The following is a 72,089-nucleotide window of genomic DNA, read 5'->3' on the forward strand; positions in this document are numbered from 1 at the left end:
AAAGAGGAGGAAGCAAAGTTTTGGATGAGTTTATGACATCTGCAGATTCCACATAAATGCCAACTTTTTTTTATGGAAAGTGGCTCATGATATAGTTCCTGTGAATGAAAGACTTGGCAGATACAATCAAAATCATCAAATCAACTGCCAAAGATGTAATGAGGAAGAAGAAAATATCACCCACATGCTGCTCAAATGCAATTATGCCAGAGATGTTTGGAATGTTGTTGATCCTCAGATTGGCCAACAAGTTGATAGCATCAATGATATACAACAATGGCTAAGAAGCTGGAGCAACTCGAACAATAATATTTGTTTCAAAAAGGAAAACAACAGTTAATCTAATTACTGTTACTATGTGGTTCATCTGGAAATCTAGATGTGAGATCATTTTTAATAACAATAGATGTCCCAGCTCAAGCCTAAAACACAGGATTTTAACTTACTGTACTGAGAATAAAATCCACATAAATCAGTCAGAAAGTATAATCCAAGTTGACAGAAGCATGATAGGCAGAAATGAAGCTAGTAGATACAATAATAGATGGTGTCCCCCTCCTAGAGGAAAATTAAAAATCAACATTGATGCTTCTATTTTACCTAATCATAATATTGCTGGTATTGCTCTAATCATAAGAGATTTTACAGGGAGGATAGTGGAACCAAGCTGAAGCAGTGGCAGTGCTTAAAGCTCTTCAGTGGATTGTTCAGTTGCAGATTCAGCAGGTCATAGTGGAAGGAGACAACAGAGAAGTCATGGAAAGTGTCAAGGGGCCTCAAATTACTACAAGATGGGAGGATGCCAATATTATCAGAGATTGTCAACATCTAGTTAAGTGTCTAGGGAATGTCCAAGTTTGTTTTAGAAATAGGAAGTGTAACCAAGTAGCTGATCTGCTTGCTAAGTTTGCCAGAAACAATAATTATACTAGGAAATGGAGTTCTGAGCTCCCTCAGTGTGTCGAGTCTAGATTAGAAAGTGAAAGAATAGTGATGTAATGCCTTTGGTCGGCTTTTGAGCTTAATGAAATTCTTTCCTGTTTTTCTTTCAAAAAAAAAAAAAAGTTTCAATGATCAAGCCCATCCAAAACATGGGCTTAGCTAAATGAAGTAAGATTTTTTGTGCAATGACAGATACTACTAATATCCATCGATTTTTTAAACCATGCACCGTCATCCCTTCTGAACACTCCACAAATTTGCTGTTTTTTTTTTGATCGGAAAAGAGGTATTTATTAAGGAGAAAAAGAATGTACAAGGAGTCTATAGAGAATAGACTAAAAGAAAATAAAACACAAAAGCTAAATTAGTAAAATACAGTTTCCCAATTGTGAACTGGGTACTCAAAATTGATGTGAAGTTTCTCCCCAAAAGCAGCTGCCCAAGTAATAACCAAAGTCTTTGTATCGTTAATCAATTCCAAGTCCGTCTTATCCTCAAAAGTGCGATTATTACGTTCTCTCCAAATCACCCAAAAAACAGCCGCAGGGATGAGTCTCCAAGCAACTTGGCCAAAAACAGAAAGTTGATGATGTTGTCATGAACGTGCAAGAGCTTGTATAGATTCAAGAAACACCCAAGCCCATTTTTTTGGCATGATACTGCACCAGATTTTATAGGCTACCTTGCAGTGAATGAATAAGTGATTTTGAGATTCTGGGAGGTTACCGCAAAGGATGCAAGAGCTGTAGATGTCCATACCCTTATTTTGAAGCATATCCAGAGTATTTAGACGGTCATGAACTGCACACCAAACTAAAAAATTGATTTTAGGTGGAACTTCCTTTTGCCATACGAAATTGTGTGGAAAATCCTTAATACCAACATCTGCAGTCATAGAGGCGTAAAGTGACTTCACCGTGAAAGAACCAGAAGAATGAATAGCCCACCTTCGAGTATCAGGTAAGTTATCTCTGATAGGGGAAGAAGAACCAATAATGGAGAAAAGTGATGCCAAGCTGTTAACCTCAGAATTAGATAAAATTCTTTTGAACTCAAACTTCCAAGAGCCATCAGGTGAGGTGTGTTCAGCTAAGGTTGTCAGCTTAAGTTTATCAAGTTTATACAAATCATGAAACAAGTCAGCTAAACACTTTCTACATATCAAAATATCATGCCAGAAGGAGACTACAGTACCAGAGTGTATACAAATTGTTGAGTTTGAAGCTACAAGAGTACCAGTTTCTGTGATAGTTCTCCAGCAAGAAATTCCATGAGGAGAAGTAACCGTACCAGGGATCCAATAAGAGAAGCTACTTCCATATTTTTCCACAATAAGCTTGTACCACATGAGAGATTTTTCTACTCCAAACCTCCAACACCATTTTGCAAGTAATGCTTGATTCATAACTCGAAGATTCAAGATGCCTAAACCTCTCATCTTTTTATCAGCACACGCAAGAGACCAATTAATCAAATGAGAGGTATTACTGCCTTTTTCATTATGATCCCATAAGAAATTTCTCATCTTTCTCTCTAAGATATTAATAACGAAAATATGAGCTTTGAAAAGTGAGAAATAGTACATCGGCAGTGAAGTAAGGATGCACTTGAGAAGAATCACTTTACCTCCCTTTGTGAGAGAGATTTTGTTCCAAAAAGAAAGTCTTGCATCAAATCTTTCAATGACAGGATCCCATATAACTTTAGATGTATTTTTTGCACCAAGAGGCAAACCCAAATATATGAAAGGAAGAGTGTCTGTTCTACAACCAAGCTCTGTTGCCCATGCATCAACTTCTGGAACTTCACCAATAGCAATGAGTCTTGTTTTAGTAGTGTTTACTTTGAGCCCTGCAATGTATTCAAAACACTTTAGGATTGAAAACAAGTTAATCAGATCTTCTTTGTTATTGTCTAGAAAGAAGATTGTATCATCAGCATAATGGAGATGATTTACAATCTGACCTCCCTCTACCATAGAGAATCCATTAATCAGATCTTCACAAATTTTCTGTTACCAACGTTCTGCGAAAATAAAAGACGTAACAAATCCCATAAACTTCCTTCAAGAGGTTTCAAAACCAGATATTCCTCCGCGAATTCCATGTCACCACCACCACCTCCACGGCTACTTTCCTCCTTGTAAGACATGGCCAGAGAGAGAAGTATAAAATGTGTGGTCCGGAATATTAATGGTTTCGATGCTGTTTATATAGAGGGAAAGAACCCTGAACCTATAATCGTCTGTTTAAAAGGTAAAAGAAGAATACATAGCAACTCTGCTTGTGTCATGTTTTACACATGTATACACTGACATCCACGACCCAGAGCGGAAACCACACCCTTATCTAATTGAAAAAAACTTACAAATTTACGATATTATTCACTAGTTGATTAGAGTTTGATCATGATGTTCATGATATAAGTCAAATCATAGAATTATACACTATTTAGTGATCAAGGTCAGGGACCTTCATTTTTCTTTCTTCCTTTAATTTGTTTGTGTGAAAAGGATGCTGGAAATGGTAACATGCATGTCCCATAGAGGCGCAAAGAAACAAACGGTTGCGAAGAGAAGGAGAAAGGTAACAGAATATGGTTGCAGGACTCGGGACAGAGAAAGACAGGTCTGAAAATGACATTTTCAAACCCAAAGCAATTGGTTACTGATGCATCCGTTCTCTTTATACCAGGCTGCATGGGAGCCAGTTTTAGACCATATAGTGATGTATGCAGTCTGAACACATGATTAGGAAATGCATGTTACCATTTCCAACTGAATAAAATATATTTATTAAACAAATTTACTTTCATACCCTTCAATTTATTAATACTTATATAATTATTCATTAACCCTAATTCTATCCAAAGAGTAACTCAAATCAAATCCTTCTTCTCCAAACCCTTGACGACACCACCATCACTTTCTCCGTCCTCACCATCACTTTCTCTGTCCCTCTATTACTACAACTCCAATACCATCACAACCACTTTCTCACATTCTCCATCTCATTTCTATTGCCAACCGATCTTCTATTGCTTCTCCAAAGCTTGAAAAATCCTAAAATGAAGTTTCTGCTACTAGATTCTTAATATCAGAAATCAAATCGGTGGTCAATCAGGGTTAGGTTTTGGATTAGCTTCTGAGTCATTGATTTTAAAACAATATCATGACGATACTGATTCGCTTCCGTTTGGATTGAGTTCTTAGATTCGTGAAGTTGATCTGAAATTGCATAATGGTAAATAATATGAATCAAAGCTTACAGTGAAGAACAGATTGATAATGAAGGGTTTTCTTAAATTGGTTAATGGGTTTTGATCGAACCATAGTGTGTTATAACCAAAACCTAATTTTATACAAAAATTGGAGAAATCATCGTCCAATTTACGGTTTTGGGTAGATTGAAATAAAATAAGCAACGGCAGTAGGATTCAATGTTGGGATATCTGTTTTTAAAAACATTAATTAATTTCCAAATTTTTATTCTCTCAATTAAATGACTTTAAATGTGACCATTATTCTTTTTCTTAAAGAGTGAATTTATTTTGTTTTAATACCAAAAACAGTTTTTTATTGAGTGAGTTAATTAAGCTAATTAACATTCTAATAATGTCTTTCATTTACTCACATTTATCTCCTTGACTTTTAAGCAAAAATCAGAATTTTTTTATGAAAATGATTAGGAGAATTTTAGAAGACTTTTCTAATGAGTGAGTTTTCTAATTTGTTTCATTATATTAAAATCAAAATGAACGTCTTGTGAGAAAGAAAAACAAGCGTGTGATCATTCTTGTTTTTTATAAAGAGTTCTGAGCAAGAATGAAGTGTCACATCCTCTCACCGTGCAAGAGTGATTGTGTAAGAGATTGATCTCGGCTGTTTTATCCTGGGGACGATGCGACATTGAAGAACTGATTGCACAATCTTGGACAGGGCCGTGAAACGTCTTAAAGAACGCGACTTAGTCCGCGACTCAGCCATAACAATGTTTTGTTTGTTTTTTTGTGTGATTATTTTGCAGGCATAATTCAGCAATTGTTCCAACAATTTTAAGACGTTTATTCTGCTATGGATATCAAAATAAAACACTTGCTCAAACACGATAAGTATCATTGTTTAATTTGTTTTATAGAATTATATGAACGGTATACTTTTTTCTTTAACGATTTAGCATGATGCTTGGAATTAGGTTACTTGGTACCTAAAGTAAATTTATGACTGATGTTAATGTCTAGGAATTTCATGGATAAATATTTTTCTTCATTAATATTAAAAAATAAAAAATTGATGATAAACAAATGTTTTTAAGATGTTGTAGAGTTCCTACAAGAAAATGAATTGGGTCTAGAAATTTTTACTTGATATACTAGACATCATGAGGATAATGCAAGTTAAATTTCAGAATATTTGGATACCAAAAAGTATTTTTAAGATATTTAATAAAACCGCATAACTTTACTGAAATTTTTGACGGGCAGAAATTTATCCTTAATAGAATTCGTATGTCCCAATCTTTGTATAACTATTTTGAATTTGTGTGAAACATGAAACTTTTAAATTATGAACTTATCTTCGAAACTCATTTTGAAATTTCTTATTTGGATTTTTAGATTCAGAGATGTGGTGATTTCAAAATCGTTGTGTACGTTTGTCCAAAATAGGAGATGATACTTGACATTAGAGATTAAAGATTGAGATGTAAGAAATTACATTAAAAATCATGCTTTGATTCTAGTACTTCATAGTCTAGTTTTTGTAATGTAAAAGGAGATCATTGTTAGAAATCAAACTACTGCACCACAGGTGTTTGATAATATGCTTAGTAGAAAGTTATAACTACATGTATAATGTTATGACTATATAACTTTGAATCTTTGTTTGAAATTTAAGAGACACTTGAAGTGATATGTTTCATTTGATTTTTAAGTAATTATGTGAGTGCATACCTTACTTATTTTTTGGCTTCAAATGCTCACATGTAAATGATTGTGGCAGGTGAAAATTCACTTACTTGAGAAAGTTTTTATTTTCCAATGAAATAAAAATTGCGGGAGATTAATCGATGTGAGGAGCAATGAGGTTGCTGATTTCTTTGTTGGTGCGCAAAGAATGAAAAATTGTTTATAACCAGTTGAGCTTTAAAAGCAATTGAGGTATGTTTGATGAACTATTTGTAGTAATTGTAGTGATCAAATAATGGCATTCTAAAATGAATAAATTGATTGTTCAATCTTAGAATAAATTTTAGGGAAACAAGATATTGAGAATTATTGTGTATGACAATAAACATGTGACTCATATAAGTTTGGAACTTATGATATGGAATTTTATACGAACCAAAAACCGAAATAATTAGAGACCTAGTCAAAAAAAATGTGAATATCAACTCTCACCAAGAAATGAAGATAATATTGATTATGAGATTATTTGCTATTCTTGCATGGCATTGCAAGGATATCAAATGTTATTAACAACACTTTTCAAGCTTAGTTAATGCGAATTGTGGATACGGTGAAAGGTTGGTATATATTGGTGTTTTACACCATGTTTGTTTTGATAGGTTATGGTTCAAAAGTTGAAACAAATCGTTTGAAAGAAAGTGGTGTTGAGATATACTCACATCACTAGGATTTTCGGTATTGGTATGATCTCAAAGTTTACTTTGGGAAGAACAATCTTGTTAAAGATGTTCATTCTTCCGAAATGAGAAAGAATTCTGGTTTCCACCTATCTTGTTATTAACAAGATTGAGATTAGAAATTTTTCGAATTTGATCATTGCACTACCACAAATGATATGTTATGGATAAAATGTTTGAGCATAATATTGCAATTTTATCATAACATAAATTGAATTTTCAATATTTGAAATATCAGATTTTGTCACGCTTTTTAAGAAATCAATGAGTTAGTGATGAATATGAGAATGTTGTATTTTCTTATAAACTTGGTGAATATTTTGAGTAACATGTATGTAATCTTACCTAATTCATAAAAGCATGTACACTTTGAAATCTTACGCAACTTGCAATGTTTTTTAATGAAATAAAATATTTGAGAATTTTATAAATACTTGCTTGATGCTTCTAGTAGCTTGTATTAAATATGATCATTTGAGTCGTGAGTTAGGCGATATTGACTTTACAAAAATTGTTTGGATTTTCATTCTCTATATTGTGTAACATTTTGGGTTTTGATCATTGGCTCATTAGTTTTTCACAATTTTTGGAGTCTTTGGATATTGTTTTGAAATTCTTGTTTGAGTCAAAAAATAGTGGGGGTTCGGGGTTCCATACCCTATGTTTTACAAACTTTGATTTAAATTAGAAGAACTAGAAAAATGAAGGTGACGAGTAATTCACTAAGAATGAAACTAGAAAAGCATATAGTATAGTGAGACCAAATTTTAGTCATGAATATTTTGTTGCTTATAATATGAAAGATAACTTCTTATAGAGAGTAACTTTGTTCTTCAAACTATTAAATCTTTGGCAAAAAGTTTTTATGAGCCTATTGTTTTTAGACAAGCAAACAGAAAATTGTTGACTCTTGCATTGATGTGACTAAATAACTTACATGCTTTTTTTATCATGTTGTTTCTACGATGTATGATATGTTATAGTCATACTAGAAATATGCAAATTAAAGATGAGAATCTATGTAAACCAAGAATAGAAAACTGTGTAGTTTCTACAATAAAAAAAAGCATATAAGTTATCATTTCTATTCTAAAAAACAACTTTAAAACAATTTATAAAATAAAAATTGTTTTCTTGATTCATTCGAATGATTTCAGAATTGATGAAAGTGAAATGCACAATACTCTTTGTTTTGTACGCATAGGTGATTTGTTGAATTTTTATTCTAACTTATGAGATGAAAATGAAATTGAGAACATGCTTAATTTACTATTTGACATGAAAGACTTGAACAAAGATGGTGTATATTTTTGAAATGATTTTTTTTTCTTTCTTTAGATCAATTTTCATTTCAATGAAAATAGAATTTTTAAAAGAGACAAAAATATATATAGTCTGCCTGTGAACAAGTTTTCACTCATTTGGTTTAGTGTTAATGCTTTTGAGATTGTGTGTGATTGCACTAGACATGAGTATGGTAGCTCAGTATGCTTCTTTTCTATGTGATTGACTATATATATATAAGTATTTTTTAGTGGGGATGTAATATATTGCTTCCATAGTGGGGGTTTTATATTCATATTTACCAATGCTAGTATGGAAAATTGATAAAATATTGAGAAGGTTATGAGGTGTTTCAAACACATCTTAGCCTAGAAATACACTATCTAAATGGTTACCGCAATCCTTTAAGGATACTGCGAAGCTGATTGGACATCCTTTCAGTTGAATCCTCTAAGGGATGGAGTGATTCAATCCTCTATAGTGGATAGAGGAACGGACATATTAATCCAACGTGATAGTACCGCGGCTATTGCAAGAATTGAGAATGTAATGACAACTACAAGAGTTGATGTTATGAGAATGAATTATATAGTGTCTGGAAAGAGATTTCATTAGTCCTTTGACGAAAGGATTGATAAGAAGATGCGAATACATCTTAGGGATGAGGTTGATGCCCATTGAGATTGAGTCATCTATGATGGATACCCAACCTAGAAATAGGTTCAAAGGGACTAGACGAAGTTGTAAATGATATGGATATGCGAGAATCATGCTTTTGAAGAATTCATCCCACAACATGATATCTTGAAGCGAGTAAAAGGTTGAGTTTAATTTTAATTTTAAAATTTTAAACTCTTAACGATGTTTATATCTCTATTTAGAATGGGGTACTTTCAGGAGTATTCTTGATAAACTCACCTATGTGAATGTGAAAGTGTGGCCGCTTTCTATGAGAATATTGGCAGTTCTCTAGATCATTCATTAAACTGGGATACAAGCAAAGGGCCATAATGTGCTGGCTTTAGACTTTACACTAGTATAGTCGTGTGTGTTAAGTAATATTTTATCTCCTAGAGTTCAAGACTTATGTTCACTCTATGGTCAGATTATAAGAGAGCCTATTAACACTACGTAAAGGTTCAAGTCGCGAGACACCTTTGCTTATGAAAAACTCTGTATGTTCTTGCTCAATGTTTTGAAAAAATACAAGTGGGGGATTGTTGGGATATATGTTTTTAAAAACATTAATTAATTTCCAAATTTTTATTCTCTCAATTAAATAACTTTAAATGTGACCATTATTCTTTCCCTTAAAGAGTGAATTTATTTTGTTTTAATACCAATAACAATTTTTTATTGAGTGAGTTAATTAAGCTAATTAACATCCTAATAATGTCTTTCATTTACTCACATTTATCTCCTTGGCTTTTAAGCAAAAATCATAATTTTTTTATGAAAATGATTAGGAGAATTTTAGAAGACTTTTCTAATGAGTGAGTTTTCTAATTTGTTTCATGAGTTTAAAATCAAAATGAACGTCTTGTGAGAAAGAAAAACAAGCGTGTGATCATCCTTGTTTTTTATAAAGAGTTCTGAGCAAGAATGAAGTGTAAAAGTTTCACATCCTCTCACCGTGCAAGAGTGATTGTGTAAGAGATTGATCTCGGCTGTTTTATCCTGGGGACGACGCGACATTGAAGAACTGCTTGCACAATCTTGGGCAGAGCCGCGAAACGTCTTAAAGAAAGCGACCTATTCCGCGGCTCAGCCATAACAATGTTTTGTTTATTTTTTGTGTGATTATTTTGCAGGCATAATTCAGCAATTGTTCCAACATTCAACAAATAATCAAAAAAGAAAAATGGTATTCTTTTTATTGGTATAAACTTGCAAGTGGTATCGATGGGATTATAATCGAGAAAATAACTAGGTACTGGAGTGAAGCTTGTACAGAAAATTTCCAAATTAGTTTTGATGGTTTTATTCAAGAGATGACGAAATTGAAATGAAGGTGGATAGGTGTAGGTTGATTTTTTTATACTGTTTCGATTGATTGATGAATGAATTGTTTTCGTTGATAATCGATGGATATAAGCAAGATTATGGTCAGAAAACGGTGGTGGTCGGGTGGTTTTCAAGTCTGTTCGGAAATGGAAGAGAGAAAAAAGGAACGACAAGAGAAAGTGGTAGGGAGAGTTGGGTTACGTTAGGCTAGGTTAATTTTGAAGTGTGTCAAAAGTATGTGCGACGATAAGGGTAATCTAGTCCAACTAAAGGGTAAAATAGGAAATGTCAAAATACTTAGCTAATAATTTAATTAAATTTTAACTTAACAGAGTCCACTAAAGTCAACGTCATTTCCAAGTACCGACCTCTAACTTGGACAAATGTTAGACCAAATACTAACTTTGGACAGAATGTAAGTACTAAAAATCAATTAACACTAATTATTAACATAACCCATAAAGTTATACAAAATTTTTGTATAGAGCCCAAAATAGATTATCAAATCCGTAAATCAAAAAAATAAAATTAATTATATAATTTTCCTAATTAAAGTTATGTAAGATCTATGGCATAATTGATGACTTTTGAGAATACTCAATTCAATTTAATACGGGTGTTCTTGTATATACCCCTGAGAATCACTAACGGTACCCCCATTAATTGGTTATGTTAGTTAAAATTTCGTTAAGATAAAAATGCAAGTTTTTTATTTTTTGTTATACCTATACCCCTCATTCCTCCTCTATGTCCCGTGAAAAACTTCTCGTATAATAAAATTCCATCGAGATCTCTTATCCAAAAATAAAGAAATTACGGTATTATTTTAGCCTTAGTAGTTAGTTCTGATCAATTTTTATATTATTTCTTGATTATCTTTGAAAATCCTTTTTTTTTGTTTGGCATAGAATCATTACGAAAGAAATTAGTTATGTATGAACCAGAGTAGTATGTATCTATTAATCATCATTAAGCAGTAGGAACTTGTTCGCTACCTTGTTGAGAATCAAAAGTATTTTTACTAATAAGCGATTTAGAAAATCTCTTTAATAAGTTAACCTTGTTTAAAAGCTCTTATGATCGTTGTCTCTTCCATTTTAGAGATACAGATTATAAATCCCAAATTTTTCTAGGGTTTTTCATTCTTTGTTTTCGGTTTTGAAGAACAATACTATTACGGTTTATTTGTTTTTTTTTTTGTTTTGTCTTTCCTCCCTCATCCAAATCGTAATCCATATCTTCCAATCTTTGAGCATACGGAGATGAATACTATGATTTGTGTTGTACCCAATTCATAATCCCTCTATTCCCTCGATGTCTTGTTGTGTATTTTGTTCCTCTTTCGGTATATATTCGGGGGTATATAAAATTAACTAGTTTGATGGGTAGGAAGATAGGTTTTATGGGTACAAAGATAAAGGGGTATCGTTAGTGAATTTGGGGGTATATAGAGGAAGACCCTTTAATATAATCATGATCGGGAGAAAAGAACATCATCTTAGAACTTTTTCCATAGAGTTATAGTGCTTATGGAGTTTTAGAAAATTGATTTTTTTGGAAAAGAATCAAATCCTTAGTCGATTTCATTTCAGTTTTCGATTGGTATTGTTGTGGAGAATTTTTAAGGGAATAGTTAGAACATACAACCTCAATCGATGTTAGTTTAATCATGATTTAGAAAAATGACATCATTTTAGAGAAAAGGTGAAAAGTTAGGTTTAGTTTGTTTTAGGGGAAAAGTAAAAGTTAAGGTTTATAATTAGACAATTTGTAAGAATAACGAGAGAACAATTAGAAATGAATTGAGGTATAATTTAGTTTGGATCTAAAATGAAAAAAAATAATTAGGGTTTAGATTTTGATTTTGGTGAAGAAGTAGGATTATTAGTAAAAAGATTAAGACATACTCCCTCTGTTCCATTTTAGATGATGTTTTAGGGTTATTTTTTTGTTCCACAATACTTAAAGGTTTTCATATTTTTCCACAAAATTTTCAATAAGACCCTAACATTTTGTCTTGGAACTATAAGTTTATTTTTAATTTCCCTAATAGCAATAAATGTTAGAGGACTTTCCTTAAGGGTATACATGGAAAATCTCTGCATCTCTCTCCATTTTTTAATCTGCGTGAAAATTCCAAAAACATCATCTAAAATGGAACGGGGGAGTATTTGATAATTTTGACTTTTCATTTTAGCTTAAACTATTTGAGCTATATTAATAAAAGTGTGGGCTACGTTTGAGAGAAGTCTTCGTAGCAGGCCAAATATAGTGAGTCTAACAAGAGTCAAGACCACGTATAACTTGTGCGAATTTGTGTCTCCCGAAAAAAGAGGCTACAGCCTACATGTGTAGGAGCTTGTGAAGATTCCCCACATCATGTAGGTGTTATAGGCTGCTCCGATCAATAAACCTCAAGTCATTCCTTCCCTGATAATTCCATTTTTACATAGAAATTAATTATCCCCTAAGAGCGTCCACAGTGGATGATCAAACCTATAACTATGGTCCAGAGACGAGACACAGCGGGACGGAGTAAAGATTAAAAGCCGGACCAAAACCAAATTCCGTACTATATTTGGTCTGGGACCAAGACCAAAACTATATATAGTCGAGCGAACGTATAATGTTCATTTGTCACCGGGCGGGTATATAATGTGATCCTGTTGATGAGGCGTGCATATAATGTGATTCTGGTGATGGGGTCGGCATATAATGTGATCCTCATGAGGCGCACATATAAAGTTCGCCTGATGGCTGATGGCGCGTGCATATAATGTGATCCTGTGATGGGGCGGGCATATAATGTGATCCTGGTGATGGGGCGGGCATATAATGTGATCCTGATGTATATTTTTTTCCTAACGATCAAATTTACTCTTCCACCATAGTGTAACACCACAGACTAAACTTAAATTTGATCGTTTTTTTTTATCTTTGGTTATGATCGCACCACTGCAGTTGCTCTAAGCTCCAATATCTAAGATTTCTGACTGTTTTGATTGTGTTCCACAAGGAAATCCTATAGAGCAGGGACGGACCCAGGAATTATTACTGGGTAGGGATAAACTTATGCAAAAAAAAATTTAGTGAGACGTTGAAAACAGAAGTTCTACAGATGTGCAAGTATATCTTATGCATCTTGGTGAACAACCAAATCCCAAACTGTTTCCAAATTTTGTAGCTATCGGTAGACTGTATCACCTGCAACAAGAATAACCATAAACCTCACAAAATTCCAAGTGTTTAGCTCCATAAGTTTAACAACAACCTAAGTCTCGAACCCAATAGATATCACATCATAAATGACTTAAAATCCATTTTACTTTGTATCTAAATGTTATAAGTTATAACAAAAAAGTTGCGTATACATTAAGATTGTGTAAGTAGGTGAGTACAAGTATAGCATTTGAACTATATATGTGAAGAGTTTCCATCCGAGGTGTTGAACAAATGAAAACGTCGTATGCTTTAGCCATAGAACCAATCTTCTTAAAGTCTGAAAACCCTTCGATTGTAATAAATACATCACGCATTGATGGATCTGTTTCAAAAATAGAGCAATGGAAGCAAAAACTACGAATAATTCACAAAACAAAAATGTGAACCATAATTCGCAACTAGAGTGAGGTATTAATGAAACAAAAAGCTATTTAGAGAGCTGAGAAATACTAAAGCAAGGGAGGAGGAGGAGGAGGAGGTCAGGACACCCATCCTAAGAGCAATAAAACATACGTCACACTAGTGCAACCCATATGAACCACACTCAAGCCACTACGCTTATCTTAGCCAAAATACCAAATAATCAATCAAAAACTATATCCGAAATCAAGGGACTAGGGAGTGAACAATCACTTACATACATCCTGCTAAAACTAGCTAAATCCTTTGTAAGAAGCTGAATTTTACGTCCTCTAATTATCCTTGTAAGCATATACGAAAGAAAACCCTAGATTGGCAAGCTATACGAAAACTACATCTACTATAAATACCTTGAATTTCCAATTGCGCGTCACTGCAGTCTTCTTACAAACTTCAAATCGATGACGTCAATATTAAATCGAACAAAATTGAGTCAGAGAAGTTCCGTTACCAATTGTTCGACCAAGCAAAGAAAAAAAAAATCATTTCCGACTTATTACTTCGACTAGTGGGGTGGTCGCGTGGGGAACTTATTCCTCACACGTATAAAGTATTGACTGTGGCCAGTGGGCTAAAATTGGGTAATGATCTATTTACTCTTGGGCTAAGTCTAAAAATGCGACTGGTTTGTGTACCTAACAAATTGTTTTCCAGATTTAGGGACGGGCTATAGCCCGGGTTAGCCCCTTGCTAGGCCCGTCCCTGCTATAGAGACAGTACTATAGAATAATTAGAAATTGGAAAAGCTGGAACCTTATCCAACTATTAATCTACAACTGAGTACATAGAACAGCTTCGATAAGACCCTGCATAAACTTATTCGTGGTTAATGGGACTGCACTTCTTATGTGGGACCAGAATGGAACCCAGGCGTGCGGTTCAGCGGTTGGTCATGGATTATAGAAGCGTTGATTGTTTGTTGTCAAACTTCGTCTCTGTTTTAAGGGGATGGCTCACACCTTCAAGTGGATACAAAGACGGCAAATAAGGACCGATAAAGATTGTTAATAACTAGCCAAGACGCACGCGCGATGCGCCTGCTATTACGTTTCAACTATGATCGAAGTTTTCAATCAAAAATATCTATTTAGACAAAAAGTAATTCCAACTAAAATCAAAATTTTCATTTACATCAAGAATTTTGATAAACACTACGATCATTTTCCCGTCTTATTCTCTTTTCTGCAGAACTTTGCAACTCTTGATGTTTAGCCTGCTAAATGATGCTCGAGATTCTAAGGAGGCCTAAACAGAAGTTTTGTTTTCCCACTGCTGCTATGTATACAGTTGCAAAAGATAGTCATTTAATTTCATCACATTTATACATAATTAAATAGGAAGAAAAAACTCTGAAATAAAAAGAAAGACATGACCTTTTTCATTTTCTGATTGGACCAGTTCGTGACATTGAGCATGGTCGATGAGTCTTGGATTTTTGTGGTTCTGGAGCTAGACGCCTGGTTGCACTCCACTGAAGCATCAACGGGAGAAAAAAAATTGCTTGCAAAACAGAATAGTGTGTCCATGCCCGTTGTGCAATGCAGATTGGGCTTTCACCGTGGTGCTTAGTGTTCTCAGTTGAGAGATTAAGGGGTAAGCAGAATTGTATTAGAAGTAAGCATGTGACAGGAAATGGAGCAAACATCGATGGTGTTTATGTGCAATCTAAACACAACTTTAGCCTGAATTCATCAAACGTGACTCAACAATACATCAGTCATTTTGATTTTCTTTAACATCAGAGATGACATGCTTCCATCTATTTTTACTCTATGTTCAAATCAATACATTTAAATATGTCACAGACTTTGTTTACTCACATCATGTTTTGTAAATTTAACCTTTTCTCTACAATCACAAGCAATGATTACAGTTTATCGATATAGACTTTTTTATTGCAGTGGATGTGACTAAATTTTAAAAATAATCTAAAAGAAGGAAAAGCTCGTGACACCGCATTGTTCGTAAGAAGGTAACCTCTATGAATAGTTGTGTGAATGTCATAGGAAATCATCAAAGCTGGAAAAAAGTTGAATATCAGTGAGAAATGATAGGTTGGTCTGGGATCACCTTGCAAAAAGTTGAATACGTACATACATGACTCCTTTCTCTATTCTCAAACTCTCTCTAAGTTTCTTCACCTGCCTCTCACCACTCTCTCTAAGATTTTCTTCTTTGTGTGTGTTTGTGTTTTTATTTTAAGGTGTGTAGTCTATTTGTGTTGATGCTAAGGACTACTTGTGTAGATATTAGCTCCATTATATATACATACCACTCTATTTCAGAAGTTTATATAAACCCCATTGATCCATCTCAAAGCTCCCACCTTTCACTGGCTACTTCTTTCTTTCTCTAAATAACTTCGATGTATCTCGTATCCATTAAAGCTAAAAAAGTCAGTTCCTTAAAAAGCCACAAAATCATTAGTTGTACGATGATTAATTAATAAAATCAAAGCAATGAGAATGGCAATGAAATTCTGTGAATTCTCGACGAAACATGCAAATAAGTGAACTGCTAAATGCCTCACCACCAACCACACTTATATATACCATTTTTAGGGACATATTTTGATGGAGTACCAAATTCATTATTACGATACTTGATAAGTCTTACCATTCACAGCAAAAAAATAAATCATTGCCCTCAGCTATAGCCACCAAAAAAATCAACTAAGTTTTGTGGGTGCTTAAAAATCTGAAATCACTACAATTCTCGCAGCAATTTGAATTTGCAGCGCTGGCAAATCAAATAAATTGCAATGATTTATATACCAATATCCTTTAATCCATGCTGAGGAACAAGAAGAAGAGATTAATAAAAAGGACCAATATCCATTGCCCTTTTTATTCCCTTAGGTCAATATCTTAAAACATGCTGATTTAGTTATAACAGATCCCTGTCACAATACACAACCATACAGTGTTATGAACACAGACAGTTACATCAAGGCTACTAATTAAGTTAATGAAGGATTACTCTGAAGCACGGAATATTCATTTGATTTGATGTTGGTAAGCAAGATACCAAAATTGAAAAAGGAACTGAAATGATTCAGTCTGTAACCAATATGCAACATGTTAGTGTACTGACAGTTTCATCAGCATTTGAAATCTTGAAGAACCACCTCTCGTTTATGTGAAGAACAGTAAGAACCATAAACTTGACCAATCATTCAATCGCAACATTAGATTTAAACCCCCCGGTTTGATATACAAAATTAAGCGGTAGAACATGTTGAAGTGAACATTTAATCCCCAAATGAATAGTTTTACTTAGAATTTTTTCACTGGAATATTTCGTCAAATACTTGAAGTTCATGTAAAAGAAGTTGTATTTTACACAGTGGGATCTAATTGGAATCAAAACACAGAGTAATATAACACTTGAAATTGAGAAAATCATAATTCGAATTCAAGATTGGGAAAATCAATATTCGAATTCGGAACTGAAAATTAAAAAATTGAAATTTGAGAAAAATATGGACCTGAAATAACGATTAGGGTAGAGATTAATGACAGTAGGTGCTGGCGGAGGAGGTTGGTGTTGCTGGTTCCGGTGGTGGTGATGGTGGAATGATTATTGGAATCTAGTTCTGGTGGTGGTGATGGTGGAATAATTTTTGGAATCTAATTTGATTGAGAATAACATTATTTGGTTGTACTGCTAGTTATGCTGGTTGGTGCTTGTGCAACGGTGGTGGTCTGTTTTGCTGCTACGGTAGTGATGGTGATCGTGGTGCTGGATACGATGACGACGACGGTATGTTGTGCAAGGAAGAAAGCTTTTTTTTTCTTTCGTCTATCTTAGGTTAAAGTTTCATCGAAATTACCTGGACAAGGAGGAGATGAGCGATATGTAAATTATGTAGGGGTATTTTGGAATGATCAGGTGCACATGACCACCAAAAAGACCCATTTTCTTTATTATAGTAAAATGTACTTGTAAAATCAAATCCTATGGGTAGTGTCACTCTTTCAAATGAAGGAGTGCAGTGCCAATTTGAGCAGATTAGAGGCTCCTATGGATAGTCTTTACCGCACTTTTCCCCGAAACATGTTCATGCACTCGTTCAATTGAACGAGTGATTGATAGTGAAACACTAGACGCGGGACGGTCCCCCATTTCAAAATTTTGGATCTTTTTGAACTAGACGAGGGCAGTCCCTCGTCAAAAAAGTTTGGAACTTTTTGAACTAGATGGGGGACGGTCCCCGTCTAAGTAGCTTTTTTTTAGCTTTTTTAGCTTTCTTTTTTTTTTATTTTTTGACGGGGAAAGTCCCCGTCTAGTTTGGTTTTTAGTATCTCACGGGGACTGTCCCCCTGAGTGTTTAATTTTAGTTTTTTTAAAATCAAAATTTCCCTCCAGTTGTTATTTTATTATAAAAGTTTCAATTTTTTTTATAAACGGGGATAGTTACCCGTCTAGTGTTCTCTTTCATTTTTTTCTCATAGTGGCTTCACTCGCTCATATGAATGAGTCCTCTTTCATATGAAAGAGTTAGTTTTCATTTGGAGACTACCCATAGGATATGCTCTAAGAGGGACATCTGTGGCCTAATGGAGATTTTTTTTTAGGGCTTATGTTTTACAACACCCTGTATGGTAGAGCCGAATTATTTTTTTCTTTCTTTTTCTGATAAGCAAAAGTGTGGCCGGAATACTATTAGAACTTTTTTCTGACGTTTTCTATCTCGCATAATAATCATAACCAATCATTTTGAAATATATTAAACGCTTAATCAATTTCATTGGAAAAGTTTTTCATTTGACAAATATTTTTACAAATGCTTTCACAGCTTATCATATAAAATGATGGTTGGTTATGATACCACTTGATAAAATCAATATTTAAAAAGATAATATTGATTTTAGCTGGACTAATATCATTATATATAAGACAAACAAATCTTAACAGATCCAGATAGGGGTGTAAATAATACCCGAAAATACTCGGCCTGCCTGTATCCGTCCGAGCCCGCCTGTACCCGAAGTAGCCCAAAACCTGTTATGGCCCGTCATGGACCACCCAGCCCGGCCTGGATTAAATTATTGGGCGGTCTCGGGCTTTGCGATTAATTATGATGTCCGGCCTGATACCCGGCCTGATGCCCGGCCTGAAAGCCTTCTATGTGCCATTAATCATTTAATATCCTCTTAAAAAGACTTAAAAGTTACAATTTTATAATTGTCAACTTTGTGTCAAGAAAAATAAAATATATAATTGTTTTTACTTATAATTAACCTTTTCAAAACATTAATGGTAATATATTTTCTTATTAGAAAGTTTATTGTACTCTAATTAATTATTTATTATAGGCTAAAATTAAAAATTTGTCAGTGTAATTTAAATATAAAATAATACTATCACTTACGATATGCGATGTTGGAAGGAAAGGATATTGTATTTAATACCGTTCATTTGAAAATTTAAACTTAAAAAAAAAATAGTGGCTTGTCCGGCCCGATCTGGCCTGCCCGTATAAAAAGCGGGCTTTGGGCGGTCTTTGGATAGCAAATTATCTACTTGTGCGCGGCCTGAATTTGTTTACGGGCTCACAAATATTAAGCCTGGCCTGCCCGGCCTGTCTTAGTTTTTGGGTCGGGCGGCCCGGCCTACCCGAATTTACACCCCTAGATCCAGAACGTCTGATCGTTCAAATGGTATCCTCCTACTAATTTTGGTATCTCCATATAAATTATGGATAAAACATGCTCGAATAATATGTAAAAGAAAATCCAATAATTTGTTAAGCCGGATTTTAAACCCGTAACACATCATCAAACTTTTGAAACTCCACCTCACCCTAGAGCCAATGAGTCAATTACGGACAGAAGTATTTTTTGAGTACACCCTCATGGTCTGGTCTGGTTTATTTTGTTCCAGAACTATTAGAGTCATTGTGGGTCGTCCATAACTGTTTGTCCTGCATGAGACAACCTTGTAGCTCCTTTCCCATAGAGAGGGTGGGTTAATAGGCTTATGGGTTCAGTGGCACAACCAGAAATTAATAGAGGGGGGCTTTTAAAAAAAAAAAAACATGTAATCTTCACTGGAATAAATACTAAATATAGGTGGGCTAAATACAAATTATAGGATAAAATTAAGATTTTTATATCGTTATTAGGAATTTTACTATATTCATATTCTTTGGACATCTATTTTGGGTGTTTTTACCTCTCTACTTTACCTGTTTAAGCCCCATTGAACGGGATGTGCCGCAATTTGGTAGCAGGTTAGTTTTGGGTACAAAATATCACATGTTCAAATCATGTCATGTCCCCATCTATTACTTTTGTTGTGACAGTAATTGAGATCCATCATAATTGTACATGCATTATGATATTATAGATGTGCAAATTACATTGGCCTACAAAGATAATAAGTTTGTACGACCTTATCTATTGTGATAAGAAGTCTGCCTTCGTTCAGTTCAGTATGACGCGGATGTACGAAATCCGGTGTCATAATATCAAATCCAACAAAACGTGATTCCGTTCTCCGATTACAATGAAAAAACTCCACCCAACTTGAAACAGTAACCTTAATTTAAAAGTGTAGTTAGGATTTATTTTATTTTTTTAAAAAAAAAAGCGCATACAAGTTGCTAGATGATCTTCATGATGAAAATATATTTACCATAAAACGTTAAGTGATACTTAATGTATAAATGATTTGTGAATTATGTGTTTCTTATGGTGGTGTTGATAGAAAGGATATATAAGGAAGAGTCCAAGGTAATTGTGCATGAAATTTTGTGGAAATGTAAGAAAAGGTATGGAAATAACACAACTGACAAGAAGATTAAAATAACTGAAAAAACACATCTTCCACGAAATCATCTCAATCAAATTACTGGAAAGTAGAAAAAGATGTTGAATCGATGGAAAAGGAGTTTCCAGTGGGAACTAATATGTTGAAGAGAAGTGTACATATGCGTCGATGATCTACCATGTTTAAAGTGTACCTCAAGATAGAATAATAATATTGCAGTGGTCAGCATGTTAAAAAGATGTTGTGCGCTATTGATTGAGCCTTTGGACAACTTTACGTAGTGAATAATTGTGAACTTGGTGGTGTAGATGAGTTGTCTAGGCGATATAGAGTAGGAGTGTAGATGTTGAAAGCTTTAGGTTGAAGCTTTGCACGTGATGAGAAGCTCATAAAAGCATACGATGGATTATGAAGGGTTGTGGGAGTTTCTGGAAATGTAGAAACCCTAGATGTGGTCTAAATATTCCTGATGTGTTATATTAGCAGAGAGTATTTCGCCACAAATAATGAAAACATAAATGGAAATGGTATGATCTCATGAGTAGGAGTGATACAACCATGGGGTATGTCGTCGATGTTGATGAAGTAGATGATAATAGATATACAAACCAAAACGTACTCGATGAACGTGTCTGGAATCCTAGTTCTTAATAAGCATATCATACAGGACCCTATTTAAACTATCATATGTTGGATATCCAGTTTAAAGCAATTTTGGTTATTTATAGTTATAGTCGAAATTTTGATGTTGTTGAATAGTTCGTCATTGTGGCTATATTACCATAAGAAATGATTGTTGAGGGTACAAAAGCACTCTAATAAGGGCTTATAAGAAAATGAATGATAGATTGCAAACGATTAACTAAGGTTTTGACAATTACATGAAAGAGACACATTGTACAATTCTATGGGACGATATTGTGACGGTATTGATGCGCGTTATTTTCGTTATCAAGGTGATGTTTGTATGGTTCATGAGTGGGTGTATATTTAGATTGCGGATGAAATTATGAACCAAAGCAATTAAGTGAAGTTGAGTAGTAACCTAGTAAATTTGAAAATTTATTGGAAAAACCGTCTGTACCTAGAGCATCTGATCAGATCTAATATAGGAAAAAATGTTTTTGATTTCTGCAGAAGTCACTTCTCGAGTGAGCATCTGACATTTTTCGGTGTTAATCCTGGAGTAACTTTCGCGAAAAACTATTCTTCTATGGTGTTGTTGGGTGATGAGATGATCTATGAGGAGGTCGGAGATCTGTCTTGTGTCAAGTATCCGGTTATTGTATTGTTGTCGCAACCTCGATGGATAATCACTGAAATGACGAGGGTACCGAGTATATCACAATATTTTCGATATCAACCTATAGAAACACACCTTGTGTAACTCTAGCAAAACAATAATGGCAAAAGAATTACTTCAACGAGATGTAACTTCGTATATAGTTAACGTTCAAAACTGAATTAACGATGGAATCATACCAACTACGTTTACGTACAAGTGCAGTTACTTTATTATAAATATAAAAATAATTATAATAGGAAAGTTAAAGTACCGGCACGAGATACAAGATTTTGTTAGCGAGTAAAACTTCCAGACAGAAGAATCCTAGGACCTAATCGAATTTTGAATACTCTCATAATTAAGACGCTATACAAATTGACTACGACAACTTCGTATAGTTGATACTAAGTAAAGACACATTCCTTACTCAGTTTGGTATCCATGCGCCTGCAACTAATATGGTCTTTGCAGTGAATCCGAAAACAGAGTCCACTACTTTAAGTTGCTTCACTGTTGTGAGGACTTCCCCTCTCAACTTCTTTGGATCATAACCTGTAACAACAAAGGCCTAAAATTGTTTTAGTAACCAATTCACTTATCGATATCCCCCAATCAAGATTTTAACCATAGATAAAGTAAATTAAAGGATCTTTCACTTGTATAACATAAAAACTTTTTTCTTCAAAAATCGAACCAAGACAAAGATCATCAAAATAATCAATCCAGTGAACAAGCTTTATCCGAGTAACTTAATAAGAAGAAGCAACTCACTACACCAGTTTTGCATATTAGCAACAACTCTTAAGTCGTTGTCAATTCGCAATAACTCAAAAATTAGCAATGACTTGCTGCGTAACTGCAGTGAGTCGTTACGAATTTTGAGTCGTACTGCAATTCACGACGGTTGGCCATACCACATGTGCTGCCTTCTTGTGTGCAAGGTAACACCAGAGTTTCACGTGTGCGATCCAGCTACGTGGGTAGTAACACTAGTTTTTTTCTTCATCCCAAATATATAAAATCGTTTTACCTGGAAAAAATTACTCCACCCTTTTTTCATTTCATATATCCAACCCTAACTCCCTCATCATCAACCAGGAGCAACGCCTCCATCTTTCTCTCATTTTAACTGCATGTCCATCTCTATTTCTATTCTCTTCATTAACACCAACTGAAAACGAAGATTCAGCAACAAAATCCATCAACACCATCGGATTTTCTCTATTCTTTTCATCAACACCAACTGAAGCGAAGATTCGCCAACAAAAAAGCACTATAATTTTGTATAATTTTCATAGTTATAATTTTTCTAAAACATAAAAAAGTCAAAAACTAAATCTAGATAAAAGGTTAGCTTTTTGTAATGTATTTTTGTATTCTATATGTCTATCATCCTATAGGTCGGTTCTCTCTCTCTCTTTATATATATATATATGCATACATATCTGAAACTGGTTTAAAAATATTTTTCTCTCGACTTGTTTCCTAATTGTTTTTTTTTTGGGACTTCTATACATTTTCTAGTACCGTATACTCTTGGAAAAAATTTAGAGATCTAAATTGAATACGCGGCATAGTGACCATCCGAAATTAGAGATGTGACATCATCTAACTATGGAATTAACCATAATTATCTATATCTAACTATCATATCTTTATTGATTTTTAGTACATTTAATTCTTATCAAATTAGTCGAAATCGTTCCTCAATCCTACTCAGTTGGGGAGCTTGGAACGAGGAGCAATAAGTTCGGACTTGGAAATCACCAAAACTCGATCATACTCAAAATTTATTTATTAGAGACTTATATATTTTTGCTCATAAGTCATGATCTGTACCTGATTAAAATAAATTTTAACACTATCATGTAATTAAGTGTATAATATTAATATTGTTATATTGAACGTATTTATCATGTATTTAGAGGTTTTTCTTGAAAAGACGAGGGTACCCAAATATACCTCAATCTAAAAAATTTCCACCTATAAGTCCTTTTCCGAAAGTGATTGTCTATGGACTTAGTCGAGACAATACAACTAATCGGTTCACACTTCGTGTAATCGTCTATGGATTCGAGATCGAGACAATACGACAACATGATAACTTATGTGATTGACTATGGATACAAGATCGAGACAATACAGCAACGAAGTATGTTTACTTGATAATAGGTTCGGACTTAACCAAACTCTAGGGATTGTCTATCAAGTAAAATAGGAATTAACGTTTGTGCGATTTACTTTAAATTATAATAAACACAATTATGATTGCGGAAAATAAAAGTAAATGACACATCAAGATTTTTTTAACGAGGAAACCGCAAATGCAGAAAAACCCCGGAACCTAGTCCAGAATTGAATACTCTCATAATTAAGCCGCGATACAAAATAAAACCAATTTTGTATAATGGAGACCAAGCAACTAAACCTATAGTTCACCTAGTTCCCTCAGTATCCCTGCGCCTCCAACTTGTTAATAAGTCACACACTTGGAACAATTCCTTTGGTTCGTATTCCAAACAGTAAAGGAACAACAAATTTATTCGGTAATAACTCTTTTCAAACAACGTGATATGAGTTTGACAAAGGCTCTTCCGTTTAACCAATAAACTCCTTTGTCGAGTCCTTAGATCAATCTCTCAATAACTACTGAAGTAATTGTTAGACTATGCAATCAATACTATTAATCATAAAGAAGTTTATTGATGCCGATCTACTCAACTAAACCGATTACAGTTGGATCCCTTTCCAGCCGAAACAAGTATTGTGCACGCCAAAGATTATGAACCCAAAAAGTCTTCTTGTCTTTAAATCTTCTTTAATCTTCAATCGGCACGTGCACAAAATCAACTTGAATCTCTTGTGATCAATCACACACAAAACGGAGTCTGTTAACGTTGGATTATCACAAGATGTCTTTAGATATACAAACAGTCTAAAGATCCTCGTCGAAACTTCGATCTAGTTTGAGTGAATCTTATATCAGAAGAGAAGATTCCCAAGCATAAACAAACTAGGTGCAATCAAAGTTCAACAACCGTTAGTCAATCAAATCAATGGAAACTAATAATAAACTGCAATTATCTAATTTCCCACCAACGGTACTAATGGAGCTTCTCAATCCCAAAGAAGTCTTTAAACTGAGAGGTCGTAAGAGATTTCGCCTAATTAGGTTACTTTCCTCTCCGAATAGGCGGCTCCACCAGTAGCAACACAATTAGGTAGTTTTGCTGGCTCTGAGGATTAGTTTGTTAGAAATGAAAACTTTAATATTGGAAGTATTGGAAGACATAGAATATGCGTAGATAGGAGATACTACTTTGTCCACAGAATCAGATTGCTAAAAACACAGACTTTTGAGGTCTTGAACGTGTTTGCCTGCTCTGATACCAATTGAAAAAACGCTCACCGAATATTTCGATTAGAAATCTGTATGGACTAACTCCAATATACTTTCTAGAGAATCAACTAGACAGTCAGACTCAATCTAGATAAAAGTATATCAAAGAGTTAATATCTCAATCTCTCGATTTGATCTATACTCAAGCAAATGGAAATCTGCGAGTCTTTATAAAATACTAGAGAGATAAACTTGTATGGTACCAAATACCAATATCCAAGTTTCAATCAATTTAAATCAACATCCAAAGGTTGGATATTCTAATTTATTGATCTTATCTTAACGCACAACCTGCGATATTTCAATTATATAACAAAATATAATTCGGAATAGAAATAACACAGACACCAGATATTTTGTTAACGAGGAAACCGCAAATGCAGAAAAACCCCGGGACCTAGTCCAGATTGAATACCACATTGTATTAAGCCGCTACAGACACTAGCCTGCTACAAACTAATTTCGGTCTGGACTGTATTTGAACCCTAATCAATATCACACTGATTCAAGGTACAGTTGCGCTCCTTACGTCTCTGATCCCAGCAGGATACTACACACTTGATTCCCTTAGTTGATCTCACCCAAAACTAAGAGTTGTTACGAACCAAAGTCGAAGGCTTTAATAAACAAATCTGTATCACACAGAAAAGTCTACGATGATAGATAAATCTGTCTCCCACAGATAAACCTAAGAGTTTTGTTTCGTCTTTTGATAAAATTAAGGTGAACATAAACCAATTGATAATCCAGACTTATATTCCCGAAGAACATCCTAGAATTATCAATCACCTCACAATAATCTAAATCGTATGGTACCGAAACTAGATATTGTGGAATCACAAACGATGAGACGAAGATGTTTGTGATTTCTTTTTATCTTGCCCCATCGGAGATATAATCTCAAGTCAATTATTCAATTGAACTCGTACAATAGAAAATGGCAAGATCAGATCGCTCAACTACAAGAGAAGTAGTTTCGCCTGGCTTCACAATCCCAATGAAGTCTTTCAGTCGTTAACCTACAGGGTCTCGAGAAGAAACCAAAGGTTAAAGGAGAATCGACTCTAGAAAAACTAACTAGTCTCATACAGGAGGTGTGGGATTAGTTTTTCCAGTTGCTAGATGTCTCCTTTATATAGTTTTCAAATCAGGGTTTGCAATCCAAGTTACCTTGGTAACAAAGCATTCAATATTCACCGTTAGATGAAAAACCTGATTTAACCAAGCTAATATCTTTCAACCGTTAGATCGAAACTTAGCTTGTCACACACAAATGAAATGTGTTTCATTTAGGTTTGAGTAACCGTACCTAAACATATACACTTAGTTGGTTCACAAATAGTTAACCAATGGTTAGCCATATGAGTACTTCCATATTAATCATATCCATCTTCTTCACATAACTAGTTCAAATGACTTATAAGAACTAGTTGAAGAGTTGTTCAATTTCTTAAGTCTTTATGAATAGACACAATTGAAACAAAATCGGTCTGATTCACTTGAATCAATTTATAAACAATATAGCCACGGATTGCAAAGATTGCATTTCTTATTGATTTATTGTTTAAGTTCATGAACTTCCGATTTGAGAAATATAACCAACTTGGGTACGCGTACGGGTACGTGTACCATAGCTACCAGATTTGAGTTTAGAAACTCAGCAGAAATTTTCGGTCGAAAACTTTCGTGAGTACGCTAATAGACGCATTTATATGTCTAATTTGTCCTCAATGTTTCGTATTGTTAGTACTCGTTTTCGTCCTTATTATGGTGTGTTGTGTGTTTGTAGGTATTTTTTTGGAAATTTTGGCTTGAAAAGTTGTCAGGGGCACCCTTGGAGGACAAGTGTTATTCGGACTCTCACCGTTGGTTAAGGGGCACCTCAATTACTAAGGGGCACCTCAGTTGGACACCTGCTAGTCGCACCCCAAATTTGGTTAGCAGGATACCCTTTCTTCTTCATTTGAATTATGAAAACCGGAGGGAAAAACCAACCTTCAGCTGCCGAAATTAGGGTTGCGATTTGAGCTCGTTTCAGTGAGACTAAACGGCTGAATTTGATTGGATTTGTTCATATGGGCTTAACAAACGTGGTGTGATATTCAAAATCAATCCAGTTGGACTAGATAATCGGTGAGAAGGAAACATAGTTGCGTGTTCACGGGAAAAATATTCTGGATTTGGTTTGGAAAGTTTCTGGTGAAATTCAATCGAAGTTTCAGCTTGGTTTGGGCCTGCTAACCGCAAACAGGAATGGTAATCCTCTTAGACTTGTCAAAGTACGGTTGTATCACCGATTGGAAGAAAACAGAGCATCATATATCCCCATGAGTTATTCTCGGGATTTTCTTTATTCTTGGAAAGATTGCACGAGGTCAGAGCATGTATATCCTATTCTATGACGTGTATGAGTCTGTTAAGAGTATGTTGGATGGATACAGACGCGTGAGAAGCTGTAAAAAGGGAAGAAATCCCGTGACTGGCAGTGAAGAATATTATCGAGTAATGAAGATTATTCGGAGTTATTGGCGAGTATTTTTGATTCTGGAGAGTATATAAAGGGTGCTGAGGGTTATGAGAGGGGATGGAGAGTTAGGGGTGAGAACAGAGTATAGAAATTAGAGTTGCAGAGAGTTGCTGCTGCTGCCATTAGAGAAGAACAATAGACTGCAAGTAGCGGTCGTTTTCTAGTGTCTTAAAACCGTTTCGTTTTCTTCCAGAAAAAGACTGTTGCTTCTGCGACTGTTTTGTGCTATAATTTTGTAACAGCTTCTTTGCAACATTTGTAACACCCGTAGACCATTGCAAATCTCTGTTTTATCTTATTTCTCCAATAAAAACACCATTTGAGCTATGAGTTATCTTTTTGAGTGTGTTTTCACCATGTGGAGCTAGAACCCATCACTGGGACGACGGAGGAAGCTTTATTTCATCCTTGGGGTAATTTAATAAATTCCTTATTTACTTTTTGCATAAATTTTAAATGATTTATGATTTCTATTCATCATTTGTTATCTTGTTAGATAGTGTATGCTTAGTCTTAGATGCTTTAGATACACTATGCTTGTAATTTACAATTGATGTTTTACGAAATCTACTTTGGCAAATAATAGAGTTATTGTTTCTTTTTCTTTGAGATATAAATGTCTAGGATTAATTTATGAACCCCATGAACATGAAAACCAGTGGAATCCCGAGTCCCGGTCTCTCTTCATTATGTGACAAATTTTGTATATATATTTTTTCTTATTTTCTTTATTAAATCTTAAAACAAATTCTCAACAAATCTGAGTGAACGAATCATCTATCTACAACAACTTTGAAAACACATCAAATTTTTGGCGCCGCCGACGCGGATTTGTTTATAAATTTGTTTTTAGTTTTTTTTTTTATTTGTTCTTTTTTACGTGTTTTGGTACTTTTGTTTGCTTTCATATTTGGAGCTAATCTAAAGAAAAAGAGAAGTGCTGAAAAGAAAGGCCAAGCCCAAAAAGGAAAGAAAAGAGAAATCCAAAAGGAGTGAAGAAGAAGATTTTGTAAATAATTTTTATTTTATTTTTTTAGAAACTGTAATTAAGTTTTTTTTTTATTTTTGTAAAGTTTTATTTTTGGACATTTTTATTTTTGGACATTGGACATTTTTATTTATTATTTTTTTTTAAAAACCCTACGGAAGGGTACTTTTAAATAAACTGCGTGCAGAGAAGGACGGCGATTACGATATCGCCTCGGCCCCTCGGGTTCGTACATGACATAGGAGTCGTGGCCCGAGTCGACTTCAACGGTTCATCCCGCGTCTGGAACGGGAGGTAAGAATTCTAAACACCCGTGAATCCCCTGTCAGCGGGTTTACTGGATGATTTTGTATGCTTATATGTTGAGGACCTGAAATCGGATTTAATTTTCTAGTAAAGGGCAAGGCCTGGCCAAATCAAGATAAGGACTCGGATTTCATCACCGTTTTATTCTTGCCCGCCTTAGGAACACGTAACCTACGCGAACCTAAGCCTTAAACTTTGGACTAGAACGAGACCGATAGGGTAACGAGCTTAATAGGAAAGTCATTCGAAAAATATTGGTTACTCTTTTAAGCATACTTCGAAGTTCATGATGGTTTCTGTGAGTTGAATGCGTGACTGCGCCGCCTTGTAATGCGGTGAGGCCTTGGGTATCAAAGCTCCACGCAGCTTCCCTCGCTTCTATTCAACTTACTTTTACTCGGATTGATTCCATAGGGGTTTGCTCAAATTGTAACGAATTCCCTTCCGAAGGATTAGAAGCTGGTCTAGAAACAATCTAACTGGAGCCATCATGCTTTTTGTTTGCTAGATAAAATAGGCTTGTTGTGGTCGAGTCAGCCTTCTTTGTGTTTGTTTATAATTCTCTTGCAGTTAGGATGTCGAACTGGTATTATAATAGCCAATACAATGAGTATCCGACTGAGCAGCTTGGACATTATCCTTTTTATGACCATAGTGTGAATAGTGATTGGGAACGCAAAACTTTTGAAGGTTATGGTCCATACCATTGTGATCCCAATTACTATCCACATACCCACAGGTCATACGAGTAAAACAATCCTTTTATTTCTCTAAAAGAGTCTATCAAGAGTTTCAATGAGTCAGCACGGAAGTTATTTATGAAAGATACTTATAATATTCTTCTCCCAGAAGAGTCCGTAGAGCGGTCAACTAAGATATCTCTAGAAGAGACCCTCAAGCAATTTACTGAGAATACAAATAGGATTGTGGAAAAACTTGCTCAGGATAGTCTTATTTTCCAGTGTAGTTTTCCCAATACCACCCTCGAAAATAAGGATAGTTTTTATTCACGTAATCAAGATGACGAGGTTAGAATTGGTAACACTGCTTGTTTTGATAAGGTTCGATCATTTTCATGTTATTATAGTAATGATTATGATGAGGATAGTATTGATGAAGAACATGAAATATGTAGGCATAGTGATCAGGAATTTGTTACTCCGATTGAGCGTTATAATGATAGTACTGTTTCTAGTAAAAATCCAAATAATTTTACTAATTATTAACCTATTCAAAAGGACGAGGATTTGACTAGAGATACCCCCGTTTTAGATAATGTAGTATTTCCTGTCTACGAAGCCGATCATAGTTTTGAGGAACGAGTTTATTCGGAGAATATTGTTTTAGAGTCTAGAAATTTAGAAACACTAGTCTTAGAAGATGATAAACTCGTAGAAATGAGTGAGGATGAACCCAACTTAGAAGAATCTATTGACCATTTCCAGGAATCTGATGACCTAGAAATTAGGGAAGTTGTGACTAGTCTTTCTAGAGACACAGAAAACTCTAAGTTTGGGGGTGATTATCATTCTCTGTGTGCTTTAACTCTTAGAAAGTACCCTCTTGTAGGACTTGACATTTGTGCCTCAACCATCTTACAAGATTATCTTCATACACGTTTTCCCGAACCTAATGATGTCCAGAAAGAAGCTCAGTTGTTAGAAACCCATCCTCTGGTTGATGTGGTTAACCCAGGCTATGATACCAAGATTGACTTTGTTTTCCCACCAAAAACTTTTCAACCAATTGTGGGAACTTTTGATTTTAAGATGTGTCGGTTATTAAGTTTTGAGACTAAACCTAATCACTTTAGGATATTAGGGTCGACACATTTTCTTAAGGAAGACCACCTCTTTCATTGTGGTCAGCTGTGTGAGTCAAATATGATTGACTTAGAGGATCCCCAGTTATTCAGGTTGTTGTTATGTGCTTATAGGTTCTTAGTTGAGTTTTTCCATACTCTAATACCTGAACCGGATCTTAGCTTTGAGGAAATCCAACCGATGAAAACCTGTTATCTAGACCCAGTTATAGAACCTGAGCCACCTGAGCCACAACTAGATGTAGTTGTCTTAAACAAGGGTATGTTCGACATCTTTTTGGTATGTTGCAGTTTCCTCTTCTTGTGGGTAATACTTTTTGATCCAGATGACCCACAGTTATTTCGACTACTTCTATATGATTCTATGAGGTGACTAATTCCTTCCGATGTCTGGCTGAAGACTTTAAACTTAGCACTTCTTGGGAGGTAACCCAATATTCTTGCGACACGGTAATATCTTTCCTTATCTCTTTTGCTTCAAGTGGTAACAGTTTCTCCTTGTTCGGGCTTTTAATTTTATATTTAGAACATTGAGGACAATGTTAGATTTAAGTTTGGGGGTATGGGAGAAAAATTTTAGTCGCATTTTTGAAACTTCTAGCGTCACATAGTACCCGGTTAGCTAAGTTTACATACTGTTTCTCACCGAAAAGATAGAAATTGGAATGCTAGAGATAACAACCTATTGAGACATTAGAGAAAAAGACATTGAGATCCTTGAAATTCAGGAGAGAACTTGTTCCTTTCAGAGGGTAACCGTGATGGACCTAACCATCCATGATGGAAAGGCGAGTAGGTGTGGAGGAAATGCCAGAAAGACAAAGCAACCTCACAATGTAGTCTTAGTTACTGGATTATTACGACTCTCTCTCAATAGAAACTTATCATCATCAACAAGCGGAGCAACATCAAAATATATGAAGAAAGTTGAAGACGTTTAAGGTTTAGAAGTAACAATAGAAAAGAATATTTCAAAAATCAAAGTTGAAGACTTAGTTACAAAAAGTTATAAGAACAAATGATAGAAGTTGTTGAAGTTCATGATACCAAGACATTAGAAGTTGCGAAGATCCAAGTTTTGAAAGTCCTTCTCTCATGGCCATGTAAATTTTTGTCTTGTAATTTTTTGTTCATCAAAAAAAAAAATCATTACGTTCTTTTTGTTCAATAAGGCCATAGGGAAGAAGAAATTTATAAGTCAATCAAGAAATCGAAGAGAAGAGTTAATTGTCAAGGTTCTATGAGGTTCAAGAGTTTATCATCAACAGTTGAAGACCGAAGAAGACGTTATTTATATTGAGCACTGTGAGAGAGTCGAAGAAAGATGCATTTTGGTTGCTTTGTTAGTCTGCTTTCAATCTGGCACAAGATCTTTCTAGCACTGGTTTAACACATCACACGTAATTAGTCCAACTGTGTAGCAGATGTCCCTCTCATTTTTATCTCTCTCCTAATCTTATCCAGCTGTAAAGCAGCGGACGCATCTTACAATGTTTATCTAGCTGTGTAGCGGATATCTCTTTATCTAGCAGTGGTGCGGATGTGTCTCTCCTTTTTTTTCAGTCAGCTTTAGAGCTGACACCTTTAATTTCTATGGCATTCTAGTTACTTGGAGATAAGTTGAGAATATGTATGTCCTCATAGCTCTTTGGATACTTGTGACCAATTAGAAGTAATGGTTTTGTGGGTACACCTCTGGTATACCCTCCCGAGATTAACTCGGTCACTAGGGACACCTAGTGAGTTAGGATTTTATTTTTTATTAGTTTTGCTCGAGGACTAGAAAATAATAAGTTTGGGGGTATTTGATAGACGCATTTATATGTCTAATTTGTCCTCAATGTTTCGTATTGTTAGTACTCGTTTTCGTCCTTATTATGGTGTTTTGTGTGTTTGTAGGTATTTTTTTGGAAATAAATATTTTTGGAAATTTCGGCTCGAAAAGTTGCCGGGGAACCCTTGGAGGACAAGTGTTATTCGGACTCTCACCGTTGGTTAAGGGGCACCTCAATTACTAAGGGGCACCTCAGTTGGACACCTGCTAGTCGCACCCCCAGTTTGGTTAGGGGGATACCCTTTCTTCTTCATTTGAATTATGAAAACCGGCGGGAAAAACCAACCTTCAGCTGCCGAAATTAGGGTTGCGATTTGAGCTCGTTTCAGTGAGACTAAACGGCTGAATTTGATTGGATTTGTTCATATGGGCTTAACAAACGTGGTGTGATATTCAAAATCAATCCAGTTGGACCAGATAATCGGTGAGAAGGAAACAGAGTTGCGTGTTCACGGGAAAAATATTCTGGATTTGGTTTGGAAAGTTTCTGGTGAAATTCAATCGAAGTTTTAGCTTGGTTTGGGCCTTCTAACCGCAAACAGGGCTGATAATCCTCTTAGACTCGTCAAAGTACGGTTGTATCACCGATTGGAAGAAAACAGAGCATCATATATCCCCATGAGTTATTCTCGGGATTTTTTTTATTCTTGGAAAGATTGCACGAGGTCAGAGCATGTATATCCTATTCTATGACGTGTATGAGTCTGTTAAGAGTATGTTGGATGGATACAGACGCGTGAGAAGCTGTAAAAAGGGAAGAAATCCCGTGACTGGCAGTGAAGAATATTATCGAGTAATGAAGATTATTCGGAGTTATTGGCGAGTATTTTTGATTCTGGAGAGTATATAAAGGGTGTTGAGGGTTATGAGAGGGGATGGAGAGTTAGGGGTGAGAACAGAGTATAGAAATTAGAGTTGCAGAGAGTTGTTGCTGCTGCCATTAGAGAAGAACACGAAGAACAATAGAATGCAAGTAGCGGTCGTTTTCTAGTGTCTTAAAACCGTTTCGTTTTCTTCCAGAAAAAGACTGTTGCTTCTGCGACTGTTTTGTGCTATAATTTTGTAACAGCTTCTTTGCAACATTTGTAACACCCGTAGACCATTGCAAATCTCTGTTTTATCTTATTTATCCAATAAAAACACCATTTGAGCTATGAGTTATCTTTTTGAGTGTGTTTTCACCATGTGGAGCTAGAACCCATCACTGGGACGACGGAGGAAGCTGTATTTCATCCTTGGGGTAATTTAATAAATTCCTTATTTACTTTTTGCATAAATTTTAAATGATTTATGATTTCTATTCATCATTTGTTATCTTGTTAGATAGTGTATGCTTAGTCTTAGATGCTTTAGATACACTATGCTTGTAATTTACAATTGATGTTTTACGAAATCTACGTTGGCAAAGAATAGAGTTATTGTTTCTTTTGCTTTGAGATATAAATGTCTAGGATTAATTTATGAACCCCATGAACATGAAAACCAGTGGAATCCCGAGTCCCGGTCTCTCTTCATTCTGTGACAAATTTTGTATATATATGTTTCCTTATTTTCTTTATTAAATCTTAAAACAAATTCTCAACAAATCTGAGTGAACGAATCATCTATCTACAACAACTTTGAAAACACATCATACGCGTACGGGTATGCGTACCTAAGGTGACTGGTTTAACAGTTTGCAAATTCACAAACTCTGTATAAATTTCCGGTTCGAAAACTTCCGCTGGTACGCGTACCCAATCTGTCTCCTTCACCAATATCGTATGCACACATATGCACACACTTGGTTTCCGACACATGGATTTATACACTAATGTGCGATCACACTATAGATGCTTATATCCATAGTTGGTTACGTAATCTCAACTCTACATTTCAATCATTGAAACATTCTTCTATAATGTTATAACAGTCGTTATTCACAACTATCGTCATCAAAGCTATTTTCAAGATTGAAACGTCATCATGACTTTCGTCACGGGTTATGATGAAAAGTGGTCAAAGCGAAAGCTTACCAACACATATTTCGAGAAAAATATAGGCGAGTAAACTCGGCTCGTAATAGCAAATGTGTATGAATGAAAACTATCATACTTATACGACTCTGTCTCAAGAGTATGAGATAAAGTAGACTTTTGAGTGACAGATAACTTCAAGTGTACACATACCTTTTAGTCGGATGAAGTTCCACTGGTTTCTTGAGTAGTTCTTCGTCTTCGTAAGATGATCTCCATGGAGTCTGGAGCTCAACTACACTAAACTGTCCTAAACCGAGACTTAGCTATAAGTAGTCTAGAAATCAAGACATATAGTTTTGACAACTAAACTTGATAGATATGCTTGAGATAGCAACGCATGCGAGTTCGACCGATCAATGCTCTAACAAAATCCTCTACATTTGTAGCATTGAGAAATATTGTCATCATCGTCCCAGGTGTCTTTACTACTATGTGTAGAGGTGTGTTTTCCCTTTGACACAGGGGATTCTCTTTTCCGAGATCTCAACAATTTTTTGAGTTGTTGAGTAATAAGAAATATATGATGATTTATTTCTGCTTCATCTTCAGCACTTTGATCTTCCTGATCTTTGGAGTTTTCCAAACATTGAGTCAGAATTTTTCTAATAGCATTATAGGTTAGATTGTCCTTCTGTTTAGACAAATACTCTTGATCAAATATCTTTAGTTTTCTAACAAGGAAACTTCTTGATAACATGGAAAGATCATTAGCTTCAATAATTGCATGCTTCTTAGAATCGTATCTTGATGGCAACGATCTGAGAATTTTGCATACTATGTCTTTTTCAGAGATAGTCTTTCCAAGAGAGAAAGAAGCATTAATTATCTAAGAGAGTTTGAGGTAAAACTCTTCAAAAGTTTCGTTGTCATCCATTCGAAGGTCTTCCTAGTCGGATAATAGATTTTGAAGTCTAGCTTCTTTCTCTGAAGTGTTTTCTTGAAATACGATCTGAAGATTATCCCAAGCTTCTTTCGAAGTTAGGCATGTTGATACATGATGTTGTAGATCACGACTTACAACATGTACAATAGCATTCAAACCATCTGAATTCTGCTTAGAAAAAACCTTTTCTTCAGTTGAGTAATCTACTAAGCGTTTAAGCTCAGTTTCCGAATTTGCTACTTTCGTGCGATCATAACCATCGACGACTAATAGCCATGTATTAAAGTCTCGTGATTGAAGAAAAGATTTCATAGCATATTTCCACCATAGATAGTTAGATCCGTCAAATCTTGGCGGTATGTCAATCGAAGTCGATTCATGAGAACTCGAATTCATTTCTTATAGGTTGGATCGCACCAAACACAGATTGTTAGATCTTTTCGTGTTTGCATGCTATGATACCAATTGAAAAGACGAGGGTACCCAAGTATACCTCAATCTAAAACTTTTCTACCTATAAGTCCTTTTCCGAAAGTGATTTTCTATGGATTTAGTCGAGACTATACAACTAATCGGTTCACACTTCGTGTGATCGTCTATGGATACGAGATCGAGACAATACAACAACGAAGTATGTTTACTTGTTAAAAATGTTCGGACTTAACCAAACACAATAGGATTGCTTATCAAGTAAATAGGAATTAACATTTGTGTAATTTACTTTAATTATAATAAAACAATTATAATGCGGAAAATAAAAGTAGATTTTGTTAACGAGGAAACCGCAAATGCAGAAAAACCCCGGGTCCTTGTCCATAATTGAATACTCTCAGTATTAAGCCGCTACACAAAATTAAAACAACTTCGTATAGTTGAGACCAAGCAACTAAACCTATAGTTCGCCTAGTTCCGTTTGTATTCCCACGCCTCCAACTTATGAATAAGTCACGTACTTGAAACAATTCCTTTGGTTCGTATTCCAAACATTAAAGGAACAACAAATCTGTTTGGTATCAACTCTCTTCAACCAAGTGATGTCAGTTCGACAAAGGCTCTCCTGTTTATCTCAATAAACTCCTTCGTCGGGTTCTTAGTTCTATCTTATGTTCAACTACCAAAGGTAATTGTTAAGTATTTGAAATCAATACTTTTAATCACAAAGAATTGTATTGATGCCGATCTGCAAAACTAATTAATCCAATCTACCACAAGGATAAACCGATTATAGTTGGATCCTCTTATACCGAAACAAGTATTGTGCACAGCAAAGATTACGAACCCCAAATCAGAAAAATTTAATATCTTCTTTGTCTTCAAATCTTCTTAGATCTTCAATAAACACCTGCACACAACAACTTGAATCTCTTGTGATCAATCACGCACAGAACGAAGTCTGTTAACAATGGATTATCACAAGATCGTCTTTAGAACTAAAAACAGTCTAAAGATCCATGTCGAAACTTCGATCTAGTTTGAGTGACTCTTATATCTGAAGATAAGATTCTCAAGCATAAACAAACTAGGTGCAATCAAAGTTCAATCACCGTTAGTCAATCAAATCAATCGAAAGCACAAGATAAACTGCAATTATCTAGTTTCCCACCAACGGTACTAATAGATCTTCTCAATCCCAAAGAAGACTTTAAACTGAGCGACCGTAAGAGATTTCGCCTAATTAGGTTGCTCTCCTCTCCGAATAGGCGGCTACACCAGTAACAACACAATCGAGGAAGTTTTCTGTCACGAAGGATTAGTTTGCTAGAAATGTAAACTTCAAGTATTTATAGACAAGGAAGTTTGGATACCAAGGAATTTCCAAAACCGAAAGTATTCTCAAGATATGCAATATATTCCAAATTCGGTTTCCATAATTCCTGGAAATGCTTTGTCCAAAATATTGACCGAAAATCTCTTTGGAAAATCTTTATCTAGTAAATGCACATTACTAATTCTCGTTTTCCTAAAATAAAATTAAAAACCTTAAATAAAATATTCGTAACTTATGTATCTTTCGATCCTGGGATTTTCTTCCTTTAGATATTAAGGAATAACTTTGAAGAATAAAAGATAAACATTACAGCACATGTTCAAAGTATGTCGACATCCTTATTTGTAAGTCCTTTTTCATACTTATAACCTTGAAACCGATTTGCCACACTTCCAAACAAGTTTAGAATTGGTTCATCTGACTTTCAAGAACTATGTGATTGATCAAGACACTCAATCACAAATCATGGGTTTAACGGTTTTACCAAAACAAGTTTCGGTTCTACCTCCATGTGAGTACTGTGCATAGTCACACTAGCTTTCCAAAATTCGGTTGACTAGGTACTAGGATCGGTTTCCCACATATATATGGTATCTAACTTGTATGTGTTGCACATGTCCATAGGATCGTTTCCCCTTTGACTAAAAACGTGTTGCACGTGTCCATAGGATCGATTTCCCTTTCTGCTAAAAACTTGCTGCACCTCATACAAGGATCGATTCCCCTTTGTGATGTGTTGCACCTCTTACTAGGATCGGCTCCCCTTTACCCAGATTCAGTCATACACAAATCAAAAACTCGATCATACCATCTCAGGTGATTACTTAAGATCGCATACCAATACATAAGTCAGGCCTTTGTGAATATTTTTACCAAGAACACAAACAAGTCATGAGAAGTTATACTAAATCACACATATTGGTTGTTCACAAGATATGCAATGAATAACAATACCAATAACGTCTGACGATTTCCTTTTCGATTCATAAACAAGTTTATGAACTTACTTCCTTAAAACACATGTAAAACATTGTTTCCAAGGATGAAATCCTCACCTCATATCCATACATAATCACAATAGCATTTAAACGTCGATGTCTTATTTACAAAGTTTAATGGTTAAGCAATAAACCTCGTATTGTATTCCTTAATACTATGTCTATCTAGAGTATTCATGCTTCGCAGTTTTGTTTTCAATATGCACGACTTGAAATATACGTTAGGGAATGAAACAGTTCAAGTCAAATATCACTAACCTCAAGTGGAAGGATGATGTTGTCGTTGTAGCTTCTTAATTCTTCACTTCTTCAAGTCTTCGCAATACTTGTAATGTCTCATATCCTAATACTTTTAAGCTAACCTATACGAAGTTGACTCTAGTACATAATTAAGCGACTATTAAAATGATTTTTGATTCACTAAAATATGACAACCAAATTTGACATAACAACGCTTGGTGGGTTCAACCGATCGATGCTCTAACACAAAGTTTAATGGTTAAGCAATAAACCTCGTATTGTATTCCGTAATACTATGTCTAACTATAGTATCATACATAGCTTCGCAGTTATGTTTTCAATATGCATGACTTGAAAAATATGTTAGGGAATGAAACAGTTCAAGTCAAATATTACTAACCTCAAGAGGAAGGATGATGTTGTCGTTGTAGCTCCATACTTCTTCACATTCTTCAAGTCTTCATGTAATACGTGTAAGTCTCATATCCTAACACTTTCAAGCTAACCTATACGAAGTTGACTCTAGTATATAATCAAGCGACTCTTTAAATGAGTTTTGATTCACTAAAATATGACAATCAAACTTGACATACCAACGTTTGGTGGGTTCAACCGAGCTATGCTCTAAAAATTCTATTTGGTAACTCCCATCTGAGGGGTTATGAAGTTTTTTTTTTTTAGTGCATACAAGGACAACTCGGAAAAATCGTTAACTCGTTTTGCTCAAAAATCGGTCCAAATCGCCTGCCTTAATCGCTAAAAATCAGAAATGGCTTGGAATCAGAAATAACGTCGGTCATATAGCCTGTATCGATTACTCGGCGAGTAATCGGCCTTGGAGTGCGATTTCGACTATACTGCTTCTTATGTCTATTGTTTCCTCACGATTTTGACGCAAAAAAGATTTTATAGTAAGAAATATGATTAAGATCAACACTGAAAACACTAACGGTAAGAATTCAAGTTACTGTGTTGTATCAAATTTATCTCATATTTTTCTCAGCTTCCGCATATTAATTCTTTCTTTTCTACTCTTGTATCCATCAATATTGATAGTAACGCTAATAAAACCATCACCATCCTGGCATCCTCTTAATAAATGGTCACATGTCCTTCCATGGCTAAGATCAACACCATCCTGGTTGAGAATTTTAAAGGCTAAAAACTTTGTCGACAACGGTTCTCAGTTAACTCTAGGTAATGGTGAGAGTATTCTTTTTTGGGAGGATTGTTGGATAGGTGATCAAATTGAAACAGATTTCTCTTGCACTTTTTCATTTGTCTAAGAAGAAGTTAGTAGTGGTGAAAGATATAATTTCTGTGTGGTTCTTGGGACTTTCAATTTTCCAGAAATTTGAAAGAACATGAGCTACTAGAGGTAATTCAGTTGTTGCAATTGATTGACGACTCTTCAACTATTTTAGCTGCTCATAAAGACGCTAGAACCTGGAGATACGGTGATAGATTTCCGGTAGCTAATTCTTATCAAGCTTTGGAAACGAAGGTATATCATCCTTCCATGCCAAACAAATCTGAAATGCTAAATTCCCATTAAAGGTTTTCTTTTTAGTGTGGACTTTGTGTTACAATGGAGCACCTACTCTTGATTATATCTTCAATGCATGTTTGATTCAAGATCTGAAATGTTTACTGTGTGGAAACTCTTCGGAAACCAACGAGTACTTATTCTTACATTGTGAAACTGCAGTTGAGGTATGAAATTATTTCTTAAATAGTTTCGGTGTTAGTTGGACTTTTGCGAATAATGTTAGATGTACCAGTGAGGTTCGAAGAAAAATAAAAATAAAATTACGAGAATTTGGTCGCTTTTTCCGTTTTCTATTTGGTGGAGTTTGTGGAAGGAGAGAAATGATAGACTTTACAATAACTTTTTGAGAAGCACTAAATAACTCATAATAGCGGTAAAGTGTTTACTTTTTAATTGGGATTTGAATTCTAGTGTGTTTTCTGGTTTATGTTTATCAACTTTAATCTGTAATTTGTACGTTGTAGTGCAGACGTCAATGTAACTTTGTTAATTTCTTTATCACATTTTCAATGACTGGAAATCTTTACAAAATTTGCATTTTCTGTCCATAAAAAAGAAGTTCTTCCTATATTCTTGATTCCTATTAAATTTCCTTTCTTATCAGAAAAAAATAATATATGATAATTTATTCAATCTAACTCTTGCATTTACTATTATTATAGTGCACCGTCTTATTTTCAATCATTAAACATATCAATAAAAACAATAAAACGAGGAGTAGACACACAACTATTTATGTCTCAAGGCACGGTCATAACTAATAGACAATATAATTCTGTTACCTTAATTATCTGGGAGAATATACGATATGCAATGAAGTCTCCCAGATTTCCTGTAATACTATTTATATGAGTTTATGGAATAAGAATAATGAACGGAATCATTGACATCCGACAAATCATGCGTTCAGCCTTACCATTTTGAGATGATGTGTGAGGACATGAGAAGCGAAAAACCAGGCCGTTTTTACTAGCAAAGTTGTGAAAAGTGGAATTGTCAAATTCGCGACCCATGTCGCATTGGAATGATTTAATTTGGCGTTCGAATTGAGTTTGAACAAAAGATTGGAATTCCAAAAATTTGGTGAAGACTTGGGATTTTAATATGGTGAAGACTTGGGATTCCAAAAATAACGAGAAGCCAAAAATTGGCAAAAACCCATAAATAATTGGTGAAATCATCCAAAAATAGAAAATAATAACGAAATCCCGTATCTATATTCAACGGAGACGTCCATAAATCACTATGAATTATATCAAAAGGAGCAACACTAGTAGACTGAGAGTCATAAAAGGGAAGACGAACATGTTTGCTAATTTGACAAGAATGACAAAGATTGGGAGAATTATCCTTATTACATTGAATAAAAGATTTTGTGCGTAAAGCATCGAGGACAGCTTTGCCAGGGTGGCCGAGGCGACTATGCCAAACGGTAGGTGAGCATACGGCAAGAGAATATTGGTGAGGTGGTGGCGAAAAAGAGGATTGCACGGCGGAGGTGGTGATGGGATAGAGATCCCCAGAACTATCACATCGGAGAATAGTCTTCCTCGAACTCAAGTCCTTCACAGTAAAACCATAAGGATCAAATTCAACAGACACATGATTATCAGTGGTAAATTTTCGAACATAGATTAAGTTTTTGATGATGGAAGGAACGACAAGGGCGTCGTTGAGGTGAAGGGTGTGAGTTGGAAGATTTATGTACTTAGAGCCACTAGCAGTTACCGGAATGCTATTGCCATTTCCCACCATGATAGAACGAACATTACTAGAATTAAAAACTTTTTGTAATGTACCTGGATCCGAGGTGATGTGTGAGGTTGCTCCGGTGTCCATATAGAAATCATCATCGGGTGTCCGAATGCTCATAGAGCTGTAGGCTTCGGAGATATCTGACGGTTGTAGATAGTCTGTGGTCGGAACAATGTAGGCTTGCAGTGATCGGCCGACTGTTGGATGGCGGCCACGACCCCGTCCTATACCACGGTTCTGGCGGCCTCGTCCGCGGTTGGCAGGTGGAGCAGCATTCCAGGGAGAAGCCCAGTAGGGAGTAGCCGGATATGGGCCAGGTGCAGCAGCGTTCCAGGGAGAAGCCCAGTGTGGGTAAGGAGGAAATGGGCTTGCTGGGTTTGGCAGTAGTGGGATTCTGTTCGATCCAGTAGTGGGCTGCTGGTGAGAAAGCAGTGGGCCTGCTGGGTTGGGAAGCAACGGCGCTGTGCGATCCAGGGAGTGAGGTGATTGTTCTGTAGAGAAGAACGAACTTTGTTGATGACGCTGTGCAGCAACAGGAAGGTGATGGGAGGTGTGCGGTGTTCCGGCAGCAAGGGCAGCATGAGTATTTGATGTGGATTGATGTTCACGGCGAATCTCTTCAGTGCGTAGTTGAGATCGAGCAGTGTCAAACGATGGCATCGATTGTTGAATGAAGGAGGCAACAGTATTATATTCCTCCGGAAGTCCATTGACAAGCTGGATAACTAGTCGTTTTTCATCCATTGGAAACTCGAGGTCACTCAATTGATTGGAGAGTGCCTGTAGCTTATCACAATAATCATCAACGTTGTTACAGTCAATAAATTTTAGATTTACAAACTTACTTTCAAGGCTGGCAGCGCGGTTTCCTTTGTTGTCTTGGAAGAGACGTTTGAGATGATTCCATAAATCCTTTGCAGTTTTTCCAGTTTTGAGAACAGTCAGCATCAGATCTTTGGTCATGGTGGAGAACATCCATTGACGACATAGGGCGTTAAGTTGTAGAATGGTGGCAGCGTCAAGATCTGGTGTGGGAGAAGAACTATCAATAAGAAAAAGGAGGTTGTGCGCTTGAAGATGAAGTTGAAATAGGAGAACCCATGAAGAGTATTCGTCTTGTTTGATATCTAGTGTAACAGGGATCAAAACTTTGATGTTGGAAACGGCGAAAGCCGGATGTATGGTGTTTTTATTACTCGGTATGGATCGATTATTTGCCATTGATGATTATTGGTGTTTTTGGTGTTTTTAGAGGAAGAAGAAGGAGGACCGGTTTTGGCCTTGTGATACCATTGATCCGGTTTTGGCCTTCTGATATCACTCGTACTCTAATGTCTCATGCCTCCGTTCCTCCCAAATATTGGGTTTATTCTCTTCTTATGGCTGTCTACCTCCACAACATTCTTCCTACTAGAATTCTCAATTTCAAATCCCCAATATCCATCTTATATAGACGCCAACCCACATATACTCATCTTCACATTTTTGGTTGTCTTTGCTACCCTAATCTCTCCTCCACCACACCACACAAACTTGCTCCTCGCTCCACTAGGTGTGTTTTTCTTGGTTTTCCACCCAATCATCGTGGTTATCGTTGTCTTGACATTTCCACAAACAAAATCATTATTTCGAGACATGTCACGTTTGATGAGAACGTATTCCCCTTTTCTATTTCCTCTTGTCCAGGCTCTTCCCATACTCACGACCCACAAACCCATCTTCTCTATTCATTTCTAGATTCCTCCACCTATCCATCACCTGTGCCTTCAAATTCTGTTGAGCCTGTACCCACGCTCACTTCCGCTCCACCTCCTGAACAAGGCCCATCTCCTTCTCCCTTGTACACTCCTCCACACCGCAGGCTAGCTTATCCCTCTCAGCCCATTTCTACTCAACCCACTTCCACTCAGAAGTCTGGACGGGGCTCTTCAATACCTGACGTTCACCCGCACTGATATTTCATATGCCGTGCAGCAGGTTTGTTTATTTATGCATGATCCCAGGGAGATACACATGCAAGCTATTAAGCGCATTCTCAGGTATCTTCAAGGCACTCTTGATCACGGCTTATTTCTCTCCGCTTCCCCTATCACGGGCTTGACTGCATACTCTGATGCTGACTGGGAGGGTTGCCCGGACTCTCGTCGGTCGACATCTGGCTACTGCATCTTTCTTGGAGACAACCTGATTTCTTGGTCATCCAAACGACAATCTACTGTATCTCGTTCCAGTGCGGAAGCCGAATACCGAGGAGTTGCCAATGCTGTTGCTGAGACTACTTGGTTACGCAACTTACTTCTCGAGCTTCACATCCCTCTACGTCGTGCCACAGTTGTCTACTGCGATAACATTAGTGCAATTTACCTGTCAGGGGATCCTGTCCAGCACCAACGCACTAAACATGTGGAGATTGATATTCATTTTGTACGAGAGCGTGTACGTATCAGTGAGATTCATGTTTTGCACGTTCCTTCTGACAGTCAATATGCAGACATCTTCACCAAGGGCCTTCCACGGGTATTGTTTGTTCGTTTTCGTTCTAGTCTTAATGTGTGCTCCTCTCCCGTTACGACTAAGGGGGTGTAATAGACAATATAATTCTGTTACCTTATTTATCTGGGAGAATATACGATATGCAATGAAGTCTCCCAGATTTCCTGTAATACTATTTATATGAGTTTATGGAATAAGAATAATGAACGGATTCATTGACATCCGACAATAACTTTATTTTGTTATGTAGTTTCTGATCATAGTAGGAAAACATACGAATATCCTAGGTCCTTTTCTCGTGCCTTAAGAGTTGTTGTATTTGCACTATTAAAATTATCTAGCACACTTCGTTCTCCCATTCCCGGCTCCCTTGAGTTATGTTTCTCTGAAGAAGAAGAAGAAAATGGGCCTGACAGTAATTCTCAGTAACTACTACTTACGTACAGTGCACCTAACGAATGATATAACCAACATAATTAAGCGAATACTACAGGGAAAGAAAAAAAACTTCAAGACGAATGATTCAAAATTATGTGGTACTTGAAACCTCAGTTGTATGACCTCCTTGCTTATTGGGTAGGCCTTTGGTTAGGTCTACAGTTTGATCAAGAGGGATATCGTATATGTTCGAGGATGCCAACCGAATAACATTGAGATATTCTCCTGGAGCGATCATTCCATCAAAGAGCCTAAGTAGTGCCATACACCATGTTTCAGAATACTCATGCCCCCATTACGTATCCAATAAAGAAGCATCTAATCAGCTCAAAGCCTCCGGTTAATGACATTAGCAACACTTTTGCAGGGTTAAAGTGTTGGAGAAAGTACTAATAATGTAACTGTAACTGAGAAGAAGATACTTAGCTCAAAATAATGTTGCCGATGTTGCTGCACAGAGAATGTAGAGGCACGTAAACTACGCTGTCCTAAAGGAAATATCGCCTGCCACTCCTCTGAGATGCTACAGCAGTTGGCGAGTCACCTCCAGGATACAACTACAGTTAGTACCCCTCAATGTAGCATACAAAGAGGGTACCCTTAGAGCTTGGCAGAACTTAAAACAGTAGAAGAGATGTTTACAGAAAAACAGAAGGAGAGTAGAAGAGATGTTTCTCTGTGGTGTGTAAAATGAGCTCAAGACTCCTCCCTTATTAGTGTTTAAGACGTTACAAACGAGAGGAAAATGCATGCAACCAAACCATGCGTATGACAGAAATACTGGTAATGTTGGGTTAAAAACAGTGTTGCTTTTGTCAGGCTTAGAGCAGTGTGTTGTCAAGAAGCCAAGCCAAACATGTACGGACAAGAAACCCAAAACAAATACGTACAGACAAGAAAGCCAGGACAAACATGTGCAGACAAGGAAAGCAAGAAAACACGTACAGACAAGAACCAAGACAAACATGTGCAGACAAAGAAGAAGATTCTTCTACATGTGTGTAAAACACGTACCAAAAGTTTCAGAAAAAGATAGGATCTAATGAACCCACACCCACACCCACACCCACACCCACACCCGAGCCCGACCCGACCCGACCGACCGGACGGACGGCGGCGGCGTGCGTGCTTCTGTGCGAAGCACCGCGCGTACGGGAAAGGCAACCTTGCCCTAGTCTAAGCCTTCCCTCCAAGCACAAAAGTCTAATGACCCAAGGGCCATGCCCTTATAGCCAATTCTATGGTATTTATGTCTAAAACTCTTTAGATTTTAGTCAATGTGGGACTATTGTTTTATCTATTCAAAAGAAAAAACAATTAATGGGCAATAGGTCTAGGGATCAAAACATAGTCCATGGAAAAATTGGTAATTTTAAAGCGTTTTTTCTAACAATCCCCCACATGAATGATAAAACATATCGACGAAATACGAGAAAACATAATACATCAATATTAGGCTAAGGTGTCCCAGAGATTGAACCTTAACATAGTGAGAGGTTACCGGAACTGCTTGTTGTTTCGGTGAACACAATGTCTTGAACCGTCAACAGTGAGTGCAATTCAGAAATAACAACCACACTTTGATGTCTCAAAGAAAAAAAAGCTGCCAAGCTCTTGCCGTTGTGCCCGTTTTGGCCGTGGGCTAAATCCCGGACTTAATGAATGTCTCTAGAGAAAAAGCTCAAATTCTCATAGGAAGCGGCCCCACTTCCAACATCCACATAGGTGAGTCCATTAAGAGTGTCCTGCCACACTCCGCTTTAAGCAAAGCCATGGAACTCATTAAGATCTTGACAGATCATCCTAAAACATGCAGGCAGCACTATCATACGGTTACACCATAGGGAGGGACAAAGATAGTGCTTTCTCTCGACATCACCAAAAATTAGTTATCTCATTGAACCTTGATCTTGGAGCTCCGTTCACAAGGTTGAGTGTCCTTCATGGCGATTTATTCTATGAGCTTGAGTCCCATCCCCTTCGATGTGGATCTAACTACCTCTCTAGATAACCCTTTCGTCAAAGGATCTGCAATATTCTCTTTAGACCTTACAAAGTCTATAGAGATGATGCCAGTAGAGAGTAGTTGTTTCACTGTCTTGTGTCTTCTTCGAAGATGTATAGACTTTCCGTTGTATACACTATTCTTTGCGCATCCAATAGCAGCTTGACTGTCACAGTGGATTGCGATCGAAGACACAGGCTTGGGCCAGAGTGGAATTCCACCCAGGAAACCTCGTATCCATTCAGCTTCCTCTCCAGCTTTCTCCAAGGCTATAAACTCAGACTCCATGGTGGATCGGGCTATACATGTCTGTTTGGTAGACTTCCATGACACAGACGCACCACCAAGTGTGAAGATGTACCCACTAGTGGATTTGCACTCATCTGAGTCTGATATCCAGTTAGCATCACAATACCCTTCTAGCACAGCAGGATACTTCCCAAAACTTAAGCAATAGTTTGAAGTTCCTCTCAGGTACCGTAGAACTCTGTAGAGAGCATTCCAGTGATCCTGCCCAGGGTTGCAAGTGTACCTGCTTAATCTACTCACAGTATAGGCAATATCAGGTCTTGTACAGTTCATTAAATACATAAGACTGCCAATAACACGAGAATACTCAAGTTGATAAATACCCTCACCCTTGTTCTTTTTCAATTTGCAATTGGGATCATAAGGAGTAGTTGCAGGTTTAGCATTTTCATGATTAAATCTCTTAAGCACAGTTTCAACATAATGAGATTGACTAAGACTATATCCATCAGACATCTTTCTGATTTTCATCCCTAAGATTACATCAGCAGGGCCTAAGTCTTTCATGTCAAAGTTTTCGTTAAGCATGCTTTTAGTGGTATTAATACTATCAAGGTTACTACCTAATATGAGCATATCATCAACATATAGGCACACAATAACATGAGAATCATCCACAGATTTAATGTAAACACATTTATCAGATTCATTAACCTTGAAGCCATTAGATATCATTACATGATTAAATTTTTCATGCCACTGTTTAGGTGCTTGTTTTAAACCATACAAAGATTTTTTCAGTTTGCATACTTTATCTTCAAAACCTTTCACAACAAAACCTTCAGGTTGGTCCATATAAATTTCTTCATTCAATTCACCATATAAAAAAGCAGTTTTAACATCCATCTGATGTATATGCAAATCATAAATAGAAGCAATAGCAATCAGCATCCGGATAGAAGTGATTCTAGTGACCGGTGAATAGGTATCAAAGAAATCTAATCCTTCCTGTTGTCTGTACCCCTTAGCTACCAACCTAGCTTTGTGTTTTTCTATAGTTCCATCTGTTCTAAGTTTCCTTTTGAAGACCCACTTGCAACCTATGGTTTTACTACCAGGAGGTAAGTCTACAAGCTCCCAAGTTTCATTTTGTTGAATGGAATCCCACTCATTATTTGAAGCTTCTTCCCAGAAGGGAGCTTCCGGAGAAGTCATAGCTTCCTTATAGGTTTGGGGTTCAGACTCTACCGTAAGAGTCACAAAATCTGGACCGAAACCTTTCTCGGTTCTGACCCTCTTACTTCTTCTAGGTTCGGTTTCAGCATCTAGAGACGGGGGTTGACTAGTCGAAGGAACATCTGAGAGATCATCGCGGACCCTTTTATGAGGTCCAGACCCTAAAGGGAAAATGTGTTCGAAAAACACTGCATCTCTGGATTCCATTATGGTGTTCTCACCAATTACCATGAACCTATAAGCACTAGTGTGCTCAGGATATCCTAGGAAAACACAATCTACAGTTTTAGGTCCTAGTTTGGTTTTCTTGGAACGAGGAGTGGCCACCTTGGCCAAACACCCCCACACTTTAAAGTATGCATAGGACGGTTGTCTTCCTTTCCATAACTCATATGGAGTTTTGTCGGATTTCTTAAATGGAACTCGGTTCGATATAGCAAGCAGAGAGAATTGCTTCCCCCCACAGGTTCGAAGGTAGCCCTGAACTAGCTAACATAGCGTTCACCATATCTATGAGTGTTCGGTTTTTCCTTTCAGCTACTCCATTCGACTCAGGTGAAGAAGGTGCAGTAGTTTCATGAATGATGCCATTAAGTTTGCAGAATTCTCCTATAGGTATCACATACTCACCGCCTCGGTCCGACCTAAGAGTTTTAATAGTAACACCTCTTTGGTTTTCTACTTCAAGTTTATATAATTTGAAAGCGTCTAAGGCTTCATCTTTACTTCTAAGAAGATAAACCTGACAGTATCTTGAGTGATCATCTATAAAAGTGATGTACCATTTTTTACCTCCTCTAGTTGGTGTTGATTTCAAATCTCCCAAATCTGAGTGGATTAGTTCTAGGGGAGTTGTACTACGTTCAACCTTTTTGTTAAAGGGTTTTCTAGCATATTTAGATTCAACACAAATTTCACATTTATGACCTCTGTCAAAGTTTATTTTAGGAATGCAGCCTAATTTAGCAAGTCTTTCAATAGATTTGAAATTAACATGTCCTAGTCTATCATGCCAAACATGTGAGGAGTCACAAACATAAGCAGAAGAAGATGCATTATCATTCAAGTTCAAAGAAAGTACACTAAGCTTAATCATGTTATCAGTGACATATCCTTTTCCTACGAAATCACCACCTTTAGAGATTACAACCTTGTTAGACTCAGCTACAAATTTAAAACCTTTCCCAAGTAAGATGGTTTCTGAGATAAGATTCTTGCATATGTCCGGGACGTGATACACGTCATTCAATGCGAGAGTTTTTCCTGAAGTGAGTTTCAATTCAACCTTGCCTTTTCCCACCACTTTAGAGGTAGAAGAGTTTCCCATAAACAATTTCTCATCGTCTCCTACTTTGTTATAGGAGGAGAAAGCATTTCTGAATTTACAGACATGCCTAGTGGCTCCAGAATCAAGCCACCAGTCTCTCACATTGGTCACATTAGAGACAAGGTTGACTTCAGACACCATGCCAGTAAAATATCCAGAATCATCTACTACGTTTGCCTTATTTTTCTGTTTAGGATCATTTTTGGTCTTTTTAGGTGCCCTGCAATCTTTGGCCATATGACCAGTTTTCCCACAGTTATAGCAGTCGCCTTTGATGGTGTTTTTGGAGACACCACCCTTTGGCTTAAGATGGTTACCTTTGGAGTTACGTTGTTTGTTACGTTTACCATTTTTGCTGGATTCTCCGTGCCTTTTCTTTGACGCAGCATTATCGTCCAGGACATGAGCTTTGTTTGACATGTCTTTGCTCAGCATCAGGCTCTTGTCCTTGCAGCACAGAAGTTCCTCCACCTGGATCTTTTTCCCCAGCTCCACCATGGTGATTTCACGATTCTTGTGTCGCAGCCTCCTCTTGTACTCGTTCCATGAGGGTGGTAGCTTTTCAATCACTGCAGATACTTGTAGAGATTCATCAATCATGCCTTCAGCAAGAATTTCGTTGATGAGTAGCTGGAGTTCGACGAATTGTTCTACAACAGGCTTTTCATCATCAGTCATCTTATATTCCAGGAACCTAGCCACCAAGAACTTCTTGCTTCCAGCAGCTTCAGCAAGATATTTTTCTTCTAGGGCTTCCCATAAATCAAAAGCAGTAAAATTCTCTTTTGCATTATAAAAGTCGTACAAGGAGTCATCCAGACAGTTAAGAATATGGTTTTTGCACATGTAATTTTTCCTAGTCCACCTATCCAGTCTATCTTCATAACCACGGTCATGAAGCCTTCTTGAGGGTCTTTCTAAGGCAACTTCATCTAGCCTTTGGTCTTTTAAGAAGAATAACATTTTGGACTGCCATCGTTTAAAGTCTTTGCCACTAAACTTTGGGGGTTTGTCTACAGTACTCTTTCCCATGTTGTTACAAAATATAGTAAAGAGGATATTGCCTTTAGATTGTTGGAGAAAGTACTAATAATGTAACTGAGAAGAAGATACTTAGCTCAAAATAATGTTGCTGATGTTGCTGCACAGAGAATGTAGAGGCACGTAAACTACGCTGTCCTAAAGGCAATATCGCCTGCCACTCCTCTGAGATGCTACAGCAGTTGGCGAGTCACCTCCAGGATACAACTACAGTTAGTACCCCTCAATGTAGCATACAATGAGGGTACCCTTAGAGCTTGGCAAACTTAAAACAGTAGAAGAGATGTTTACAGAAAAACAGAAGGAGAGTAGAAGAGATGTTTCTCTGTGGTGTGTAAAATGAGCTCAAGACTCCTCCCTTATATAGTGTTTAAGACATTACAAACGAGAGGAAAAATGCATGCAACCAAACCATGCGTATGACACAAATACTGGTAATGTTGGGTTAAAAACAGTGTTGCTTCTGTCAGGCTTAGAGCAGTGTGTTGTCAAGAAGCCAAGCCAAACATGTACGGACAAGAAACACGTACAGACAAGAAAGCAAGACAAACACGTACAGACAAGAAAGCCAAGACAAACATGTGTGTAAAACACGTACCAAAAGTTTCAGCAAAAAGATAGGATCTAATGAACCCACCACACCCACACCCACACCCGAACCCGACCGACCGACCGGACGGCGGCGGCGCGGGTGCTTCTGTGCGGAGCACCGCGCATACGGGAAAGGCAACCTTGCCCTAGTCTAAGCCTTCCCTCCAAGCACAAAAGTCTAATGACCCAAGGGCCATGCCCTTATAGCCAATTCTATGGTATTTATGTCTAAAACTCTTTAGATTTTAGTCAATGTGGGACTATTGTTTTATCTATTCAAAAGAAAAAACAATTAATGGGCAATAGGTGTAGGGATCAAAACATAGTCCATGGAAAAATTGGTAATTTTAAAACGTTTTTTCTAACATAAAGTAGTTCTTGTTTGGTTCTACTTCAACAACCTGTTTAAAATAAAATATTTATATTATTAGATATAACACCTTACCAAGTTAGTAAATATTTCTGGGAATATTAGGCAGAAATAATCTTGTAAGTTCTCATTGTGGAAAGTATAATTAATACCGAGTGAGATGGACTAACCTTTCCTTGGTACAGACTGTTGAAGCAGAGACAAGTTCCGAGATGCTTAAACAAGAAACTTTTATTATCAAATGGGACTCTAGGAATCAAGTCATTACAGTAAACATATCCCAGATACTTAACACCATTAATCCTAAGTTTTTCCTTCAAGAATTCTCCGAGTTTCTCATCCCCGACTCTTGGTTGCCCAAATGTATAAACTCCTTCAAACCTTTTTAACATCAAGTCTTCCTTATGGAACGTCAACACTGTTGGAAACACAATTGCGAGTGCCCCACCCAAGCTATGTCCAGTGACAATCACTTTTACCTTTTCGTTTTTTCTCAGTATGTCTTTTAGTTTTTCCCTCAAAGTATAGTACGCAAACATACGTTTGTCATTTTCTGGTTGTTTGAGATCTTCTGGCCATCCTAGACCCTTTTGTAGCCCCAAAGCTTTCATAAAACCGCCATGAACTTTACCTATGCCCGAGAGACCGTACCAAGAGATATCGAAGTCACTGCTCCAATCAACTGCAGAAAACATTTCAGACAGGGACGGACCCAGGAATTATTACTGGGTAGGGATAAACTTATGCAAAAAAAAATTTAGTGAGACGTTGAAAACAGAAGTTCTACAGATGTGCAAGTATATCTTATGCATCTTGGTGAACAACCAAATCCCAAACTGTTTCCAAATTTTGTAGCTATCGGTAGACTGTATCACCTGCAACAAGAATAACCATAAACCTCACAAAATTCCAAGTGTTTAGCTCCATAAGTTTAACAACAACCTAAGTCTCGAACCCAATAGATATCACATCATAAATGACTTAAAATCCATTTTACTTTGTATCTAAATGTTATAAGTTATAACAAAAAAATTGCGTATACATTAAGATTGTGTAAGTAGGTGAGTACAAGTATAGCATTTGAACTATATATGTGAAGAGTTTCCATCCGAGGTGTTGAACAAATGAAAACGTCGTATGCTTTAGCCATAGAACCAATCTTCTTAAAGTCTGAAAACCCTTCGATTGTAATAAATACATCACGCATTGGTGGATCTGTTTCAAAAATAGAGCAATGGAAGCAAAAACTGTTAGAAAAACGCTTTAAAATTACCAATTTTTCCATGGACTATGTTTTGATCCCTAGACCTATTGCCCATTAGTTGTTTTTTCTTTTGAATAGATAAAACAATAGTCCCACATTGACTAAAATCTAAAGAGTTTTAGACATAAATACCATAGAGTTGGCTATAAGGGCATGGCCCTTGGGTCATTAGACTTTTGTGCTTGGGGGGAGGCTTAGACTAGGGCAAGGTTGCCTTTCCCGTACGCGCGGTGCTTCGCACAGAAGCACGCACGCCGCCGCCGTCCGTCGGCTCGGGTTCGGGTTCGGGTTCGGGTTCATTAGATCCTATCTTTTTGTACGTGTTTTCCACACAAGTAGAAGAATCTTTTCTTTGTCTGAACGTGCTTGTCTTGGCTTCTTTGTCTGCTCCTGACTTCTTTGTCTGAACGTGCTTGTCTTTGCTTCTTTGTCTGTACGTGTTTTGTCCTGGCTCTCTTGTATGTACGTATTTGGCTTGGCAGCAACACACTGCTCCATGCCTGTCAAAACAACTTTTCTTGCACTATCTTTAACCCAACATAACCAGTTTTTCCTGTCATACGCATGGGTTTTCTTTCTTGTTTGTAACTACACCACAGAGAAATATCTCTTCTACTCTCCCTCAGTTTTTCTATAAACATCTCTTCTACTGTTTTAAGTTCTGCCAAGCTCTAAGGGTACCCTCATTGTATGCTACATTGAGGGGTACTAACTGTAGTTGTATCCTGGAGGTGACTCGCCAACTGCTGTAGCATCTCAGAGGAGTGGCAGGCGATATTGTCTTTAGGACAGCGTAGTCTACGTGCCTCTACATTCTCTGTGCAGCAACATCAACAACATTATTTTGAGCTAAGTATCTTCTTCTCAGTTACTTTATTAGTAATTGAAATCAACAAAAACTACGAATAATTCACAAAACAAAAATGTGAACCATAATTCGCAACTAGAGTGAGGTATTAATGAAACAAAAAGCTATTTAGAGAGCTGAGAAATACTAAAGCAAGGGAGGAGGAGGAGGTCAGGACACCCATCCTAAGAGCAATAAAACATACGTCACACTAGTGCAACCCATATGAACCACACTCAAGCCACTACGCTTATCTTAGCCAAAATACCAAATAATCAATCAAAAACTATATCCGAAATCAAGGGACTAAGGAGTGAACAATCACTTACATACATCCTGCTAAAACTAGCTAAATCCTTTGTAAGAAGCTGAATTTTACGTCCTCTAATTATCCTTGTAAGCATATACGAAAGAAAACCCTAGATTGGCAAGCTATACGAAAACTACATCTACTATAAATACCTTGAATTTCCAATTGCGCGTCACTGCAGTCTTCTTACAAACTTCAAATCGATGACGTCAATATTAAATCGAACAAAATTGAGTCAGAGAAGTTCCGTTACCAATTGTTCGACCAAGCAAAGAAAAAAAAAATCATTTCCGACTTATTACTTCGACTAGTGGGGTGGTCGCGTGGGGAACTTATTCCTCACACGTATAAAGTATTGACTGTGGCCAGTGGGCTAAAATTGGGTAATGATCTATTTACTCTTGGGCTAAGTCTAAAAATGCGACTGGTTTGTGTACCTAACAAATTGTTTTCCAGATTTGGGGACGGGCTATAACCCGGGTTAGTCCCTTGCTAGGCTCGTCACTGATTTCAGTACCTCGAAATGCCACTACGACCAATTCAGGATCATCCTTTTTATCTTGTAACATATAGGCCTGCGTCGAAGCTTCATCTTGAAAATCTGCCATAACAAATTAATTACATCTAATTAGACCACTTGATTGATTGATTTACCAATAGTGAAGTACTAATCTAATCATCTTACCGTCCCAGAAATTATAGAAGCCAAGAAACTCCATCTGCGCACGTGCACAAAATTGAATTTGAATCGAAATCATTAGGCATAAATATTGTACTTGCAATCATGTTCGGAAATTTTATAATATGATATTCGCAAGTGCTGTTTGGTCCCTCTTTTTCACCTCCCTATTCACTTCCGTACAATCTAAACTCCGCATATGGGAAATGGTGAACCCTATCAACATCTGAATGTGAATCTAAATTTGGATATGTGGTTGAGATTGTAAGAAGGTGAATAGGGAGGTGGAAAAGAGGGAGCCAAATAACATTTCAGATATTGAAACTCCGAAAGTTAAATAATCTATTAATTAAACTGATGTCTTCTTAAGCGTGTTATACCTTCCACTCATTGGTAATTGTGTCTTTAACTAGCGCTTCATTCTCGTACGCCAATTTAGCAGCCACTGCTGACAAAGCTCCATGATACCTAGGATCTCCCTTTCTTATGTTCTTGTATAATTCAAATCTAGTGTCGAAGTTTCCGATCGTAGACATGTACTTTGCCGATGACTTATCTGGCATAACCAGCTTTCCTGCATAATCATATAAACCGCGCCAAGTATTAACGTTCCCTGCGTATACATAATTTTTGAAATGGCGGACTCACTACTACAGCCAAAAATATGTATAAATGAGACTGTAAACTGTACATTTTAGGCATGCATGTACGTATGATGTGACCGAGTAATCATTAAAAGAAAATCTCGATAAATTATGCTCCAAACAAATTCACAAAGATATTACTAACCGTGAAGTAAACCAAACAAAAAACTGGAGAAGTTGTCATAATTGAACACAAGGTTGAGGTAAGTTTCAATAACCCAACCCAGCTAATAGATGGGCTTTGCTAAGTGGTGAAGGATTTTCTGTATAATGACAGATAATACTAATAGAAAGATCTTTTGGAGACCAGTCTTTTTTGGAGGGGACCCTTAAGTTATAAGCCCATCTATCCTTTTGTTGTAAGGGTTGTCCTAAATCCTAGTAAATGTCTAAGTTACCCCTTCATTTATATCTAAACCTAATAATAAAACCAAAATCAACACACTCTCTCAGCCGAACAGTTTCACAAAAAAAAATTATCTTCCTCCTCCCCTTCTACAAATGTTTCTCATTGCTGATCCAAAAAATTCGTCCTAAATGTCATTTCAAAATGAAAATTGACTGCATAAAACATTATTAATCAAGATAAAGAATCTGAAGCTACGGATACCAACTCTGAAAATTCAATTTAATCTACCCCAAGTTAAAGAAGAACTTGAAAAAGCAGCAGCAGAAGTTGTGCCCGAATCGAAGCTTTAACGCGTTAACCAAATAGTTGTTCACCGCATATATATTAGAAGATTATTTTATGATAAATCTCTAAAATTCTATAGGTTTTTAATTGATAAATATAGTTGTAACAGTCAAATCAGGTCTTCAAACAATTAGTTGCAGTTGAAAGTTCGGTTTGGAGAAGTTGATAAAAACTCATTTCGAGATAACCGAACTTCTCACTATATAGAAAGTCCCAAAAACAGTTCAACTTCCGTTTGGAGAATCTGAGAAAAAGTCATTCCGAGATAACCGAACTTTTCACCATATAGAAACTCCCAAGAACAGTTCGGTTGAGAGTATATGGGAGCCTAACCGAACTTCTAGGTTGTAAGACCATAAAAGATTGTTTCCGTTGTCTCAAAATTTTGTAGTTCGTAACCGAACTTTTGTTGTCAACCAAACTATTATGATTAGTAACCACGTTTTCTATTCCCACGTGATGGTATCCACATTTTTGGATTAACATAGACTTAACAGATGGACTTCTCATCTTAATGCCACTTATAGGCATACGAGGTGAACCAAAAAGGATGCAAAGTGATTGAAATACAACACCTAGTGAACCTGGTGATTATGCTAATGCCACGTACAGTCTATTTTCCTTTTGACTAGGTTGTAATATGTATTCTATATCAACCCACTTACTACCATTAATGTATAGCTGCTCTAACAAGAATCATATAAAGTGATTGACATACACCACAAAACTTTTTGTTTGTTAACCGATCATTTCAAAGTGAAAGTTCGGCTAGGAAAATGTTACACTCGACCTAGCCAAACATACCACTGTAAAATCAAAATTTCATGTTCGGTTAGGAGTTTTTCAGAACTGGTAACCGAAATTAGACCAAAACACCAGCAGATTTCGGTTTGGTTATCTGTTCTTCAATTTTATAGCCGATCTTCCAAAAATTCAGTTCCAAAATTTTCATTTTCACTAAATTTTAGCCAATTTTAAGCAACAAAATGAGTTTAATTTGTGTTCCGAGCTATCACACGACTCATCCATTTTGATTTAAAAATCTTGAAATGTAATTTTCCAAAATTCTTCTTCCCCTTCTTCTATCTCAATAATTCTAATTCTAAAAATAACACAAATTAATTCACATCACTAATCTAGCTCACTCAATAATCTTCTCTAATCTAATTTAATTTAATCAAATTAATTAAGGTAAACTTAAATAATAATAGAGGGTATTTTGGCCATTAATAAACATGACCAGATTAGGGACATTAAAAGTTACTTTATGATGATCTTAGTCAAAATTGGGGAAGGGTCCGCTCAAAAAAGGGCTGGTCCCCAAAAAATGGTTCCACCAATATCCATCGGTTTTTTACACCATGCACCTTCATCCCTTGTGAACACTCCACAAATTTATAGATATCAACGTTAGGCGAAAACAGAAGATGTAACAAATTCCATGAATGTCCTCCTTGAGGTTTCAATACCAGATATTCCTCTGAGAACCTATGGTCACCACCCTTTTCATCCTTGGAAGACATGGCTAAAGAGAGAAGGGTAGAGATAAGCAAGATAAATGTACAAAATCTGCATGAGCTAGACCCGGTTTAAATAGAGCGTAAAAAGCGTCAACCAAACCTAACCGTCTCTCTAGCTAGGGTGGCAAAGTTACCCCGTTTTGATATCCATGACCTAAATCAAATCCATAGAGACTACTTTATCAAATCTAATAAATATCTAACCTTTGAATCCCATAAAAGTGGACACACCTAAGGGTCTTGAAGGTGTGAGTGACGGATATATCTATTATCAACTTTTATTGTGAAAAGTAGATGCAAGAATTACAAGATTTGATCATGTGGTGCGTTTGACATTATGTCTTGATGCCAATATGACTGTAAAAACTATGGTCTACGGGAATCAACTTGGGTTAACCCGGATGGGCAAGGGACCTAATCAAGGTTTGATAAACGGGTCACCCGGCTCAGGTTACGGGCAGGCGTAACTTTACAATGCGTTTTGAAGGGTGTGAGTGCGTTTCAGGCCAAAAACACGTTTTTTTGTACGTTTTTTTTTAAATAACCGGGATTATAACCAAGGTTTGAAAAACAGGTCACGGCTCAGGTCACGGCCACTGAGTGTGACCGTTATAATGCGTTTTGACGGGTGTGAGCACGTTTCAGGCAAAAATCGCGTTATTTAGGTAAAAAAACGCATTTTTTATACGTTATTCTAAAATAACGGGCGTTATAACGGTTAAATAGAAAATGAAAAAGAATTATGGTTTGAAATTCCTATCTAACAGTTACAACGTGCGTGAAAACAGTTATAACGGGTCTAATAACATTGTTATAACGTTTTCTATATATTATTATTTTATTCTTTTATTTTTAAAATATTAAATGTAATTTTTTAATCTTTAATTTAAAATATAAGAATTGCAAGACAATATTTTTATATTCTTTTTTATTAAAAAACGGTTATAACTGACGTGAAAACAGGAAAAATGGTCTAAAAAACTTACGTTAAAATGTTATTTAGATGGAAAAAACGTAAAATTCAATTTTAGAAAAACGGTTATAACGTTTGTGAAAACGGAAAAACGGTCATAAAAAACTGTTGTTATTTCCTATTTATCGGCATTATATAGGCACGGGGTTCGGGGACCCTCACGGCCACGGTATATGGGTGTGACCGTTTTAACGGGTGTTTTTTTTGGAAAAAACGGGTGTTTTTCAAACCTTGGTTATAACAGTTAAATAGAAAATAATTATGATTTGAAATTCCTACCTAACGGTTATAACGTGTGTCTGTAACTAGTCTAAAAACCATTGTAGCTACGTTTTTTTTTCTTTTTAATACTTCCTCCATCCCTAAATAGATGTCTATGATGAGTAAAGGAACCGCCGAGAAAATAAAAAATATATTAATAATTCGAAAAAATGTGGTTGGTTTACTTAACTTTTTAAATGATGAACTCTATTTAACAATTTTATGTTTTTTAAATTTCAAAGTTTTTAATCATGTATTTTCCCTGTATTATTTTAAAATTTTGATTATAAGTTTTAAGCTTTTAATTCAGAGGAAAGAAAACTCAAAATATTTTGTAAGAAAGTTATTTACACGATTACAACGTGCGTGATAACAGGAAAACAGTTCTAAAAAATGCACGTTAAAATGTTATTTAGAAAAAAAACATTCAAATTGATTTTAGAAAAACGATTATAACGTGTGTGAAAACGGAAAAACAGTACTTAAAAACCATCGTTATTTCCTATTTATCGTCATTATATTGGAACGGGATTCGGGAATCCCAACTGGCATGATATATGGATGTGACCGTTTTAACGGTTTCGGGAAAAAACAGGTGTTTTTCAAACCTTGGACCTAATTCTCATACATAATTTATTGGTCTCATTCGAAGATCCATGGGGTTAGTCTCAAGTGTCAAAACCTTGCTAGTTAGTATTTTTTTACATCATGAGAAAATAGTTAGTAAAACCATTATCCTCACATTAAGGGGGAAAAAAACTGACATCACAAGAAAAAGTTAATCAAATGTTGATTACAAAATTGTGGAAGTAGTGTGTACCCATTGAGTAGAAACCTATTTTGAGGCATACTCATTTTTTTTGAGGCATACTCATCCATTATATTACCTAGGGTGGGTTTATAAGGGGTGTTTAAAGGTAGTGTAATTACCTATATATCCCTAAATAATTTCAATTTGTCATAGTTTCCTTATCCTCAAAAACCTAAAATTAAAAATCAAAATAAACTTTAAACTTAAACATCTAGGACTCCAATTTAATAAAGAAATTAATCAAACAAAGGAAACACGAATCGAAGTGAGCGATGTTGGAATGCGAAATCCAAATCTCAATTGATCTTAGATGTATTTTAGAATGTGTGCGTAACAAACCCATCTTGTTTTTGATTGATTTTATTTTGTTTGATCGGTAGAATATGATTTCAAAGATGAAATTAGGGTTTTCAGAAGATCAGTTCGGCTGATCTTGCAGTATCAATTTTGAGCCGAACTTAGTGTATGATTTAGAGAAACACTATGTTCGGCTAATGCGACTTTACAATATTTTCAGCCGGACCTCAATTTTCCAGCCGAACCTCAATTTTCCAGCCGAACCTCAATTTTTCAAGCCGAACCTAGTGGATGATTCAGTTTCTGAGTGAAGTTCGGCTCAAAAGTTATCAGACGAACTGTTCATCTGGTCAGCAGATCTGGGTTTTAAAAATACAATTTTTTGGCAGATTCAACTTATAAAAGGAAATTAAACCTCGATAGAAGTTTACCTCTGATTTGAATCACACATTTTGGTCACTTCTAATCACTAAAATCTCAAAAGTCAAAACCCAAGCTTTTTTCTTCACTTCTTCTTCTTCCTCTCAAAAATCCCAACTCTCTCACATAAATTTGATTTTTCTACTAATTCACCACTAATAATTTAATGTTTAATCAATCCTTAAAATTCATAATTAATCAATTCTAATCATAATCTTTTACATTAATTATATAAGGGTAGTTATGCCATTATCAAAAATGGTGGATGAGGGGTGATGTTGTTTTTTATTTAGTGACCCTATTTTGGCATTATCTAATATGCCTCAAAAAAATCTAGTATGCCTCAAAATATGTTTCATTGAGTAGATGTCACCATCCTCCAAGATATTGAGGCCCAAGATGATAAAAAAAAACGAGAACTTAAATGATTAGTCAACAAAATAACATTGTTAGAAAAGAGTTTGTTAAAAGAAAAAAGATTGACAAATCTGGTAGGTAAAACAATATCCAGGCAGGGACACATAGAGGGTTGAAGATATTTAATCGGTTAAGTGGTTGGTCCTGATTCAAAATCTTTCGCTGCTTGTTGTCAAAAGCCTACGGTGATATATTCATATTCCAAGTAGAGATATCCTTAATCTAATTAAGATAACTTTAGAATTAGTTAGTTTAAATGGTGTTTGTCTCAAATTTTATCTTATCCTGGATTGACATAAAGTTGTTTGTTTAACATTCAATCACATACTTGGATAACATGAATCATGTTTGTTTCACTCTCTAATTTAAACAACAGTCTAGTATCGACTATTTTCAAATAGTACATTAAACATTAACCGCGACGGCGACGCTGATAATCATTCCACATTGCATCTGCAATTGAAGTTCGAAGTTCTGATACTATTTATCGTTGTCTATTCCTGCCCAGTGTAGGGCATTCATTGTCTAGTTGCGTTCTTGGATCAGTTTCTGATATGCTTTTTAAGTTCCCATCATCAAAAATCAAGTCATTGATGCACTCTCTGCGGATGTGGTTATGAAGGATGCAACATGCAAGTACAATTTTCACTTGTGATTCAAATGGATATTGTGGCTGAAGTTGCAAAATGGTGAAGCGTCTTTTTAGTACCCCGATGACACGTTCAATTGCATTTCGTAACGACGCGTGTCGAAGATTGAATAATTCTTTTGCATCTTTTGGACGATTTCCACCAAATTCCTTCGAGTGATAACGGACACCACGATATGGAGTAATAAATTGTGGCATATTAGCGAATCCTGCATCAGCGAGGTAAAATTTTCCTATACCAACAACAAAAAGTTATTGTCAAATATGTGACAGCACGTAAGAAGCATTATCGGCCAATGATAGTGAGGAATAAGAAATATATTTCCTCCATCCCACTATTAAGTGACCTAGTTCAAGTTTGCACAATTTTTAAGGCAAGCAAGGGGAAAAGTATTTTTAAGTGCTTTTTACAATTATACCCTTATGGATAATAAATAGTGAAATTTTGAAATAATTTATCTCTCAAACTATACCATGGATGTTCGTAAAATTCGTACCATTGAAAAGCATTTTAAAACACCTATGTGACGAATATAAATATGACTATCAAATTATGCATATTTCTTATATTTCTTATAATCAATTAAAATGATAATTTTAGAAATAGCTCCTTGTTTAGTGATATAGGTCACTTAATGGTGGGACAAAATCTAAAAGTAACTAGGTCACTTATTAGTGGGACGAAGAAAGTACTTCACACAGTTTTAGTGGTTTAGTGTCGAGCACCAACAGCATACATGAAAAATGAACAGAAGTACTAACAAAATAATAACAAGTAGAAAGATATATAAAAATGTAAGAAAGTTGATCTTTTATTTGTAAGTCTGTGTTTTTTCTTTTTATATGGAGCATGCATTTAGTGGATTATCACCTGTATAAATGCAAGTCATATATGTAGCTGCCATATACAATGTGAAGCTCTTATAATCAAAAGCTAAACTAAGAGAGAAATGCACATACAAATTTTCCTATTTCAGTAATTGTGTGCTTCCTAGTTTGCTTTGTTAAACAATGCAAGACATAAATTAATAAACTGCAACAGAATTTCACGCAAGTACAAACAATAAATCACATTCCACATCAGTTATGTGCAAGTACTTGTCGAAGTGTCCTTAAGTGGCAGACACGAGGGCAAAAATCTACAAAGTGGAGTGTCACTGTCACATAGACAAAATTGATCCAGCTAATATATAGATATATGTTTAATCACAAACTAAACAACACTATTTTCTGGAACCCATAGTGAGAGAACAATGCATAAAATTTCTTATATGATTTTTGTACAATATCCGGCATGACCTTGTTTTCCATCTCTTTAAGATGACGAACATTAGCACACAAGATACTGAACTTCTCCCCAACCAAAGTTCTACACCATGTGCATTAGAGCGAATCAGAAAGTGGTATGTTTAATTTGGATACATGGAAAATAACAAATGCATCGAGAATTAAAGCCTGAATAATGTATGAAAAATACCAACTCCAGAAAAATCAGTTCTATCATTTTATGTTGTTCCGCTAAAGAGCTTCTTAAAGGGTTATTGGCAAAAGAACGGAAAAGATACGATAGTATGGTATACCTTCGGGTACAATTAATCTATCAGATCTTGTTAGAGCTGAATCTAATATGCGTGAATCAGCAGCCGAACCTTTCCAACCCGCTAGAACGTACTAAAATTGTAAGTCAAAAGGAACATGCTACTAAAACATTTTGCAAAATGAACCCTTTTCTGCACCAAAAAGGAACTTGTTCGTCGAGACCAACCATTGATGGTATATGTGTTCCATAAATGGCTCCTACACAATCCTATGATTAGAAGCATGAGTCAACATTAATAGACTATGAATACAAATATATGCATATATAAAGAAAAAACAAATTGAATTATGTAATAAATTAAGTTTGGTTGAAGATATCTATACCTTGAAGTACGGATAAAATCTTGGATTTTCTAAGATTTCACTGGGGGTATCAGCCCCTGCTGGTAGAAGAAAATCATCCGCGAGAGCAACAATAGCATCCAAGACTGCATTGAAATGTCTACTAATTGTCTCGCCTGAATGCTGAAAACGCTCTTGAAGTATCCTGTTACGTTCATTATGTCCAACAACAAGCATAAAAATTGCTACTTTTTCTTCAACACGAACTCCATTACTATGACGAAGTAAGTCCTTTTCTTTCAACATATCACATAATCTTAAAAAAACATGTTTTTCCGTACGAAAACTATCCTGACATCGTACATCATAACCATTTAAGACTTCATCTACATGAGCTGAACCACTAAGAATTGAATCATGGCATATTGTCTTCTTCACAAAATATTGATAATAAACAGCAATTAGTGTTGTGTGGCTGCTGTTACAACTACTACCAAATCTTCTTCATCGTCAGAACTCGCCATAATACGACTTACCGACAGAAAGAATATAGAAGATTAAAAATCATTGTACCCATAGAAAACATACAGAAAATTAAAAATCAACATGGGAACATTAAAAATAAAAACATTTCAATTTAATTCATAGAGCAGGCACATAGTTCATCGAAAACGAAAGCAAAACTACTGTTACTGTACCAAATTAAATCTCTGACACAAACTACTAATCAAAATAAACTTAAACATAAACCAAACGAAATATCTTACATAAACAACTAAATCAAAATAAACTTAAACATAAACCAAACGAAATCCTGACATAAACGATGCTAAACGAAAAGAAACTTAAACATAACCTAATAATTTGAAATCCCTGACGAACACTATGTGACCAAACTTCACCCAATCAGACACCTAGTCACTTAAAGTGCAAGGATAGTATGCGGGAACATTGATCTTCGATAACAACCACTGTCGTTTCATGTTCCCAGTCAATGCAATGAAAATCTTATCTTTCTTTTCATCTTCCAATAAATCTAGCGCCTGCACGAAAGTATCATCATCCAAATTTGGTACATCCTCGAGTGCGGACACTAAACTTCCCTCTAAAGATGATGAATTTTTGTTTTCTTCTTTCTTGGTTGCAACATTGTTCACAGCCGCTGCCATTACATGAATTGCATCTACCATTCTCCAGTACTCTTTTTGGTCTTTCTAAAAGAACGTGAATTTGTACCTATTGAAGCTCGAGCCCTTTTTTGAGTATCAGATGTATGCAAGTCCTCAACCTTATCTTTATATGCATATGCATTCTCACTTTGTTCTTGAGTACCGTTGTTTGTAAAACGGTCTGGAGATTGCGTGTTTTCTAATTTCATGATCCCTGTCATGCTGGTCATCATCATCGTGCACAGTGTTGTCATTCCAACATCGCCTATACCTTCCATTGGCCCGATTATCCCCAAATATATCAGCTAAATCATCAAAGTGTGGAAGCGACTTGTCCTCCAGCATTTGACATCAGGATGCTTCTGCAATTGAAATTTGAATTGTCTTATTAGCATACTAGACTCCTCAATTGAAATAAATACACCACATCTCATCAATACAAAACGAAAAATCCAAATTCATTCAATTGTTACAGAATAACATAACACACCTTGATATATTCATCCCATACAACATCATCAGCAACACAACTTCTCGCGACTGGTCCCATCCAAATCCACTTTGACCTCTAAGAGTACTTACAACAACATAGTTTTTCTTCAAAGTTTCATACGATTTTTCAACACACTTGGTAAAAGAAGAACCAAAACTCTGCCTGAAATTATCGATAATGTGCGTCCAAGCATGTTGCTGAACTCACCATCAAGTAGTTGTCCTTCATGTACTGGTCTGCCATTAGACCCATGAACAGTCGATCCATGGGAGGAGTCCAAGTTGTCCTTCCAGTTTGGGGGGATTGATTGATCATCCCCATACTCTTAATTACCGACTATGTAAGCTATTGCTAAACAAACTCTTCATGAAAGTTAATAATGGCCACGCAACACAATATGGTCTCATTACTGGATTCTATAACCTTGAAAACTTGGGCAGAGAGTTAATAATTACTCAAACAAAGCTTGTCATGAGCAGAATTAAATGAAAACAAAAACACAAGCTAGTCTTGCTCACTTACTGATTCAATCAAATATAAAAGTTTCTTTCCCAAATTGGGTATATTATTCTAACTTGGATCTATTAGATGTTCGTTATAGAATTAACAACCACTATCAACAGATGTTCATTATAAATTTAACAATCACTATCAAAAGACAACCTAAATCATCAAACTATGAAGATGATATCAGTAACATGCAATTGAAAAAAAATCAAAAGACAACATACACAATAATAAGAAGAATGATAAATGTTCATGCATAAACAAAGATGATAAGGAAAAGAAAGAGGATGAAGATGGTACCAACAACTTGCAATTGATTCGTAGCAAACCCTCTGTAAAAAAAAAAAAAAAAAAATCCCAATCAGATTTGCTTGATAACAAATTGAATCATATAAATTGTAAAAAAAACCCAAATCAGATTTGCTTGATAACAAATATATTCATAGAAATTGTAAAACACCCAAATCAGATTTGCTTGATAACAAATTGAATCATAGAAATTATTATGTGTTAAAATAGATTAGAAAAGAAATATACCTTGTACAGATTTCATGTAGAAACGATGAAGATTCACATCAGTATATATATACAGAATAAAAGGTATGAAAAACCCTATCGTGGGTTTAGTAGTGGTGATATACTGGTGTTCGTGGGTTCGATGATGGAATTGTGCTATTCTATTCTTGGCGAGGAAATGGGAAAAACAGGTATTTGAGAGAATACCATAATCGCACTTTTTTAGGCTGCGAAAACTACGGTGGGTTTTGCTATTCTTGTCCCAAGTTAGAATTGAGGGGAGACAAACACGATATAACCGTTTAATCTAGATAACCCATCCTAGGATGGGGATATCCAAGCTGCAAATCACGACCGTAAGGAAATTTGTTAACTAGTACTTAACATTTAAACTACCAAGTGGTAGGGGTGTACAGAATGTCCGGAAGCCTGAGGCCTGCCATGTATCGCCCGGGTCCGAAGGAGTTCATGGGCGCCCGACAGCCTGTCATGGGCTAGCCTGGCCTGTCCGGTAATTATAAGTGGGCGGACCCGGATTTTTGTTCAAATATTGGAGTCCGGCCTGTTAGCCTGCTCAGTAGGCTGTTTAGTTACCCGACCTGCCTTGCTGCTGATAGCCTAGAATAAAGTTTTCTACTAGGGTGATGGATTTCTTAAGAACTTAAATTTCATATTTGGACAATTTATTAGGGTTAGAGAAAGTTCTGAATTACATTTCACATTAATGAATATGAATTGTTTGAACTATCACTCATCTCTTTGGTCCGAGGCCTGGCTGGCCCGACCTGACCTGTATTGTTTCATGGGTATGGACGGATCATGGGCATTAAAAAAATTTATTGCCCGGCCCGGCCTGTTAAACTTAATGGGTGTTAAGGACTACAAGCCCGTCCGGCCCGACCTGTGCTATAATCGGGCTTGGGCTGGCCTTCCCGTCCCGATGTACACCCCTACCAAGTGGCAACTAGAAAAATATTTTTAAGAGGGGAAAGAATTACAAGTAGGACAAGAAGTGCTTGAAATCCTGAGTGTGAGTGCCTGTAATCTCAATCACTCTACTTCCTCAACTGATTCTTCTATCCCCTTATTTGTTCTGGATTTTCAGTTGTTTCTAAGTTGTTTTTTTATTTAACTTCTATTCCCTCCGTTACTTTTGAATAGGCTGGTTTCTATAAATAAATGTTTCAAAAATATAGGTTGGTTTCTTAATTGGGAAAGTCAAATGTTACTTTGGTTTTGTGGGACCAATTTTCTCTTAACTTCTTTTTATGACAAGTATCATGTGGACCATTTCATTTTACTTCTTTTGCTGACAAGTGTCATGGGGACCATTTCACTTCACTTCTTTTATTGACAAGTGTCATGAGGACCACTTTCAATAATTGGTTCTCTTAATTTCTTTAATTTTCTCTAAAAACCAAACCAACCTATTAAAAAGTAACGAAGGGAGTAGTTTATTTGATTTGGTTTGTGTTTCAGAAACGTACATAACAAATCATAGTCCTTCCTAGCTTGAGATGATCTTGTGATTTAGTTTAAGTCTTTTATTTTCTTTGTTTTTGTATTTTCAGATATTTTTCTCTCTGATCTGTTGTTTAGGATCATCAACTTTTCTGCTGAAATTTTTATCTTGCTATAGTTTGTTGTTAAATTGATTTCAAGGGTTGTGAATTTTATCAAGTTTCTTTTTCAAGATCTAGATAAATTTTCCGATCTAACAGCCTAAGATTTCTCTAAAGAAGAAGTTTTCGACAACAATCTTCGGGTAGCACCAACAATAAATATCCTTAACAGGAGCATCATTGGTAGGATCTATGACTATGGTACCAATTTTCGCTCCAGCAACAACAGTTTCAAAGACTACAAGAAAATCAACAGTTCAAAAGACTCATACACAAGAAGTTACAAAGACTGATTTAAGAAGACCCACACCGATCCAGACCGATTCATCCAACCAATAACCAATTATACTTGTTACCTATATTACTGCTACTATGAAAAAATCACTGACAAAAGGATGAATCTATGGATTCCACTTTTTCCTGTTTTAATGCAATTTTGAAAAAAAAACATGAGAAATGGTTGGGTTTTTTGACCCTAAGATCTCTATTTTTTGTAAATTTGTTATATGGTTTGGATGTGTTACTTTTGATCCAACCAAGACCATTTTAACTTGTCACGATACCTTGGATGCTATTGAATCAATTAGTAATGGTAAGAATCCTTCTTCATATTAGAGATTCAGACTATGGTGTAAAGTGGAATGAACGTTTTTACCGTCTTTTGGAAATATTGGAAATTATTGTAATAGCTGGGAAACCGTGTCAGTCCTGTAATCACCTCTAATTTTGAATCATAGTTCCATTATCAATATATATGAGGCTTGCCTATTTTCAAAAAAACAAGAAAAAAAAATAGTTATTGTTGTTTGGGAGAAATTGGAACGTCTTTATGCCAGTGTAGTTTAAAATCTCCAAACAATGTTTAGGTACCAACGAACAGGCACATGAAGACTCAGTGCATGGCCTCGCAATAGGGTGTAGGAGGCTAGAACAAAATAATTGAAGTAGGATCTTTCCTAGGGTACATTACACAGATGAAATAGTCAAGTGTAATCACTTTATCTAATGAATATTCATCCCGGAATAACTAGGTCCCCGGATTTTTACGACTGATCGATACGTTTTTCGTCATAGCCAGAATCTTGTGTCTTAACTTTCGCTTTTCTGCATAAAATTTTGTATCTTCATTATTGTAAACAAAAGTTGGTTCATCTTAGATAGTTCAAAAACAATTTGGATTCGTTGATTAGATATCAAAAAGTTGATTGTACTCACGTATCTAATCCCTTTTAATTTCACCATTTTCTTACTGTACAAAATAGATGTTCATGTCTTTGACATTCAATCTTAAGGATAAATATTTTAGAAAAAAGATAAGCTTTTAGAACAAAAGTCTCTTATACTAGTTCTTGGGTCTGGAAATGCATCGGTAAAGGGATCAAACTAGTAGAACAGTTCAGTATATGGGAAGTTGGAGATGAGTTAATATTTGGGAAGATAAATGAGTACCTAATCTTGAACATACTTTGGAACAATATAAGAACAACAACAACAGTTTAAATCTTGTAGCTGACCTTATGGAACCAGTTACTAAAAAGTGGAACACTTTTGGGATTCACTAAATGTTTCCTAATCATATAGCAGTTAGAATTTGTAAGATCAATGTTTTTTTCTCCCATGAAAACAAGCTGAAACCAGAAACTTTAAGATGGCTCCATACTACTTCTGGTGAATTCACAATTAAGTCTTTTTATAACAAACCGAATGAACCAAGTATCAATGCTAACAACTTAACTATGCTTGATAATTCTAGAAAGATCTTTGGAGTTTAGATATGTCTCAAAGAATAAAAATCTTCGCTTGGAAATGTCTACAAAATGCTCTGTCAACAAACTCCATACTTTTAGGGATAATTAAATAGAGATATCTCTCATTGTTATACTTTTGGAATTGATGAAAATGAAACAATTGAACACCTCTTTTTTTTTATTGTCCATTTGCAAAACAGGTTTGGGCTCTTAATCCAAATCCAGTCAATTTTCATTTCAATGCCTCGGTCAAATTGATTGACATCTGTGTAAAGATTGGTTAGACTCACCTAGTACAACAATTTCTCTATAATTATTTCTGACAAATATGTGGTTTATATGGAAGAAAAGATGTAATAAAGCCTTCCAGGGGAAACAAAAATCTTCTACTCATATATCAATCGAAATTCAGAGACATGTTCAATTATGGACCAAATGAAAATAGACCTAAGAAGACTACAACACTTAAAAAGTTGTCTGTTGGTGAAATTTGGAAATTTCCTGCTGAGAACCATCATAAAATTAATATGGATGTAGTCTGGTTAGCACATGATAAGACAACTGGCTATGCATTAATCTTAAGAGATTATGCAGGTGAATTTGAAAAAGGAAAAGCAGGACCATCTACAACAGCTGGACCAGAAGAGACAGTGGAAGTAGGAGTGTTGCAATCAGCAACATGGGCAAGGGAGAAGAATTTATCAGATTTCAGCATTGAAGGAGATTGTAAGAACCTTTTTGAATAATTGCAAGGGGAGAACTCTTTTATTTCTTGGCAGAGTCAAGCCATTTTGATAGAGGCTAGTAGGATTGCTAAATCCTGCCTAAATTTCATCGGATTTTTCATTGTTACTAGAACTGCAAATAGGGTAGCTGGTATTTTAGCCAAAAGGGCAAGATCTTTTGACTTTAACGTTAGTTGGGATAACATCGCACCAACTTGTGTTGCTTTACAAATTTCATTGGATAAATTTAATGTTATGGATGATAATCCAACTCCTACATTAGATGGCTCTACTTAAGTTAGCTTTTGGAACGAGTCACCAATTTACAAAAAAAAAAAAAAAAAAAGTCTTTGTCATTAACTTACACACAAACTCCGTCAAAGATGGACAACTATTAACACTTCAGTTTTGCACACCTTAAAGGACATATTCGTTAAATTAAAATATCATAAAATCACACAAAATATACAACATCTTAAAATCGCACAAAAAAATCTACAAAATATTTTAAAATATAAAACCCTAATAGACATGTTAGTAATGATAAAAAAAACCAAAACTTTGAGCTAAATATATTTTTAATTTTTTACCCCGATATAGATAACAAAAGGATGAGTTCATAATCTTATGAACCATCTAAATTGGAAATAATTATTGGGGATACGGAAAAATGGTGAAGGTATCAAAATTTTAGGCCCACTGCGTGTTAAGGGTTTTAGATAAATTTCCACTAAAAAAGATCTAGTTTCACATTAGTTAGCGGCCATCCTTTATAACACTCTTTCAACAAACTTCTGTATAAAATCAGTTAAGTTGGTGAGAAAATTTACATTTTTACTTAAACTGTTTCATAGAATTGGGTTAATCTTGTGTTTAGGGTTAAACCAAGATATGGTGAAGTGGTTCATGGAAGCAACTAGTACAACTTGACTCTGCGTTCTGTGAAGCAATTAGTTGAAGTTGCCTCGGTGGATTGTGAAGCAACTAGTTGAAGTTGACACGATGTGTCATACTCAAAGATGAAGTGAACTTGAGAAACAAGTTGGTTTGGTTCTAGAAGAGTCATATGTTTAGAGTATTACTATGTTTAAAAGTTCTTTGTGTTTCTAGAAGTGTCCTTTACTTAGAGTTTGATTTTATTAGGAATGTGATTTGAGTGGTCGTCAAGTTTGTTTTACATTAAATAGGATGTTGATCCATGAGACTATGTACACCGAATTATTATCAATGTAGTCGTTTATTGCTTTCGCGTTTGTGTTATCCTCTCTTACTCGATCCTACATATGGTATCAGAGCAGGCTATTTGTGTCGAGTCATTTGACCGTACCTTTACTCCTCTGCGCCACCCGATTTATCGTCCACGTGTTAGACCCAACGAGGCTATAAGTGAGGGTGTGTGTTGAGATTATTAGTCCCACATTGTCTGGGTATCTAAGATCCTTTGGTTTATAATTCTTAGGGACACTCCACTCATTGCTAATTGGTTTTGAGTTGGATGCCCATATTCTAACATCTTGGTCTTTATATAATTAAAGAAAAATGTGAGAAAGAAAAATGCGGTTTTAAGGGGAGTTCTTGGTTTGTGCTTCGACATTTTTTTTTATACTAAAATGTGGATTTATTGATTAATTATTGTAAAGAACATAGTCTTCCTATATACATTTGGAGAAATTGGAATCATAAGAGAAACTTAGAGCTTCAAGTCTAGCTTTTCTTGCTAGTGCATGAGCCACACTATTAACTAACTTGAAAAACCAAAACTTATTACTGGAAAACTTGTTCTTGATTTCGGAAATTAAATGTTGATTAAACCAGTGCACTTGGGATTCTCCACTGTTAATAAAGTTCACCACATTCACACACTCCATCTCAAATATAACTTTGTTAAAACCACACTCCTCCATCCAATCTACCGCCATGACTAGAGCTTTGCATTCCAAATGTTCAACTCTCACATCTACATCCACCTCTTCCTCCAGTTTAAAGCCTTCAACTCCTACTGCATTTCCTGCATGACTACGCAGAATTAGTCCAAGGATACCTTTCTTAGTTTCAGTCATATATGAAGCATCTATATTCAATTTATCAAATCCTTCCTATGGAAGAATCCATTCCTTGATGAGAGTGCTGCATTTCCTGTTAACATTAGTAGAAACAATAACAGAATTAAATTTTTGTATTAAATGTTGTATCTTAATGGGAGTATTATTCTTATTAGGAACAATATCCTG

At 35.9% G+C, this 72,089-nt stretch overlaps 2 protein-coding genes across 2 annotated transcripts; both read right to left on the reverse strand.

The window, feature by feature from the left end:
• Positions 1 to 51,388: 51,388 nt before the first annotated feature.
• Positions 51,389 to 57,372, reverse strand: LOC113359752 (probable feruloyl esterase A). Its single transcript, XM_026603335.1, has 6 exons — positions 57,210 to 57,372; positions 54,892 to 55,085; positions 54,518 to 54,551; positions 54,347 to 54,433; positions 51,582 to 52,111; positions 51,389 to 51,442 (listed from the first exon to the last, which is right to left on the reverse strand). The coding sequence occupies exons 1-6, from the start codon at positions 57,370 to 57,372 to the stop codon at positions 51,389 to 51,391; spliced, it is 1,062 nt and encodes a 353-aa protein (XP_026459120.1).
• Positions 57,373 to 61,032: 3,660 nt separating this feature from the next.
• Positions 61,033 to 63,602, reverse strand: LOC113359753. Its single transcript, XM_026603336.1, has 5 exons — positions 63,573 to 63,602; positions 63,121 to 63,429; positions 62,963 to 63,004; positions 62,778 to 62,868; positions 61,033 to 61,430 (listed from the first exon to the last, which is right to left on the reverse strand). The coding sequence occupies exons 1-5, from the start codon at positions 63,600 to 63,602 to the stop codon at positions 61,033 to 61,035; spliced, it is 870 nt and encodes a 289-aa protein (XP_026459121.1).
• Between the last annotated feature and the right edge of the window lie 8,487 nt (positions 63,603 to 72,089).

Source organism: Papaver somniferum, chromosome 3, assembly GCF_003573695.1.
Source record: "Papaver somniferum cultivar HN1 chromosome 3, ASM357369v1, whole genome shotgun sequence".
NCBI lineage: Eukaryota > Viridiplantae > Streptophyta > Magnoliopsida > Ranunculales > Papaveraceae > Papaver > Papaver somniferum.

What these genes read in the sequence shown, in the direction of transcription:
- LOC113359752 (XM_026603335.1), bottom strand. Translation starts at nt 57,372, where the DNA reads ATGTCTTCCAAGGATGAAAAGGGTGGTGACCATAGGTTCTCAGAGGAA. An exon ending in ACAAGGGATGAAGGTGCATG is followed by an intron (nt 55,086 to 57,209) that starts GTGTAAAAAACC and finishes ATGATTATGCAG; the next exon opens with GAAAGCTGGTTATGCCAGAT. An exon ending in ACAGTCTGTACCAAGGAAAG is followed by an intron (nt 51,443 to 51,581) that starts GTTAGTCCATCT and finishes TATTTTAAACAG; the next exon opens with GTTGTTGAAGTAGAACCAAA.
- LOC113359753 (XM_026603336.1), bottom strand. Translation starts at nt 63,602, where the DNA reads ATGGCGAGTTCTGACGATGAAGAAGATTTG. An exon ending in CTGACGATGAAGAAGATTTG is followed by an intron (nt 63,430 to 63,572) that starts GTAGTAGTTGTA and finishes GTACGATGTCAG; the next exon opens with GATAGTTTTCGTACGGAAAA. An exon ending in GATTTTATCCGTACTTCAAG is followed by an intron (nt 63,005 to 63,120) that starts GTATAGATATCT and finishes TTCTAATCATAG; the next exon opens with GATTGTGTAGGAGCCATTTA.